The sequence below is a fragment of the Haliotis asinina genome, chromosome 7 (assembly GCF_037392515.1).
Source record: "Haliotis asinina isolate JCU_RB_2024 chromosome 7, JCU_Hal_asi_v2, whole genome shotgun sequence".
NCBI lineage: Eukaryota > Metazoa > Mollusca > Gastropoda > Lepetellida > Haliotidae > Haliotis > Haliotis asinina.
This window is the reverse complement of record NC_090286.1, coordinates 27,301,336-27,373,424: the sequence shown is the minus strand read 5'-3', so window position 1 is coordinate 27,373,424 and position 72,089 is coordinate 27,301,336. Positions and strand designations below refer to the sequence as shown.

At 39.9% G+C, this 72,089-nt stretch overlaps 3 protein-coding genes across 6 annotated transcripts; 2 read left to right on the top strand and 1 right to left on the bottom strand.

Moving 5' to 3' along the window:
• Positions 1-3,701: 3,701 nt before the first annotated feature.
• On the bottom strand, positions 3,702-8,495 carry LOC137291089 (general transcription factor 3C polypeptide 6-like). The gene is made up of 5 exons (XM_067822372.1): positions 8,448-8,495; positions 7,053-7,130; positions 6,097-6,202; positions 5,646-5,753; positions 3,702-4,424 (listed from the first exon to the last, which is right to left on the bottom strand). The coding sequence occupies exons 1-5, from the start codon at positions 8,475-8,477 to the stop codon at positions 4,228-4,230; spliced, it is 519 nt and encodes a 172-aa protein (XP_067678473.1). The 5' UTR covers positions 8,478-8,495; the 3' UTR covers positions 3,702-4,227.
• Positions 8,496-11,622: 3,127 nt separating this feature from the next.
• On the top strand, positions 11,623-15,311 carry LOC137291313 (uncharacterized). Its single transcript, XM_067822616.1, has 2 exons — positions 11,623-12,895; positions 14,267-15,311. Exons 1-2 carry the CDS (start codon positions 11,856-11,858, stop codon positions 15,159-15,161), a joined length of 1,935 nt encoding a protein of 644 aa, XP_067678717.1. The 5' UTR covers positions 11,623-11,855; the 3' UTR covers positions 15,162-15,311.
• Positions 15,312-30,588: 15,277 nt separating this feature from the next.
• Positions 30,589-67,867, top strand: LOC137291666 (choline transporter-like protein 1). Of its 4 annotated transcripts, none has more exons than XM_067823094.1 (21): positions 30,589-30,724; positions 43,749-43,847; positions 49,845-49,946; positions 50,538-50,680; positions 52,883-53,122; positions 53,272-53,380; positions 53,892-53,955; positions 55,072-55,180; positions 55,774-55,840; positions 56,013-56,060; positions 57,989-58,060; positions 58,634-58,700; positions 59,190-59,248; positions 60,382-60,488; positions 60,853-60,906; positions 61,142-61,228; positions 62,016-62,131; positions 62,253-62,419; positions 63,140-63,232; positions 64,142-64,234; positions 65,054-67,867. In XM_067823094.1, the coding sequence occupies exons 2-21, from the start codon at positions 43,800-43,802 to the stop codon at positions 65,114-65,116; spliced, it is 1,908 nt and encodes a 635-aa protein (XP_067679195.1). In that variant the 5' UTR covers positions 30,589-30,724; positions 43,749-43,799; the 3' UTR covers positions 65,117-67,867. The 4 variants fall into 4 exon arrangements, with proteins under 4 accessions (XP_067679195.1, XP_067679197.1, XP_067679196.1 ...); XM_067823096.1 differs by having other exon boundaries at positions 30,638-30,724; positions 60,427-60,488; XM_067823095.1 differs by lacking the exon at positions 30,589-30,724 and adding an exon at positions 35,762-35,904 and having other exon boundaries at positions 60,427-60,488.
• Positions 67,868-72,089: the final 4,222 nt, after the last annotated feature.

The following is a 72,089-nucleotide window of genomic DNA, read 5'->3' as shown; positions in this document are numbered from 1 at the left end:
CTGGGGACGAGCCAAGTGGGTTGTTCTCATTTCGCCGACACTTGCATTTCGCCTACACTTAAATTTGGTGAGAAGTAATTAGTGGCAGTAACCTACACCCCCATACGATAATGAGCCAACAAGTAGTGTTAATCTGCTAATTTAAAACAACTGACATGTAGGGAGGTAATTTTATAAAGAAACATTGACATTTTGGCTTAATGATCTGTGAGTACAGGGCTGTTATTATAACAGTCTTAGACAACTAACTTTGTAAAGAGATTAATTTGAACTACGGCAGATGGGGGCTAAGTGATATGTGAGTAGAGTGGTGTTATTATAAAGAATTAGAGCAGTCTTAAACACCTGACTTTGTAAAGAGATTATAGATGTGGAGTCATGACTATGTGATCTTTGTAACAAGGCAACGACTATGCAACGTTAATTAGTACAAATGGCAAAGAAAGCAAGCGAGTGACCTTTCCCTGTTGTAGATTATCCCTTGTACAAATGGCAAAGAAAGCAAGCGAGTGACCTCTCCCTGTTGTAGATTATCCCTTGTACAACTGGTAAAGAAAGCAAGCGAGTGATCATTCCCTGTTGTAGATTATCCCTTGTACAACTGGTAAAGAAAGCAAGCGAACGACCTCTCCCTGTTGTAGATTATCCCTTGTACAACTGGTAAAGAAAGCAAGCGAACGACCTCTCCCTGTTGTAGTTTATCCCTTGTACAACTGGTAAAGAAAGCAAGCGAGTGATCTTTCCCTGTTGTAGATTATCCCTTGTACAACTGGTAAAGAAAGCAAGCGAGTGACCTCTCCCTGTTGTAGATTATCCCTTGTACAACTGGTAAAGAAAGCAAGCGAGTGATCTTTCCCTGTTGTAGATTATCCCTTGTACAAATGGTAAAGAAAGCAAGCGAACGACCTCTCCCTGTTGTAGATTATCCCTTGTACAACTGGTAAAGAAAGCAAGCGAGTGATCTTTCCCTGTTGTAGATTATCCCTTGTACAACTGGTAAAGAAAGCAAGCGAGCGACCTCTCCCTGTTGTAGATTATCCCTTGTACAACTGGTAAAGAAAGCAAGCGAGTGACCTCTCCCTGTTGTAGATTATCCCTTGTACAACTGGTAAAGAAAGCAAGCGAGCAACCTCTCCCTGTTGTAGATTATCCCTTGTACAACTGGTAAAGAAAGCAAGCGAGTGACCTTTCCCTGTTGTAGATTATCCCTTGTACAACTGGTAAAGAAAGCAAGCGAGCGACCTCTCCCTGTTGTAGATTATCCCTTGTACAACTGGTAAAGAAAGCAAGCGAGTGATCATTGCCTGTTGTAGATTATCCCTTGTACAACTGGTAAAGAAAGCAAGCGAGTGATCATTCCCTGTTGTAGATTATCCCTTGTACAACTGGTAAAGAAAGCAAGCGAGTGACCTTTCCCTGTTGTAGATTATCCCTTGTACAACTGGTAAAGAAAGCAAGCGAGTGACCTTTCCCTGTTGTAGATTATCCCTTGTACAACTGGTAAAGAAAGCAAGCGAGCGACCTCTCCCTGTTGTAGATTATCCCTGGTACAAGCAAACACAAGGTTCTGTACACAGTGGTTCTTCTTATCTATCAGTAGAGCCATAAGTGATCACCAAGTTTGTAGTAATGTTTTGCATGCTGTCTGTGAAGAGTGCAAGTAATAAATTGATTGTTGTAAGAGAAATACAAACCAAATTAATTGAAAAAAACGTTATCTTAATATATTCATCTTAATATATTAAGTATATCTTAACGTTATACTTATATATTAGTAAAAAATCACAAGAAATAATAGACCACTTTCAAGTGGGGGAACTCTCCTATTATGTAGCCCAAAAGCTATTGCAAACTAAACTAATACTCTAACATAACGTACATTTGAAGCACTATTTCCCGGAGACCCTGTCCAGACGGCTGAATGGGACCTTTCGGTATGAACCTTTCGGTTTTGTTGTTTTTTGTTTCACACCGCAAGCAAAGTGTCTTACACCAGACGAACTTGAGAAAGTCCGGATGAGTATATAGTGGTATGACAGGAACACAGCAATACTGGCAGTGTGTGGGTTAAGCAAATAATGCACTCCGGGTCTAAAAAGCTATGGAAGAAGGTTTGCTGGCCGTAAGAAGAGACTTAATGTGGGTCAATCAACGAAATGGGGATACAATTACGTGTCAACCAAGGTGCGGTTGTACAATGCGATCTTACGGATAAGGATATCGCAACTCCCATCACTTAACATAGACTTACGACTGACGTAGCCCTACGCTTGTTTTGTACATCGGCACCCAAGTCAGCGTGCCTGACCACCCGATCCCGGTAGTGGGCTGCTGACGACACCCGGATATTCAGGGTATCGGCGGATAATTGATACCGTATGTACCCTTGAGATTGAATACATAGGCGTTACCCGAAAGACATGAAGCTGTAATATAACCGTGCAGGGCAGGGCGAACCACGACTTGTGTGAGCATAATACAATGGGCGTGACGATCCCGTGTCGTGTCAGTGTAAAGAACATGAACATATGTCATGATATGTGCTTAATGAAAAGTATGAGGAAGTTAAACACTTTTTCATTAGGAGTGAAAACACTTCCGAACATAATACCTCACATTATGACAAACGAGGTGTTCTGATGAAGTCGACTGTCATAATAAATACAGTAGCAATGTCTTAACAGTACAGTATGCAGGCGACCTGAAGGGACAGAATTGCATGCTGATTTCGTTTATTACAATTTAATCCCCGAGTTACTCCAGAAACATGAACTATCAGTGACCTACATTTCACTATATTTCAGAAAGATTTACAAGGTTTCAATTTACTGACAAGTATTAAGTCATACACTGCTCTTAAACTAAAAATTGTACTTGATGTCAAGCATCAATGTACTTCAATTACACTGTACTTTTCTGTCTGAAACAATCTCCCTTCATACGCTTGCTCGTGTGTTTTGTAGTGTGTTGTAAAAACATGGAATAGATATGTCATGCGACATCTTACAAATATACTTCTCTGAAACGTTGCAGTTTTGTCTCTAGCAAAGCTTACAGAAGTCCGAGCTGAGCTGAACTGAAACTTTATACTCCAAGGAGTGAGCGAACATGATTTTACGTTGCTTCAAGCACTTTCCCAGTCTTATCACGGCGAGAACGCCTGAAATGATCCGCTACTCTTTAGAAGGGTACACACTGGTACGATTATCACGTCCGAGAAGGAATGTATACGACCAAATCGTTCAAAGAGAAATATTTTTACACCGATCGTACGTGCGAGAGGAGCATTTTGTTGGAGTCAAATGATCATTATCAGTGTGTCTCTGGTTGCTGTTTACGAACTGTATGTCCGAAGGTGTCAGCATACCTCTAGTTTATGTTTGCGATCACCAAATACCAGGGTTTTTTTAACAGTGCGCGTGAAGGTGTCAGTGTGCCAGTAGTATAAATTTACGATCAGTATGCACAAGGGGAATGTTTACGACCAATGCGTCTGACTTTGTCAGTGTCCCTTATGTTTCATGTTTACTGTGCGCCTGAAAGTCTATGCTTACGATGTGTGTTCACAAGAATGTTAACGACCCACAGGGAATCATGTGATAAAAATAAGTGATAAATAATAAGTAATTGCAATCCCAATGTACCATATTCTTGATTTTGGGTAGAATTGTTATTCATATTATACATGACAACAAAAACACTTTTCATAGTACCATGTATTTATAGATGCCACTCTGTGTACATATCCAATTACACAGACAATCAGACATACCAATGATACGCTTTGATTACAATGTTTTGGACACATCAATGTACATTCATACAAGCATCCTTTTGTCCAGTTCTCACTCTCACAGCTTTGTCCAGTTCTCACTCTCATAGCTTTGTCCAGTTCTCACTCACACAGCTTTGTCCAGTTCTCTCTCTTGCAGCTTCATCCAGTTCTCATTCTCACAGCTTCGTCCAGTTCCCACTCACACAGCTTTGTCCAGTTCTCAATCTTGCAGCTTTGTCCAGTTCTCACTCTTGAAGCTTTCTGAAGGTCTCACTGCTGCTTCCATAATAACTCTTGTAAAGATTCATCAAGAAACAAGTCATTTCAACCTGAGACATAGACGCAGCATTCTCAGACCTCATCCTCATCCTGTCGTTGTTGTAAGAGTCAGGTGGAGATGGATGATGAAGACTAAGATAGAGATGTGTAAGTCCAGAAAATGGAGCAGTATGTCAGGAACCAGATGAAGCATGCGTTAGTTGAACCCCTGAGGTTGAAGCAACAGGGCTGTCTGTGTTACCAGCAGGATCTGTGTTATCAGCAGGATCTGTGTTATCAGCAGGATCTGTGTCTGGTTGCATGCCATCTCCCTCTTCCACTCCCACATCTGTATCAACATCATCTTCATCCTGAATGTTCTGCTCTTGAGCTGCAGTTGCAAAGAATAAGTTTCAGAAAATTCACTTACATCCATGCTTCATCTTTTCAACTTAAACCAGACCTCTGAAACTACAAAACTACACTTTTTGTAATATTTGGCAAACTATCCACAAAAAACAAAATACACTGTATAATCAGGACGTAACACTACATTACATGTGTTGATGGACTACTGCACAAAAGCTGATCTTGTCTGATGTTTGAAACTTTGACCAAGTCGTCATGGTGGGTTATAATATAATTATGAAGAACTGTTTCTTCAACCATATCTAGAAGCAAAGTATATCATAATTGCTCACAGACTCCCGTTAAATATTCATGAAGATCCAGGTTAGAACTAATCCTCAACAACCCATGTGGGTCTAAAGGGGCAACAAACAGGATCTTGTTTGACTTGTCATCGTATTCCAAATTGTGTAGATCCATGCTCATGCTGCTGATCACTGGATTGTCTGGTTGTACTCGATTATTTCTAGACCGCCATATATATTGCTGAGGTCAATAAACAACAAACAAACCAAACCCTCTGCTCAACCTCAATTCAGAGGAGGCATGGTGGGGTAGCCCAGTGGTTAAAGTGTGTACTTGTCATGCCGATGACCAGGGTTTGATTCCCAATATGGGTACAATATGTGAAGCCCATTTCTGGTGTACCTCGCTGTACAAAGTGAGGTACAAAGTCAAAATCATACTCAAGTCAGTGCGAGCTAAGATCTAAACATTCTGTTTTCTTAATAATGAGGTACCATACCTATCGATTTACTGATCCTAAATTGATTTTGGAATCAAGGGTGAAGTGAATCAGTTGTATACTGAGTGAGTGAGTGAGTGAATGAGTGGGTATAGTTTACGTCACACTCAGCAACATTCAAGCTATATGACGGTGGTGTGTAAATAATCAAGTCTGGACCATACAACCCATTGAGCAACAGCATGAGCATCGATCTGCTCAAATGGGAAAGAATGACACATATCAACCAAGTCAGTGAGCCTGACTTCCTGATCCTGTTAGTCGCCTCCTACAACAAGCATAGTCACCTTGTGTGAAAAGTATGGGTTGCTGAAGACCTATCCTACCCAAGATTTTCATGAGTTGGTTGCATATTGAACAGGATGCTGCATTAGCTGATTGTATCAAGCAAGGTGAACATCCTCCTCCTTGAATTTAACAAATCTATTGTACAAATATACTGGACATATACAAACTTACTCTCTGCAATATTCTTGCCCTGGAGAAATGCTCTCTTCATCACTAGCTTCTTGCGAGTGGAACAGACATACTCCAGGTCCTTAAAATCAGAGTCAGGTGCTGAGGGATCTGTAAAATACAGGTTGTGTTAACACTCACATCAGAATGGGCATATTTCAACTACATACATTGACATTTCCCTAAATGTTTCAATCCGTGAAGGCCCGAATTAAAATTGGTCTTAAGCAAACCATGCTTGACACTGAAGCGACCGATGGGATGGTCGACAGACTCGCTGATACATGTCATTTTAGCCCAGTTGTATAGATCAATGCAAATGCTGCTGCTCACTGGATCATTTGATCCAGACAGGAATAATCTCATATAGTTGGAACAGTGCCTACTTTAAACACAAAAAAAACCCAATTTAACACAAACAAATCCACTTTATACCCAATGTCGTATGACTTACCAGCAGGTATTCCTTTAAATATCAGGGATGTTCCAATTGCATCTTCATATTCCCCTGCAAAGACATAGTTTTCAATCTGAAGAACTGGCTGATCAGTGTCTATACCCTGAAGCAAATAAAAAGCATTGAAATATTATATTTTTTAAAGATAATATAATTAATGCGTCACTCATATGAAAATGTAGTATCATAACTTCTTTTTGTCTCTCAATGAGTGAGTGAGTTTACTTTTACGCCACACTCAGCAATATTCAAGCCATATGGCAGTGGTCTGTAAATAATTGCGTCTGGACCAGACAATTCAGTGATCAACAACATGAACCGATGACAAGTGTCAACCAAGTCAGTGTGTCTAACCACCCAATTGTCTCTCAAAGTGTTCCTTAAGTTTCCAGAGTAGTTAAGATATCCTAATCAAATGAGTGAGTGAGTTTCGTTTTACGCCACACATATTCCAGCTACTGTTTGAGTCAGAAATTGAAATGAAATTGAAATGCAAATTTTATCACTATACAAAATTGTCACATAAATATAAATAGTAGACATGTTTATCATTTACTAATACCCAACAGGTTTCTTACATTTCAAAATATAGCAATGTTACCCCGGACAACCAAAGCTGCCTGTTAGGTGCTAGAAGATTATAGTCACATGACTTATCCCACCAGGTACCCATTTTCTGCTGGGTGAACAGCGACTGTTTTGAACCAACTCACTTGCCTAAGGTGAGACCACATGTACCATATGTGCTTCGTTAAGGGGCTGGACTGAAGTCCTAGAAATTCTCAGGAGTCAAGCTACCAAACATGGTCAACCATTCCCGGACTGTCCAAGAATAGCATTGCATTACTTCAGCTGATTTGTGACCTGAGCTCTACACACTTGACCACACACCACCATATTACACTACTGCTTTGTTTCAGTATAAGCTGATAAGGCAGAATGTATATACCTACCAACACTTCACATTTCAGATTGTCTTTCTTCAGGGTTTCACTGTCTATCAGTCCAGACAATTCAGCCACAACCAGTGTCTGTTGATGAACAAAAAGATGGACAATACATTTAGCATTTCTAAAGATAGTCTGAAAATAGAATTATAATATTAGTGCATGTTACCTTACTTAAAATGCTGTATTGTCTTGTATTCATCATGCTTAAGAGCATTGAACATAGACAGCCTCTATAGGATTGGAGTGGTGGGGTAGCCTGGAGGTTAAACCATTCATGCCGTTTTCGAGACCCAAGATGGTTTCCCCACATGTTTCATTTCCTGTAGGATTGGGTCTTTATCATGTTTATTCAGGAAAAATTATGGTAATCAATTAGCAACTTTATTTGCTTTTGAGGAAGTGACTACTGATGCAAGAAGGAATTTTTTAAAATGAGTATTAATCACTTTGGCAAATCATGATACACATGGAAAGTTTCCTTTTGAAACATCATATTTTTTTCACAATTGGCAAGTGTTATCTTACACAAATAACAAATGCCAAGCATCACTGATGGCTTGTATGTAACTGTTCTTTTCTTTATATGTTGCTTAAAGCCATTATGACCATCAGTCTGTCTGAACCTGTCAACACAGTTGCTTAAGAGTTACGTCAGCATCCAACCAAGCAGGTTTAGGTCAGAGAGCGAGACGATTGACCAGTATTAAACCTACATAACCTGTCATCAACTTTCTCAATGTTAGTCTGCATGTTCAGAGATATTTCATTATACTTAATATCATCCACCAATAACTTAAAGACACTAGTGGAAATAAGTTGATTAAAAGTTTCAGAACAGGCTTCTTTCAGATAGACACCCCATCAAGCAACAAACTTGTTGTGATTTAGTTGGTAAGAGAGAGTGGTTTAAAACGATATTCCACCAATATCATGAAGTGGGAAAACACTTGAAATGACTGTCACACATTGAACTTATGTGGGGAAACGAACCTGGGTCTTGTTCTTCACGAATTGCCGCTTTCACCATGAAAGGAAGATTCATCCAAACTCTAAAAACATTTGTTCTATCACAACCCCAAGAAATCTGCCTTTCAGAAATTAATAGACTCAGAACCTTTAAAATGAACGCTTATCAAACCTGTTGATTTATTTAGGCCTGTAGGACAACATACAATGATACTGTTCAGCCCAGAGCTAACATGGGTATCCTGACTGTATCATGACATTGCGATCTTGCGTTATGGCGCAAAATATTCAAATCATAATTTCAAGATCTGACAACATCTCGACGGTTCAACATTATCTGCAGACTTTGACAGTATAAATGAAAACTTATTAATATCACAGCATTATTTTGCTTATAATGAATTTAATACAATCACAAAAAGACAACCGGACCTCTTCCCACTCGCCATATTCTTCCTCCATTTTGAATGAGGTTTTACAAAAAGTGAACCTTCCACATGGAAACGGATTACTCAATACAACACATGAATTGATAATTAAACCGGGATCACTAGAACTGAATATCGATCGAAGAAAATATTCTGTTAAATATGCTACAAGCTCATTAGTTTCCGATATGATTATAGGCATACATAATTGTTATGTTACACATTAATATCTTGTTGAACGACCCAAAAGGCAAACATACTGAGAGAAGCGTACGTAAAATGTACTACATCCAACTACTGTCCGTTAGACTGGATACCGATGGATTGCACGCAACACAAAATATAATAACTGCAAGAAAACGGACTTTTGAAGTCACAGGAAATAGATATATCAAATCTCATAATTTGTGGGCACTCGAATATAAAAGTTGGTCAATAAACGATCATTATTTTGTTTCACGTGGATATGGGACACAATCCCATGTAGTGAGTGAGTTTATTTTACGCCGCTTTTAGCAATATTTCAGCAATATCACGGAGGATGGCCCCAGAAAAAGGCATCACACATTGCACCCATGTGGGCAAGCGAACCCAGATCTTCAGTGTGACGAGAAAACGCTTTAACAACTAAGCCCCGCGTCCAGGACTACCTTGAAACAGAACCCATTGCGAACAGCTGGTGTCATTGCAGATTTTCTGTAATCATTTCCTGTCATTTTTATGGAAGTCTTTCTATCCTCTTCGCCAAGTCAAATCGAAGTAAAAAATTATGATGACTAGTTCGTTATTCTTTTGCGTTGAAATTTTACGTTCAAACGACGAAAAATATCCTTTTTTATCTTAAATGATGCAAAGTTGCCAGATAAATGTGATATTATTTTTATATTAAAGCCTTAGGTCTAAACAGATGCAAATCTGCATATATTTATAAGACAAAGTATTAACGAGTGTACCTATGTTGTGCCAGCTATACACAAGGTGTACTCTCAAAGCGTTATCATCGTTACCCCGGTCAGTGGATGGTAACATCCAATTCTGCCTACAGTCCCAATTTGCCTACATCCCAGTCCCCCTACATTAATTACTGTGGGCAGAATGGGAAATGATATTTGACCTGTAAAATAATCGATCAACCGAGACACTGAAAGGTATTAGAAAGTAAGGTTCTTTATGGATAACAACTTCTATATTATATACAATATAACGCGACGTTTCGGTATACACTCAATCTCTGCTGTCGCCGCCGTACTTCTGTTATGCTTAATTAGCAGATGCTATCACCAGTATGGTTGGTTAATAGCACCGCTCTGCCAAGTATCTATCATGCAAAAACATGGTATATTATGGCTAAGGCAGGCTAATGCTTAGTCTCTGAATATACATAATTTTGATAGCGACAAATAAACTCGCATTAATTGATAAAGAGCCCCAGGGAGATCAGAGATTCCTGAACCTGGATGAATCTAGACTTGCTTCATTTAAGGCTTTAGTAGGAGGCAATACAATGTGGTTCAGGGACTGTCAGACAGACGACAACTAAGGTCATCGGTCAGTTTGTAATGTTACAGCTACACAGAAAACCTTTAGCGTCACTGAGTAATGTACTCGCTTGTGTTCATCTCAGCCTAATTGTCCTTGTAGTAACTAAATAAACTCTACCCACATCACTCAAACCGGGTAATGTGCCATTTTCCATCAACTGTAAAAGTATAATAAGTTTAAATCTTGGTTTATGTGTTTGTTATTTACATTTGATCTGTAATATTAAAAACAGCCTTGAAGACTGCAAGTTGCCAAGAATAGAATCTCTCAATATAGATCAGTTATCTGACCTGTCCTCGGTAATCTCACATTTTCATGTGTATGCATGTATGATCAAATTTAGAATTTTAAAAAGTTCAGTGGCACCTGCACTCAAAAGACTTAATAGGAACATAGTTTTCACATAAATATTCGCGTAATTTACACATATAGGGAGTCTATCTGTATCTGTTCGTTACTGTCGCCGGTAACAAAATATCTCTCTGCAATTAAACTTTATGCAGTTTGGTATCGAAATACCTGGATGTTAATTAGTACAATACGACATTGATATTGGTCAAAAGTTGTATTTTCTGCAATATTGTTAAACCGATGCATTGTTTTTAGATATATGAATTTGGTCGAATGCCATGTCGCCAGTTTTGAGGAAATGCTAATTTTTGTAAAGGTAGAATAAGTCAGCAGAATAACCTTGCTTCCTGACCGTACGCTGTTGTTTAACGTGGAGGCAGAATGGGACTGTAGGCAGAATAGGAAGACACCCAGTAGCGGATCAGTGTGCACTACCACCAAAGCGGGGCTGTGGGGTAACCTCGTAGTTAAGGCGTCTGCTGGTCACACTGAAGACCTGGATTCGATTACCCACATGTTTACATTGTATTATGCCCATTTCTGGTGTCCCACGCGGTGATATTGCTGGAATATTGTTAAACGCGGCCTAAAACCATACTCACTCACTCACTACAACCCAAACTGCCCTTGAAGCGTTAGATGGTTAACAGCCAAACGACCATCCCATTACCCCTGGTACCTATTCACCTATTCACATTGTTATATGAATGGAGGCAATTCTGAATTGTTACTTTCCTATGGTCAGACCGCATGTGTTACAATTGCTTCGTTGTAGGGAAGACTGAAAGCTCCCACTATCCATAAACCTTTTCGCGAACAGCTACTGTCATGACTGACATTCACTAATCCATTCAAACATTTTTTCGCCTCTAGTTTGCATTTTCTGCCCAATGGACTCTGTTTGATGTTAACCCTAGTCGTTGCCGTTTTATATACGCAGGTGCATATAGCACTACATATGATATTAATGATATGAAGTGTGATATTATAACAAGTCAGCGTTTAGTAATCCGGTCAGGAAATGTGAAGACAGGGCGTGGTGCATATGGCTGATCGGCGCTGATTGAATGCATGAGAAGAAGCATTGACAGCCGTGTTTGTACATGCTTCTATTTACACCCAATACCTTTTCATAGTCCCAGAACCGGCCCCGGTAGGATATTTTATGTACCACACAACAGGTTGTTGTTTGTAATTCAATACATTTGCTGAGCTGAGAAGGCCAACTGTGACTCGTTAAGAAGTTTGACACAGCTTTGTATTTAATAACAGACATAGAGGTTGACATATCATGTGTTTGGTGGGTGTAGTATGTAAACTTACAGCTCAAACACACGAGTGCACTGAGTCTAAACACCCGTATGCTACACGTCTTGTCTCTTCTTTCGGAATAAACCATCATGGTAGAGTACCCAAGATCGAATTCAAGTTCAGCTGGATGATGCGACATCAGGAGCATGTACCCAAGAAACTGTGAGTACTAAGTCACGTGAACACCCGTCGTCGTGTTGTAAAAAATATGAGAAGACGAGAACGAAGAAACTGGATGTTTGGTATTTTTTTGTTTCTGGTCGTGCTTCTGAATATCACGGGGCCAGTATTTCTATACTTACATTCTAGAGGACGGCTCAGTATAGACTATGACTCCATCCAGGGAACTATCCTGTCTGAAAAACTGAACTCAGCCTCGTTCCCGTTTCCTGACATCGTGAACAGGGCACAAGACGTGATATCAGAAATGAAGAAAAATCCCAAGACGTCGAATGAATATGATTCTAGAAAACATCTGGCGGGAGCACTTGAGAAGAAAGTCAACCCTAAACCATTTGTTGAGAAGAAAGCAGACGTCAAATCAGAAGTCAAAGGACCTAGAATTACTGCCAGCGAAAATAACAAAGGCACACTAAATGAGAAAGGTCGGGTGCTTGATATGAACCGTAAACCTGTAGTTGGGAAGAAAGCAGTCGTAAAATCAGAAGTCGATGGACCTAGAAATACTGCCAGGGAATATAATAAAGGCACACGAAATAAGAGAGGTCGGCTGTTGGATATAAACCTTAAGCCAGAAGTTGGGAAGCCAGCAGACGTCAAATCCTTCCGACAGAAACTTCGGGCACCGCAGGTGGAAGCAATCGAGGAGGCATTGGAAGGTCTATACGAAGACGACGCTCCTGAAATAGCGGCCCAGAAGAACAAGGTAGGAGGGAACATCTTTGAAAGTGATTTGAAGAATGCTCATGTTGAAGAGGAAAAGCGGGAAGATAGAAAAGTTAATCCCCGGAACGACACACACAGTTATGATAACGTTTTGCCAGGAACATTTGATTACGACAGCGATTGGTTCCAAACCGACGTTAACCTGGACGACGACGACAACAACAACGACGTGTATGCATTCTCAGCCCATTACGATGTAAGCGACACAGTTGTGAAAGTCGTGGCTCTAACACCAACATTCCAGGCGGTGTCTGTGTTTTGTAGACTGGAGACCAATGGTGAGGTCCTGGCGTCTGTGGACGAAGGAGTGGAAGTCAAAATGAAGGATCATCATGCCAAAAGGTATTTCTATTCAGTCAGTCAGTTTCTCGCTCGCTCGCTCACTCACTCATTCACTAAAACTACTATCGATTTACGATGGCATCTGGGTGGCCTAGCGGTTAAAGCGCTCTCTCGTCACGCCGAAATCCCATATGATTCCCCATATAGGTACAATATGTAAAGACCCTCTCACGCCGTTATGTTGCCTAAATAATACTAAAGGTGGTGTAAGACTCTCTCATTCACAATAAACTAGTTAATGCATTTCAGCTCGTCATCAATATGGTTCTGCGATAACGCTAAACTCCTATAGATACGTCCTATTGATTGTTTCCTGTTAAAGGCTACACTCAGCGTTATTCAAGCTGTGTGATGGCGGTCTGTAAATGACGGAGTAGGGACCATACAATTCAGTGATTGACATTATGAGTATCGACCCTACTGGGATGCAATGACGTGTCAGCCAAGTCAGGGAGTCTGACCACCCGATTACGTTAGCGGTCTCTTACAACAAGCATGAGTTTGCCGAAGACCAGTTCTAATCCAGATATTCTCAAGTCCTCTTCGTTCGGACTCCGTAGTTGACACGCCTTCCTTTTCTCAATTATTGTTAAGGTAGGGGATTTTAAAATATTTTATAGTATGCGAGATTTCCGAATGTCTGTGGCCCGGATAAGTGGGTCTCGAACAGTAAAAACTGACACACGCCCACACGCCCACACGCACACTCACATTTATACAGAGAGATAGAGCGCATCTAACTCCAGTATAATCAAGACTGTCAGGTGGTCTTAAGGTTTAACATTTACCACTTTGGTTAAACTTCTGATCACAGGGAGAGCAGACGAACCTAGAAAACTAATCGATTGTCCGTCCTGGATACACCACACCAAATGTTTTCCCATGGACTTCTATAGTAAAAAATCACCCAGGCTGTCACCAGCCATTCCATGTACATACACATTTGTACAGTTTGGCCTTTATACTACAATAAAAACACAAATTCCGGCTTACTTAAGCTTGCTAATTTTCCGAGGACAGGAAGTGGAACACATCAACCCCAGTTCCGCACGAAATGACACCTGCTGGAAAATATCTGTACACATAATAAGCGTACATATTTAAACCAGGGTCATAATATTGACGGCACTAAATATTTAAAATTGCGACCAGCCTTAATTACTGGATGGATGTGAGTTTTTTAAAAAATATATATATAATGTTTATACTATTTCATCCAATCACAGCTGTCACATGTCTGTATCTCTTCAGACGTTTACATACTGTACTTGCTCAGAGAGCATGTGATTTTGTTTTAGTGTAGTGGAACCCCGTTTGTATATAAAGTATCTATGCTCATGTGATGCATTACAAGTTTCATTTACGTTTCAGTTACACAGCTGCCATCATTCTGTGCAAAGTCCACAATGGAGCTCAACCAGCGAGATTAGCAGTCATACAAGATAAAAACCAAACCCCAACAAAATACATGAAAGTCAATTACCCAAAGAAAGACCACTACGCCTTCAGTGTTTGCGTGACCCCTTTCAGTCCTGTTTATGGGGATGCGTACGAGCTTGTTCAAAACACCGAGCTTGGGATTATACTGGGAGCAGAACACTTTACATTTTACGTCCAGTCGGCATCAGGGCCCGTCCCGAACTACCTGGAAAAATATCAGGAGAGGGGTGTGGCAGAGGTGTTACCTTGGTCCCCTCTTATCGATGAGGTTCACGCATATGGCCAAATCGCTGCAATACAGGACTGTCTTTACCGGAACAAAGCCACATCCGATTACATACTTTTTCAAGACATCAACGAAATATTTATGCCTCTTAAGCACAAATCCTGGAAAGACCTTATCGAAGCTAAATTAAAACACGAACCAAAAGTAGCTGCCATTGTCTTTCGAAAGAGCTTCTTTCCTTTGGCTGATGCCAGAGATTTTGCAGGAATTGAGGAATATTATATTCCTTTAATTAAAAAGTACAAACTATATGTTTTGTCCAATCCTTGGCGAGAATCCAAAGTGTGGGACGTAAAGATGCGATCTAAATTTATTGTTATCCCGAACAGAGTTGTTTCCCTTGGAATAGTTAACAACGTCAATAAGTTCAAGGACGGCTATACTTCAATGACCATGGACACACAGGATGGTTTGTTATATCAGTATCATGGTCAGAAAGACGAAAGCAAACCCCTTGTTACTGACACCTCTGCCAGACGTTTCATGTCAGATTTAATCGAAAGAGTTGCTGAAGCGTGGAACGATGAAGCAACGAAATAGCAATACTTGAAAACCATAGAGAGAACATATATAATAAACCTTGACGTCGTTTCACGATGTGGACATTTATTATTAGGACGAGCTGTTTCAGAACGCCCTCTTTCGAATTAATGGAGTTTTATTTTCAAAATACATTGCTATATGCTCAAATTGTGTTCGTGGTGATGTGAAAAACAGGCATCTCGCTAATGCTTCATCTCTATATATTGGAATATCAGATACTGATATTGTGCAATGAATACACAGTGACATTTAGAAAATGGTCAAATGTAACACATGTTGTATTTGGGATTACTCTTTCTCAGTAAAGTACAGATTCTAAAGTAAAGTCAACCGTCTAACCCATTCAGGAACTGCGGCTCCCACAAAATTGGAAGAAGAACAACTGATAGTCTAGACCTCGGACTTTGTGGTAGCTGTCTGATAAGTATAAATTGACACAGCTCCCACCACCGAACTCAACCCAACAAAAGTACTAGAATCTGTACTTTACTGAGAAAGTGTAATCCAAATTGACAACACGTGTTACATCGTACACAGCTGGTCATTATCGGTGCTCAAGTAGTAGCGTTTAGCTCGAAAACGTATACTCTCATTTCATCAAAACAGTAGGTAAAGTCTGACTGTGTATTATCAGAAAATACGCCTTTTGCGAACAAGCTACCGGTCATGACATCGATGTTTATATCATGTTACCATAGCGACGCCACAGCGTCAGTTTCCATGGCGATGAACCCTCATTAGTCCATTTGATAAAGCACACATAATCAATACCCGCTGGGAATCCACACAAGGGACGTGCGATACCACTGATCATATTTCTTTGTCTTCCAATTCCAGCTAAATGGACAATACTGACGGCGAACCCCGACGATCTTCATGGTCGTGTGTAACAGCTTACTATGGTTGTGGTTCTTATACCTGTAACTGACTCTTGAAGATCCTGAATGCAACTGATCTTCAGTAACCCATGCTTGTCGTAAAAGGCGACTAACATGATCAGGTGGTCAGACGCGCTGACTTGGTTGACACGTGTCATCGGTCCCCAATTGAGTTGATCGATGCTCATGCTGTTGATCACGGGGTTGTCTGGTCCAGACTTGATTATTTACAGCTGGGCACCACACAGCTGCGGCGTAAAGCTAAACGCACTCAGTCTACCTGTTATTACGTCAGATTTTGTCTTATTTTACTCTCTCAGGTCTGAGTATGTTCACAGTTCATCCTGCCTGTTATAAACTATTGTGGATCAGTTGGACTGGCTGTATGGGGATTGTCTGGTGAGAGTATGTTGACATTTCATCCTGCTTGTTGTTAACTATTGTGAATTACTTAGACTTGATGTGCAGGGATTGTCTAGTTGAAGTATGTCTACAGTTCACCATGCTTGTTGTTAACTTTTGTGGATCAGTTGGTTTGGGTGTGTGGGAGATTGCGTGGTCGGAGAATGTCTACAGTACACCATGCTTGTTGTTGACTACCGTGAATCAGCTGGACTGGATGGATGGGGATTGCATATCATCGTGCAGAATGGGTCACTGCTCAACGAATCCAGCATTGGTTTGTCTGACCCAGATTAGAATGCTTATAGATCATCATGATAATGCTGCAATATAAATGACTCGTGCTACAAAACATTCACTCACATTTAATTATTTTGATCAGATATCTTTAAAAAAGTGAGTGACACTAGTTTCACGCCGCTTTTAGAATTATTTAGTATACAACACTAAGTTTTCTACTTGATGAACCTGTGAAGATCCGGGTTAGAATTGATTTCCAGTACCCCGTGCTTGTCGTAAGAGGCGACTAACTGGATCGGATGGTCAGGTTCGCTGACTTGGTTGATACATATCGTAGTATGCCAGTTGCGCACATAGATGCTCATGCTGTTGATCACTGGATTGTCTGGTTTTATTTACAGACCCACTCTCGCTTATTTACAGACCGTCTCCATATAGCTGGAATATTGCTTATTCTACTTGATGAATCATTAGACTGCTTACATGTTAACAAACAGCGTTTCTATCTTAAGTGAGTGAGTGAGTCAGTTTAGCTTTACGCCGCACTCATCAATATTACAGCTATATGGCGGCGGTCTGTAAATAATCAAGTCTGGACCAGACAATCCAGTGATCAACAGCATGAGCATCGATCTGCCCAATTGGGAACCGATGACATGTGTCAACCAAGTCAGCGAGCCTGACCACCCGATCCCTTTAGTCGCCTCTTACGAGAAGCAGAGGATTGGCACGCATAGATTGCTGAAGGCCTATTCTGTCCCGGGACCTTCACGGGTCTTCTATAAGAATTCTACTTATGAAACAATATTTGTTTGGTTCCTTTAGAATGTATTCTCTGACAAAGTACTTGTGACATTAAGCCAATGATGAGGGTACGTTTTATTATGTGACACGACCTCTCACGTAATAATAATAATAACAGGCTGTTTATATAGCGCCTTTCCACGTCACAAGCATATGCTCAAAGCGCTTCCACGTATCGACAATAGTCTGTCATACAGTGAACGAGTTACGTTTTAGCAATATTTCAGCAATATCACGGCGGAGGACACCAGAAGTCGGCTTTACAGTCCAGGAGGAGAATTTCAAAAGGGGCCTAGAAATAGGATTTCGTAGCCACCCAAGTACTGATTTGGCTTGACACTATTTTGAGTTAGTATGATGCCTTGGGCTCATGAAAAGGCCTGTAATACTCTTAAATTGTGGTATCAGTTTTTTTTCATAGGCCATTTTATGTGATGGGGGTCTGTGAGCCTTTTCATGACATTTGGTTTGCTGCCCAACAGCATCTCAAAGTTAATCATGGATAGATTTACTACTATCAATCTGATCACTTTCATTTTGACTTTTGTGTATTGGTAAAGGATGTATAATTTTCTTTACATATTTTTGCTTTTGAAAATGATCAAAATGGCCGCCATTTTGACCGCCACCTTGAGGCCCGCCACCTTGAATTGTCGTGTGTTGCCTTCTCGGCAGTTAAATTTACATAAAAACTAACACCGAATGTGTCCATTTACATCCAATGTTGATACTCTTGTCTCTTCTACAGTGGTGGCTTGGGCACAAAACAAATAATTTTGTATGGTCGTGTCGTGGTAATATAATGTTTTACAGCTTGTTCTTTGAGACAGGGGATTTTATATATAATTAGCGATTCGTCGACTTTTCATGGAAATGTGTGGTGGTGAGTTATTTATTGAAAGTTTACATTATTCTTGTAACTAGAATCAGTTGTTTTTGTTTCCTGTCTACTTCTAGAGTAACAGCACGTGATATGGAATTGTTTCATATTACCCAGAATTCAAAATGGCTGTCAAAATGGCGTCAAAGCTCTGTCTCCTCTAATGTTTTCACAGGTTACTTTCTATGCATAAACGTATTGATATAACACTCTTTTAATGTTGATAGGACTCCCTTGATTGAGAAATGATAACTTCGGCCTTGTTGTACTATTCAAAGTGGTCTGTCAGATAACTCTTAATCACTTTTGATACATTTCAGAAGCTTACAATTAACTCTTCTCTTCACTTTCTTTCATATCATATGTTACATCATGTCAGAATTGGAGTCATCTCCTTTTCTTGCCCTACGAACCCATTGTATTCTTGTTCTGCTTCCAATAAAAATTCCAGCAAATAAGCATTCAGCATGTTGACAGCTGCAAATTTGTTCATGTTTCACAGGCAGATTTTTTAATCCCAAATGGAGAACATATCAAAACGCATGTCTGTATACCCTACCGTGTCATATCGTAATGCACACAGTGTTGGCATAGTAAGACCTGTGTGAGACCTACATAAACGCAGAACGAGTAGACCTTGATGGGAATCTATTGCGCTCTTTCAGAATCGAGTAGAAATGTACTACAAACTTCTTAAGAACAATTCATTTGGATTTGAGAATATTTGCACGGAATACCAAAGTAACTAAGAACATAATGCGGTCGAGTTTCGTCTGTCTGCGAACGGAGTTGACCTGGTGGAAACTGTGGTACAAACGTGTTGCAGCTGATGTCCAACAATATTATGTCTGCACACATCCCCATTAAGTTTGAAGTATGGCGATTCCGTTCGTCACTGTCCCAAATCATATCTTCATTACACCTGACAGCGTCTTATTAACACACTTCGGAAACAGGTCAAAACACTTCAGTATAATATCAGACAATGTCAGAGAATGTTCCAGATTGTATACGCATACAACGCGGCCATCAGATCCTAACGTCCAGAATAGCTGAGTGAGTGAGTGAGTGAGTGAAGCGTTTTGACAATTGTGAGTGAGTGAGTGAAGCGTGCCGGAAGTATACAAAACTAGGTCGACAAAACTAGGTCCGGGGATCTGATTGGCTAACACTATTGTGCACAAATTACACCCACCCACATGAAGTTGCAGTTTGCATTATTAACCAATCAGATTCCCGGAGGTAAAGCATGTCACTGACGATCTAGTTTTGTATACATCCGGCACAGCAACTCGGTCTTTGGCGACTTAATAAAAAGCAACAAGTGAATCCTCTCGAAAGGTCTGTGTACATGCCTCCCACACACATCATAAATGTGAACAGAAGCTTCTGATACTCGTGAGACTTTAAAAATACGATAGATTCTATTAAGAGTGCGATATTGTCCTGTTTTCGATCACGTCGCCGTGATTTGGTGATGCACCTTCAAAGTTTATACAGTAAGGGGGGTGGATAGTAAACCGGGACTTAGTTTATCGATCTTTCGGACCCGCGGTGGGCGCCTGTGCCTACTATGTCTTTCTAGGATGCATGTCGCATCAAAACACATCTTTAGAACTAGTTTGCACAAGGAAAGGATGAACAAACCCACCACTAAACATGATGGGCTAAAACAATTCAGTGTCCACCATAGCACCACATCTTGATGATGACATGCATACAGTAATAGATGTGGTTTGCGTGTTCCAGTGGTACAGTGGTGGATGTAGTTGTGTCGTAATTAGTGGTGGCTGTGTTACGTCCCATGTTGTGTCTGTGACTGTGGTGTCTATATGTAGTGGTGCATGTGGCGGTGGTGCCCCATGCATTGGTGGATGTTGTGGTGTACCCATGTTATGCCGGTGGTGGCGCGCCATGTATTGGTGAATGCGCTGGTGGTGTCTCATGTACATGTATGGTGGTGTCCGATGTTGAGATGACTTCTCACTTCACACAAAAAGTAAACAGACATGGTGAAATTAATATTTCGAATCCACGTAATTTTATCTTGCCAATTGAAAATTTAAGTCTTAGAATTTTATTCAAGTTAGGATAAAAGTTATTTAACAAACGATCATGTAGATTCAAATCGTTATTCCTGGCATGTATTGCAAGGGGGTAAGCGCAGCAGTTAGATCAGTGAAACAAGAGCACGTGCGGTACGTGATGAGAATTAACTTAGACCAGCCCAACTTCTTCTCGGCGTTTTATTTAATGTGCATACCCCCTTGTAATACAAACAAGGAAAGTGATTTGAAATTACGATCGTTTGTTAAACTATTTTCATACTAGGTTGAATAAAATTCTGAGAATTAAATGTTCAATTGGCAAGGTAAAATTATAAGAATTTGCAATCTTGCAATTTCACTTTATTCGATTTACTTTTTGTTTAAAGAGGCATTCATCGGTACGTTTTCACGGTAAACAGACTGTAACCACATAATAACACGAGTGAGTCACTAATGCGATGAGCAGTGACAAGCACATCACGTTTTACAACATTCCCACCCACGGACGACAGTTTGTTTTAATTCATTTGTATTGAATGATCCATGCACCTATGTCACTTTGGGTTTAACTTGTAATTTTAAATTTACACTGCGTCATACCTGTATTGTATTAGCCGCTGATTGTGTTTTAATCATATTGCATTACATAAATAAGTCTGTAATTAATGAAAGAATATTTTGTTTCGTTTTGTTTCTAAAAAAGAATATTACCAGGTCTTTCTTGGATCACACTAAATCAGAAAACATATCTCTGTGCAAACACTTGTGATTGAGGTGTTTTCTATAGCTTTAACCCTTTGTTTCGGGTTCGGCGACTGTGATTAGGTTGTGTAAGGTGGATGGTTTGCCCATTGGCTTTTCCAGCTCTACAATTTAAGCCCGCTTGGAGTCTGAGCACCGACTCACAATGGTGTGAAATATTCGTCGTGGGGACAGAAAATGTTGAGATCCTGTAGAGGTAGAACTACTTCAAGTATTCTTCTGAGGGGCGACAGAGGACCAGACAGGCAGGTGTTTCCAAATATATTATATAGAAAATATGCGTCTTCATGAATGTTTAGTTTAATATACAGTGCGCACTCATTTTCTCATAGTATACAGCCATTTGGGTATGGATGGGAAAGGTTGATACTGGTGTCTGCATGTAAACGAAGTGGTAGTGTAGCCTAGTTGTTCAAGTGTTGGCACGCTACGTTCAGTGCCAGTGTTCGAGTTCCCACTTAAATACTATGGCTCACGCCCACTTCTGAGGCCCGTCGTTGGAATATTGCCAAAGCGGTACACAACCACACTTACTCGCTGTTGTTCAACCAATCTACATACGCGAGAAATGTGATTCCTGATGCTTATGCATGAATCATTTCTTTCAGACGCAGGAACCCTGGCACATTCTGGATTTGGTGTTGTGTCCCTCTAAACCCTTCCACCTGGACTTTAGTACACTGGCTTTCCGAGTTACCGATGGGATGAGCTTTTGTCTCATGGTGGCTCCATAGTACGTCCGCTCTCTGCGTAGCCCCTCGCCGACTGTACACGGAGTAGGTTCGGTGCTAGGGTCTGATTGTACAGTCAGGATGGTTGTTACAGCAACCCAGCTAGTTTAGAGGTGGCACACTCCGTGGCCCCAGTCTTTTCAGCATCCCCAGTAGGCCAAATGCTGACTGCACTTGACTGGTAGATTTAGGTAGTAGTATAGATAGGCCCCCCTTCGTGCATGCCCTGTACGATGTTATCTATAGATGGCATAACTTAGTGTTAACCCACCATTCCGTCCTTCAGTAGGTAGCTCGAGACAAAGCAAGTCCCGGATGGTCAGTTTGAGAGTCAGTGTACTGGCCGACTGCGCGGCCACCTGCTGGTAAAGTATTTCAATATTTCAATTTAATATTTAGATTAATGTTTTTCACGCCCCGACATATTTGAGTTGCATTTAAATCTATGGGGATCGTCGAATAACCGAATGGTTAAAGCGTTCGCTCATGGCGCTCCAAACTACCCCAATTCGATTTCCCATATGGGAATGGTGTGTGAAGCATATATTTGTTGTTGCTCACCGTGATATAGCTGGTATGTTGGTAAAAGCGGTGTAAAAAGTACACTCACGCAGTCATAATCTGTGTGGGAAGTGTTCTTTGCCCTTTTGAGTAGAACCGTAGCTTACGCAAGCAACTGTTTCTTTCAAACACTGTATTGAAGGAAACATAAAATGCAGTGCAACCTTGTTTACCATGACGTCTACTGCAAAGTTACAACTTGAGTTTCATGTTTGAGATTTTTTCACGTGGAGTCATATAACTTTTATTTATAGACACAGTAAGTACCAATGATGTAAAATATATTCACTCTACTATTAGGAGCAAGGATACCATCGTCCTGGGGGCGGAAATGGACCCCCCACATTCGGAATGACTGCCAAGAAGACATTCCATGGACAGAAGTGGATCAAGGATTCTTGTGGAGCAGGATGTGGATGCGGATGTGGATGTTTTACTGTTCGTACATTTTGTGGCAATGTACTATGCGTGTCTACTACTGTAAACCCTCCAGTAGAATAGGTGCCGTTGCATACGCTGTGGGAACACGGTTCCAGAGTGTTTTTTTCGCAAAAATGTTTTTTTCAATCTCTGGTTTTACGTGTCGGGCTTCAGTTACCTTTGACCTTGTTCAAATCTCAAATTTGAACAAGGTCAATTTAGACTCACATTCTGCGGCAACAATTTTGGTGTTTGTGTTCAAGGATTTGGTACTGTTACATGTTGAGAATGATGACATTAAAAAACTTAATCCGCACAGCTGGTCCACTTGTTTGTTTTGTTGTTTTGTTTTTGAAAGTTGTGAACTCCAGAAGAAATGTTTTTGTCCATGGAAATCGGATGTGCCTGACTTTATCGGAGTGTAGGAGTGCTTTTTTTTGCAATAAACTGCCCTGCACTGCTAAACACTGCCAACACAGAAACACATCAAGAAAGAAGTCCAACATCAGTATAATATCTACAAACCAGAACAATACAAAAGCCTATCAACATTACCAGATCACATCGCACAGACGTTTAGTTCAATGTAGGTACCAAACAATCCAGTGATGTCTATAGACGAGACAAGACATTAAATGAAAAGTTCTCACTAACTGTCTCGAATATCATATTGAGAAAGTAAACCACCAAGTGCATGTTTAGAAACAGTATCTGCGGCCAATCATATTCCTTCACCACTTGGCCATGGTTGGGGCATTTGTGGTGGTCAGCTTATCCTTTTTCTGGTGTTCTGATGTCGAGAGATTCTGCTCCCCGTGGATTAGTTGAATTGACATAGAGTAAGTGCAATAAAGTCAGCATGCCAGGAGAGAGATCTATGTCAATGCAGATGGACTGATTTATTGTGCACAGAGACCTGTCTTTTTTGTATGGCAGGTGATTGTTGCCCGAACAGCTTTGGCTTGTAGATGACTCCAATTCTGACACGGTGTAACATATGATATGAAAGAAAGTGAAGAGAAGACTTTAAGAAGATTTTAAGCTTCTGAATGTATCAAAAGTGATTAAGAGTTATCTGACAGACCATTTGAATAGCTACAACAAGAGCTTAGACACAGTTATCGACCGTGAAGCATAGTTTTCTAATACTTTGGATAATGTTATTTCATCAAATATTTTAGGAATGTGAAGCTTTTATTAACCATAACATTGAAATTTTTTTCTATACTGTGTTAAACATGTGACACCAAATGAATTGTTTGTTTTATAGATCAGTACAAATTTCGTCCTCTGCTATGTATAAGTTGTAAAACTACAATGGCGGCCATCTTGGCAGCCATTTTGATTTCTGGATAATATGAAATAATTCCATACAACGTCCTGTCACTCTAGAAGTAAACAGGAAACAAAAACAAATGATTCTAGTTACAAGAATAATGTAAAGTTTCAATAAATAAATCACCACCACACATTAACATGAAAGGTCGGAGAATCGCAAAAACGCCCTGTCTCAAAGAATAAGCTGTATATTATATAAGTTGAATAAGCATTATATTACCACGAAATAACCATACAAAATTACTTGTTTTGTGTCATAACCGCCACTCCAGAAGAGACAAGTGTCGAAAACATCAAAAGTATCAACATTGGATGTAAACTGGACACATTCGGTGTTAATTTTTATGTAAATTTAACTGCCGAGAAGGCAACACACGACAATTTAAGATGGCGGGTAAAATGGCGGCCATTTTGATCATTTTCAAAAGCAAAAATATGTTTTTAAAAAGTTATACATCCTTTACCAATACACAAAAGTCAAAATGAAAGTGATCAGACTGATAGTAGTAACCTATCCATGATTAACTTTGAGATGTTGTCGGGCCCCTGATCACATAAACTGGCCAATGAAAAAAAACTGATACCGTAATCTGAGAGTATTACAGGCCTTTTCATGAGCCCAAGACATCATACTAACTGAAAACTGTGATCAGATTTTTGACCTGCCTCCTCCTGGACTATTACACTTTGTACCCATATGTGGAATCGAACCCGGGTCTTCGGCGTGACGAGCGACGCTTGAGCCACTCGGCTATCCTAAAATAAACACATCAAGTCCATCCTAAGAAAGCATATGATATTGGCCAAGGCTAGATAACATGAGAATTAAGAAGGTGTCTTGACTCCTTTGTATGATATTGTATAAGATAATTTCACATCCTCTTTTCTCTATAATATATTTCGATGACTAGGCGTCACAGTCTTCACAAAAAATGGTCGGTACGATCTCTTTGCGCCTGTATGACGGACTTTATTATTCATGAGCTGCTTTGAAATTCAACAAGTTGCGTCATGAACTCGGTGAACCGGTTTGAATAATTTCCTCAGCAGTATCGGAACACGGAGCAAGACGTTTGACTCTCACACAGGATGTCTCACTGTGCAGGACCACGAAGAACCAATCAGCTATTTACTGAACCTCGTCCACTCAAGGGGGCGGTTGGTTAGTCTTGTTGTTAAAGCGTTCGCTCGTCACGCCGAAGACCCGGGTTCGATTCCCCACTTGAGTACAATGTGTGAAGCCCATTTCTGTTGTTCCCCGCTGGAATATTGCTGAAAACGGAGTTAAACCATACTCACTCACTCACTCACTCACTCACTCGTCCACTCAGGCTTTTCCACAATCGTCCACACAGTCATACCTTTAAGATTTTTGTCTGAATAAAGCAAAGTCTTAGGTAGCCAAGGTGGACAACTGCCACCTTATATTTGTTGTACGGTTTACTTTTTGTAGATCAAAGCATTGATATAACACTTTTTCGGTTGTCATATAACCACACTGAAGGCCTGAAATACTCACCTCAGCTAATGACACAAAGATTGCGAGGTCATCTGACAGATCATTGGTACCAGAATGATACACCTAATTACATATTATTACAACAATCATAAATAAATAAAACAAGTAATCCAGGGCACAAAGAACACACAAGGAATACGTGCCATCGCGCTACGTGTCATGTAAATGATTTCATGTTACATTCAACGTCCAACAATGGAGGAGAATGAACAATAGCATGTATGCAAAGGATACCAAACAAGGAGTATATGTCTTTGGTATTTACGCCCTAAGGGCTATCAGTTAGATCTGATGACTAGCATTCATGTTTTAATACCGTTATTGCAACACAGGTCAAAGCACTGACCCATGAATAATGCCCGTGCCCAAGGTTCTAGAATTTCAGAACACATTGTGAAGACGTATGTTTTTTCGCGTAGACGCGGTGACTTCATTGAGCAGAACACGCATATGTCACTGAGTGACGGTACCTAATACAGCTGATGTTGGTTAGTGTTGGGGTGAATTACACAAAGATATGATGATCATCGTGACTTGAGACTGTATACCAACTCTATTAAGCAAAATATGGTGCTGTAAATATATAGCAAATACAATCTTGCTTCTTCCACACCAACTAGTACTTGTTTTAAAAGGCTGTTGAGTGATAGATACAAGATCGTGAAAACAAGATATGTTTCTAAAAGTGAAAACATTAAACTTTGTCAGATGTGGATGTCGTATCATGCTCTTGTAGACTAGAAGTACACTCTCAGCCATCGTTATAACACCATATTAAAACTTCTCGAGCAAATCTGTATGACAGTACATATCATCATAGTGCCATTTCACCCATCATGTGCTTGTAATTTTTCCTTATTTACTATATGCTTCATGCTATTTGCTGCCTGTTCTGTCAGTGTGAGTGTATGAGTGAATGGCAATGCGCTTGTCCACTGTTTTTTTAAAAAACACCCTGTGCTTCAATCTTGACTTTCTTCAATGGGGTTTCGGCATAAATGAATGAATGAATGAATGAATGAATGAATGAATAAAAGAAAAACCCATCAGCCATCATGTCGTACAACATCACCAGTTCACCAGTTGTGAACTGACATTTGATCCGGAATATTATGAACGGTTTTAGTGCCCTGTCGTCATTTGACATGATTACAGAGCGAGGTTGTGAACTGCAAAATGGCAACGTTAGACGAATCGTCCCCACATTGCTGCCGATTGTCTCTGGTATAGGGACATGGACAGGCTTACTAAGCCCCCTAACACGTCCTCAAGAAATCATGCGAGACTAGAGTGTTGGCCAGAGACATACTTCAGGCGTTTGTTTGTTGTTTAACACCGCAATATCCTCACCATATGGCACCGGCTTTTAAATAAAAGAATCTGGACCAGACAATCCCATGATCAGCATGATCATCGATCTGCATATTTGGGATACGAGGACATATGTGAACCAAGTCATCGAGCCTGACCACCCGATCCCGTTAGTCGCCACTTGCGACATTTTAAACTTGTAGGTTGGTGATACCATTGGTAACTTTAACCATACGTAGAGTCGCCAACTTTATGAATTGATGAGTAATGCATATATAATGGCGGGTAACCAGATACATCTACAGTTTTATCGCCCTAACACCTTCGCTATCAGTTCATCAGTTCCTTTATGTTCTGAAGTTCGTATACATGTAATTGCCTCAGCTTTAGTAACATTCCATGCTCAAATGGGCCACTTATGTTTTGTGTTGAGTAATCAAGCAGACATAATGCTCATTTTCTCTACCTGTTGACTACCTGTACACGTTTACCGTGACTGACGCGTCAAACGTTAAATGATAAAATCTCGTTGAAAGAAATTCTAAAACGGACATATGTGCTGGAACTGTTTTGAAAGATTCGTTTGTACTTTGATTTTTCAGTCCAAATTTTCATTGTCGAAACCTTAACGGACTCTTTGAAAGTCGTGGATGAAAATGGGTCAAATAATGTGTAGAAGCACGTTATCATAAAGTATTAGAGTAATTAATAACACCAAGGTCAAGAACGGGATTTTCAGAAATCCGACTCAAAACAATGCTAGAGTAGGATGAAATAAGGATCTAGATCACGCAAACATGCACGCAAGCACGCATTTAAACAAAAAACGCACATGACATTTACATCGACAACAAATTTGACATAAATAATAGCGAAACATGAAATTAAAACAATGGGATCTACCATTCTTGCATTTATACGTGTGAACTGATGTATAAATGACCTTCCCACATTCTCTTGAGTGTCCTGCTAATCTAAACAGAAACAGGTAGTACCACGCCATGATTGATTTTTTCTCCTGATAACAATTATCGATGCCCGTGACTTCGCGTGCCGTTGCCACTTCGACAGATATATTTCACAACAGCCTCTCCGGGAGAACCATCAGACCAAAAATAATATGAGCAGATCGCACAGATCGTCGACTGAACTAAATCGTTAAGATATCAATGAAATGTGCAAGTTGGATTGTGCATTGCGTTCTATTTGCTTTACAAAGAGATCATTAATAATGTATGCGCATGTAACCTTTCTTGACTATTTCAGTGTTGTGTTGGGGATGTATTACTTTAGTATGTGTCTATTCGTGCCTGTTATCTCTGAAATACGCAGAGGAACAGGTTACAAAACCAAGGAGTTCGAATGCCAGACAGTGTTTGTCCATTTTGTACCTGGGCTCCAGATATTTATCAGATAAATAAAAATTAAAGGCCTATATCACATTTGCTTGTCATTTTGTTAAAGGAGACTATGAGCGCGACATTAAACCATTAAACCAAACTCACCCATTGTAAATAGTGTTAAGACGGCATGAAACCAAACTCACCCATTGTAAATATTGCTAAAATGGCATGAAACCAAACTCACCCATTGTAAATACTATTAAAGCGGTATTAAACCAAACTCACCCATTGTAAATACTATTAAAGCAGTATTAAACCAAACTCACTGACTATAGCTGATACTCAAATGGTTTGCGATGACAGTTGCTGCTATTTAGTCAAAACCAACCAAAAATATATTAATAGTTAAAGTAAACGAGTGCTTATATATATCGATAAAAGAAAACATTATGAGATTGTCTTAGATTACTTTCTGTGGGCGTGCGACAGTACACACAACTCACTAACAATGAAGTATGTCTGCAATGGCAGTGAGCTGGTGCCCTTAGCCATCAACAAATACTATAGTGTATTCACTAACAATGAAACCTGTCTGCAATGACAGTGAGCTGGTGCCCTTAGCCATCAACAAATACTACTATATAGTATTTGTTGATGGCTAAGGGCACCAGCTCACTGTCATTGCAGACAGGTTTCATTGTTAGTGAGTAGTGAGTATATATGCGTGAAGTTCATATGGTATTCTTAACTTTCCATAACTGTCTTTGTCTAGAGGAACGCGGGTGCTTTTTCACCCCCTTTCGACCGATTGACCTATTGATCGTCCTTATCAACGTCACATATTGATCAATAGGTGTCTCACCACAAGCTCTTAGTGATCTAACCCAGGAAGAAAATTATATTGGAAATGAAGACACTAGTTTCTCAAGATCGCGTGTCTATCACATTACACAATTACAACAAAACCACGTCTCATTCGTGAGGTTTTCACAAAAGTTGCTCGATGATGAGTTGTGCAAATGTATATCCAGGTTCTGTGAATAATAAAGCATCTATCATATTGTAAACATACACATTACTCGCGCTATATCACGATGGAAAAGATCGTAACATCACCACATCACACCTGGGTCGCTACCTAAAGCATTATCAAATGAATGAAATTTGTGGAATGTACCCGAACCGTTATTGATATAAAAGTAAGGGCAGTGTTCGTTGATTAGAAAAGAGCCAGGAACGATATAATTCAAACCAACATCAAATACAGGCGATAGCATAGGCATAGCATAAATTGGCTGAGTGGGTTAGATGGCTGTCCCTGACTCCTATAGTTTGAGTTCGACTCCCGGTTCGGACTGAATCTAACAACAGTACTAGAATATGTACTTTACTGAGAAAGTGTAATCCCACGTATACCATATCTTATACTATGAGCATATCGCATGTTGCTGTCTTTCTCCCACGCGATGACGTCATATTGGATTCGTTGTGTCACGATAGGCCCAGAGTAGCCCGTGTTCGTCATACAGTGCAACATTTTTTCTGTCTTTCTCATCGCCCGACCGACCCTCCTAATTTCATTACCCCGACCGACTATCCATATTCAGATATTGGTGGCTCCGTGAAACATATTTAAAAAATGGATGCCCTTTCAGGATCCACCTAAATTTGCTTTAGGTTGTCAGACTTCGTATGCCATGTTTAGTCATTAGTGTGCCCGATTACTTACATCTAACCTTGATGTATTTACTATTTGGAAAAGTGTAGAATGCGGCATCACGCATCATTCACCCACTGAATGTGTAATGCAATGTCAGTGCTGTGTGAATTGACCGCACTAGTCACTGAATCATGATGGAATATATATTCTTTTAATATAAACGTGCTGCATATTATATAGATCAGTTATATCAATTATGAAATCATTTTCTCACAGCCTTAATTAAGGACTGTAACATCATAACTAATCCTCTATTATCTTAAACCCCAACAAAATCTTACTCTTGGCAACATGCACGAAAGAACAGCTGGAAAATACATCTGAACATTAAGACAAAGCAATTACATATACTAAAGACAGGAAGAGACATCAACATCTCCTTTTACAATCATGAATAAATGATCACAACGAAGTTCATCGGGTGAATACATATCTCTCTACCTGGCCTCGTTCATTATCGACCTCCATTTTGTTGTGACGTCACGGCCAGGTGAAACACACAGGGTCGAGGCAGTCCCCGTTGTAGCTCGCATGTACCTCAATGTACACTGCAAGCGGATAATAAGGATTTACTTAGAGGACTGAAACAGCTCACTATCACAGGTAGGTTTTAAACTGTGTGACATTCGCTGCAAACAGCAACTGCGTTCATGATGCCATCGATAGCACCAGCTTTGTCTGGACATGACGTTGTTTTTCGCTAACTCAACGTTGATGATATCTTTTTGTCTTTAAGGGCTAATGATAATCGGTTAGAAATTTCAACTACATTTCAAATTCCAGTTGGCGGATTACAAATACTTATTTGGACTATTTATTGGAAATTGTAAAATTACGAGATCAACAAAACAACCTTTATTGTTTTGAATTTTGTAAATACAGTTCAGCTTTATGCTAAGAAATATCATTGAAATCAATATACATAGTAAGTGCTAGTATACTATAAAGATGATAAAGTTTATAATCATAAAAACAAAATATTCAGAAAGATTTTTCTTTTCTGGTAGGTGGCTCGTATCTATGTTTTAAACTGAATTAAATGGTGTTCAAATAAAATACAAGGAGTTTTGGGGTGAATGTAAGACAATACGCCATGGAAATTCAGCATTTAATAATTCAGGTACATATTCCAAAGGAAATATCACACGTGTTTGGACTGTAGTGATATCATTGATATTCATGCCACGGATACTCTTTTGAAACTCTGACATGTGTAGTCGTTTCTGGTGTGTTGCGACCCTGTAGCTATGGCAACCGAAAATGTACAGCTAAATATACTCCTACATCAAAAAGATGTGATCATACCACTGTCCTTTACCATAAGAGTCCTTACCACGTGTTCCCTGCTATAATCATTTCTGTGACTCTTCCTATAACCATTTCTGCGTCTCCTTCTATAATGAGGTCCGTAACGCCTGCTAATGATTACTGTGTCTCCTGCAATAATCATGTCTGTGTCTCATACTATAATCATTTCTGTGTCCCCTTTTATATTATTCTGTATCCTCTGCTACAAGCATTCAGTGTCTAATGTTACAAGCATTTCTGTATCCCCTGCTATAATATTTTCTGTGTCTCCTGCTATAAACATTTCTATATATCTCCAGCTATAATCATTTCTGTACCCGCTTCTATAATCATTTCTGTGTCCCCTTCTATAATTAGGGCTATGGATAGCCTAGTGGTTAAAGCGTTCGCTCGTCACGCAGAAGACCTGAGTTCGATTCCCCACGTGGGCACAATGTGTTAAGCCCATTTTAGTGTCCCCCACCGTGATATTGTTGGGATTTGCTAAGAGGGGCGCAAATCCACACTCACTCACTCACTCACTCCCTGCCATAATCATTTCTGTGTCTCCTCTTATAATGACTTCTGTGTCTCTTGATATAATCATTTCTGTGTCTCCTGCTATAATCATTTCTGTGTCTCCTGCCACAATCATTTCTGCGTCTCCTGATATAATCATTTCTGTGTATCCTGCTATATGCATTTCTGTGTCACCCGATATAATCATTTCTGAGTCTCCTGCTATAATAAGAATAAGTTAATGTGGTTAGCTAACAATAAGAGAAGAGCGCACCTGGGTATTCTTTAAACAACCATCTATTTGTCATTTCAATCTGATGTGTTTGGGGTTTGTTTTGGGGTTTGGTATTACAACCATACCATGACGAGTACTCAGAACGCCTGTAATGAATTTTAATGTTCCATTGAGGAGAATCGAACCCTGATCTGCTGCTTGATATCTCAACAAATCACTGGGCCAGCATATGGCGCTTTTAGCATATTCAGATATTAGGATAAACAGTGACTAACGAAAGAAACGCAAATCTGGCTTTTTGTCAAGATTCATAATAGAAGACAAACATGAACGCTAACGTTTGTGAGCTTTTTCCCCCCAAAAATTGCGTTTCTTTTGCTGTCAGTATAATTTAGCTTTTTTTAGATTTTTTTTTCTATAAAGAAAATAACAATTTCCATTCTATTGTTGGTCGGTTTAAAGGATAATTAATACTTATTACTTTCTTCCGGTGTATTCCTTCACCTTCACTATATGGGTGAAAAAGATGGTGTCAACGTTCCATCTAAACTCACAATTCTTTCAACTTCACCTGTATGTCTTCTGGGGACGCCTAGTCCCAGAAATCTATGCTGCTCATCACAGGCTCCAGAGGTGGCGGTACCCAGTTTGGTTGATTGCAGTGATTGGGGTTGCTCATGATATCAATCACTAGTTTATCTAGTCCTAGATTTGATTGTTTGGATCTTAACAGGATGCATACGCAATGACATGTTTGTCTGATATGCTCTAACTTGATAAGCTAATGCATCACCTAGTTCGGCGTTAAACAACAATCGGTCTGTATTTTTTCTTTCTAAATTCCCCTGAATTCAATGTGAGACAAAACGCTAACATGGATGAACCGAGACTAGACTTGCATACAGTCCCCTGGATGAAGATTCGTATAAAATCCATATCTTTCCACAAAGAAACCCGGGCCGTGGGGTATCCTAGTGGTTAAAGCGTCGCTCGTCACGCCGAAGACCTGGTTCGATTCCTCACATGGAGCACAATATGTGAAACCCATTTACGGTGACCCCGCCGTGATGTGCTGGAATATTGCTAAAAGCGGTGGAAAACCAACTCACTCACGGACACACCACAGTGATCATGATGTCAGTAACAAGTTTTTTTCTGACTGCAGAATGGAACTCCAATTATGATTGTCTCATCACGTCTGCTGAGTGATCAACATCATGAGCATCGATCAACGTAATTGAGGTTACGGTGACATGTCAGCGAGCCTGACCTCCCGATCCCGTTAGTCGCCTCAAGCAGCAAACATGGGCTATTGCAGACTAATTCGTACCCCGTCTTTACGATTACTTTTTGGAGATACCAGTGAGATACAATCAGCAAAACATGCATGAGCTAAGTCGTGACTTAAACATGTTCTGATATGCCTGTTTTGTGTCACCTGCACCAAAGACTAGTTTGTTGGTCTCTTAAGCACGTGTCTTAGTGTCTAAATATTTCGTCAGAGGCACGTTCTTTCACACTGTCAGAAATATCCTCATAAATTACTTAACGTCGAGATAAAGGGTCGAATGAGAGTCCGCTATCTCCTTGCAAACAGCGCCTTGCAGGGGTTATAGTAATCAATCAAAGTGCCTTAGTGAGACATGTTTGAGGGTTCGTGTATCAATTTATTTTGTGGTGGACCAAGCTCAACATTATTTGCATGGTCAAACATAAAAAGTAACGTGTCTTTCTCGTCCGATTGTGAGTGTCCAGCACTGTTAATACAAAATTTGAAATCCGAATCCCGTTCGCTTTTACTACGGCATTGTTCTCCATTCGGAAGTTGCACATTTTGATGTAACCCGTGATAACATAAAATGGCGTTCGTAGTTTATGATAAATAAATAAAGAACATAACATTCTGCCTACCTAAACATGCTCCAATAAAAGTTCCCAGGAAACATTTTTAGTTTGATAGTTTCTTGAAATTTCATTTTATCCATGCATCTTGAACCCTAATACATGTAATAAATAACGCAGCATTCAGTAATGATTTAAACCAGCTATATGACGAATTATCAAGTCGATCGTCTTGATCACCTTTAGACCAAACAGACAATCAGATATCGCAAGCAGCAATGAACGACTCTGGGGTGCAATGACACCCAGTCAACCATGTACCCGAACCTAAATAATTGTTCAATTCACTCTCCTCTTACGACACACTTTGGTTGTTGATGACGCATTGTAATCTGGGACCCCCAGGGGTCTGAAAGCAAAGAGGGACAACTTGACCTGGAACGTATTAGTGTCCAGACCGATGTTTACAGACCTCGTTCTCAGCCCCACCTCTTGATGTATGACTGTTGGGTAACTGGATCTGTAGTTACATACAAAGGATTGACTACACTGTGGATACAAAGGTTTCCATTAAGATACATCACAAATCAATACATCGCCGCCAGGCAGTCCAGATCCGTCGGTGTGACGGAAGAGACACATGACTGTTTGGAGATTTTCACACCTCAGTAGGTTTTAGTAGCTGGTGTGGATCATTAGTCCACACGTATGCGTATGCGTGTGCGTGTGCGTGTATGTGTACTTATGTATGGGTTTAGTTTTACACACAGCTGAAGAGACACATGACTGTTTTGAGATATTCTCACCTCAGTAGGTCCCCGTTGCAGGTGTGGATCATTAGTCCTCATGCATATATGTATGTGTGTGTGTGCGCGTGTGTGTGTGTACGTATGAATGAGTTTAGTTTTACACCGTTTTCAGCAGTATTCCAGCAAATGACGGCGGAGACACTATAAATGGGTTTCACACATTGTACTCATGTGAGGAATCGAACCAGGTTTTCGACGTGACGAGCGACGCTTTAACCATTAGGCTACCGCACCGCCCGTGTTTCTCTGTGGAAATGTATAGATTTTATGCGAATCATCATCCAGGGGACTGTATGTAAGTCTAGTTGCAGCCTAAAATGTTATATGTAAGGAACTTAACTCTAGAAGAATGCAATGTTGTATTAAGGCAATTTTACTAGGGAAGGATAAAATATTCATATACATAAGATACTCGTACTGTACTTTGGGTTAGGGTTTGGGGGATAAAATCAGCCCTGCAGTCGTGTTCAACGGTGAAGAATCTAAACCGTAATCAACTTAAGAATGAAGATTTTTATGGATATCAACTTCTTTATATAAGAACACAACGTTTCGGAGTTAATGCTTACTCCTTCATCGGGTGATGAGTTAATGCTTACTCCTTCATCACCAGGTGAAGGAGTAAGCATTAACTCCGAAACGTTGTGTTCTCATATAGAGAACTTGATATCCATAAAAATCTTCATTCTTATGTATTTCACTTCTAAATGTACTTCAAAGACTCGTAATCAACTTATATATTTTACATCTCAAGTTATGACAACGTCATTTGGGTAACAAAGACCCCAGGCACAGTGACTACAATGAATAGCGTTAATTAAACCCCCGGTATCGTACAGGTGTTGATTACAGGTAAGGTCACATCTCACAGTGGGTTGTAGCCACTGGGGTGTCGCTCGTCGTTATTATTGGCGAACACCGGTATCACTCACCTTGGAGTGTGACATGACTCTACATATTTGACATTGTGTGCTGGGAACATATCCACCTTAAAACCATAAGCCATGCAGAGTCGCCCTGAGGAGGGCCTGTTCTGTTCAAACTTGTACAGTGAGATACCGACTAGCCCCAAGAAATACCGGTAACGAACTGTAAGTTGATTCCTCGTTTAATTATATTATACTCATGCGCGCATTTCGCTTTTAGTATTTATGTTTGATTGTTGAGGTGACATATACCGTCACATATATATGTTTAATTTTCAGTTTACTGTCGATCACAAGCAGTTTCGATTCATCCATTGCTCATTTTCAATTCTCACATTTTTGTTATGTGTATAACATGGGTTGTAAATGTATTGTGTTGACGATCTTAAACGCAAACATTATTTCGTATTTGTCCAGTAGGAATCCTTTTTATCGGGTCATGATATGATTTGTTATCTCTTATTGAATACGATTCCATACCTATTGTCTTCTGATTTGACTTACCTACCATGTCACGAGAATCATGGTGGATCTTCGAAGGGTGTAGTAGATATGTTTGTAATGCCACTGTGTCATGTTGTACATGAGGTGTTAGAGAATAACGCAACTGATTGTATCAAAAACGTGTAAAATAATGCCCGACGTTTTTCTTCTGACGAAATGCTATAAATGATAACAACCAAGATAGATTGACATACACATGGTGTATTACATATATATCAATATTGATAGACATACACTGAGAGCGTTACATAAGAAACAATGTTGATAGACATACACGAAGTGTATTACATAATAGTCAATGCAGATCGACAGGCAAACACATAGTTATTGTTTAAAGATCAATATAGATTGAGTGCATTGCCGAAGAATTAATACAAACCGCTTTATAACCAATGACTAGTTATTTTTAAAGTCAAAATTCTCAACATTCCAATTAATCACGGTGGTTTGTAAATATTCGAGTCTGGACTTGGCAAATCAGTGACTGTAACCATGAGCAGTGCCATGATACCTCTCAAGTTGCTCGGCCATCGAAACTGAACAACGCTCCCTCGATCTCTTCTTCTTATCTGGGTAAATGTGACTATGGTTCGACACAAAAGGAGTGCATCATATACCCGTCAACATGTCGGGTAGTGTCTTAATATTCATTGGCATGATGCCAATGTTGCTCTTCCAGAAGACAAATGGAACGAGTCTCTAGGGATGTATCGCTCTGTATGGCATGCATGTATCCGCGTGTTAAGTGCGGTTCCGCTGTTATGCACGTGTAATTTTTACCATCTCACAGTCGTGCATGTTGTATCAAAACATTCCCCGGGGATCACTGAAACCGATAATTTACATGTTCAGCACATTTTCACCAATCTCACTGAATCCTAGACATTATGGCCGCACACACTGGTATTTTTTTACCTACTAGTATGTTTCACAGTTAAAGTCGAGTGTCTTCATTTAGGGTAAAACGGTACGGTCTTACCACGGTACGTAGAGCGGTACAAAGCCTTCGGTTCGACCCGTTTCAATTCGGTACATGAGATATTATCACAATGCAGAAAATTGACAAGAGCCAAACCTTCCATTGTTTAATAACATGAATAAAAAATAACCATAATCTTTGTTATTTGAATGAACAGATTTGTTGTTTTATGGGTAGATAGAAATGATGGTACTGAAACCGAACGTACCGAACTTTTGGATTGCTTTACGGTATTGGAACCGGAGGCAAAGTTCAAGATATATCGTTGTAAACCGCTTCACTCCTACTTTCATTACAAAATAACATGTGTTGAGATATCTCTAGCAACATATAGCTTTCTTTGTTTGTTTCTTTGTTTGTGTGCAATGACCCATCTTTAAATAATCGCCGTGGACGAGATAATCCAGTAATCGACAAATGATGGGCATCAATCTACGTTAATGGGATACACTGTTGGGATCAACCAGTCTGTATCTGACCACTCGATAGTCGCTTTTCACGACAAGCAAGGGTTGCTGGACCGAATTCTAACCCGGATCTTCACGGGTTCAAACTATAATCGTCGGTGTATTAGCTGCCTGCGTGTCATCGTGCCCTGTGTTGGACGTTGTGCATACTATCAACCGCACGTTGGCCTCGTCCAGATTCGATTGCATCTCTGCACAGACTGATGTTATATTGTTTATGTGATGCGTTCAATCAATAAATCTAATTGCATGTAAGTTTGGATTTAAGAGAATGGTTTGATGTAATAGTTTCGTGTTAAGAATGGATCATAATGAATAATCACTATTCTATTGTGACTAACGGGATCGGGTGGTCAGGCTTGCTGATTAGGTCGAAACATGACATCGGTTCCCAATTGCGTAGATCGATGCTCATGCTGTTGACCACTGGATTGTCTGGCCAAGACTCGATTATTTACAGACCGCCACTGTATAAGTGGAATATTGATCAGTGCGGCGTAAAACTAAACTCACTCACTCACTACTAGATTTAGGAAAAAAATGGACACGGCAACGTTTTCCTGATGAAACCAGGTGGATGAGCACCATTCTTCCAAACATATTAACCTTGCCAGTAACAACACAGTCACACCACATTGATCCCATTTTATAGTTCCCCCTGTCATTGAACTACAATAAAATATCCTTGTCTAAACCAGGTAGCAATGCATGTCAGATCGTCCTTGGACGGCTAAGCTTTGAATCGGGTCCTGTTCAAACACATTACAGGACCAGTCGATATATCAGAGAATTTTATGATGCCATAAAGCTAACATAATGGTAATTGACCACGCGTGACCACGTTGATTAAGAATATCGATTTGTTCATGTCAACCAATAATTAAGGTAGATCAGGCAGAGGTCGAAGTGCCCATGTTTATTTGTAATGAAGATTAACCTTGCTTTAGCAACAACAATGTGTTTCCAACTGTGTGACATGGTATCCTTTGAAATTTGATATAGTTAGAATTTTAAAAAGGCAATATGTTCAAGTCGATTGAGGTTGTTACAAGTTCGTATAACTGAAGTAATTACGGGGAATTGGATTCATATGTAATTACCTTCATCGATTTTACTTTAGTCTAAGTATATTTTATTTATGCACTTATTTGCAACAAAGGAAGACTTGACGTAAGCTTTCTTCAAAGTCACTTCGGTAATCAATGCCTCTCTGAAATACAATTAAAAACGGTTACTTCTGCTACTGACTGCACCATGTGCAGCGTACAATGTTCACAACCAAGCTTCACCGGTGTGAGTGTGTGAGTTTGATTTAAGACCGTTTTAACAGAATTCCAGCAACATCCGGGCTGGTGACACCAGAAATGACCTTCACACATTCTAGTCATGAGGGGAAACTGAATATGGGCGCTTCGTGTGACGAACGAACTCTTTAACCTCGAAGTTGCCTAACTGCTTCTTCAGTTGTGTGATTCTTATTGTCCATACATCGCAATATACTTTGGGTTGTTGCTTTTGAAAGTTTGTCCGGTAACAACGAACACATAGTGTAGGACCATTTACGTCGAACGTATTGAATTGGGATATGCTTCAGCTGTTGGTAAATAGAGTCATCAGAGCTTTTAAACAAATCATGCGTGGACATGTTGGATATTGTGCTGTCATGCAAAAGAAAAGTTGCTTTCATACACACCCATGGAAACGAACAATGGAACACATGAAAGTACAAGCGTTCCTTTATTAATTTCCAGAATTTCACCCACAATGCAATACATACCTTGTGTAGAAACATGGGAAGAAATAAAGGAACACATATGCTTTCCTGTGTTCCCTTTTTTTTGTCTGAAAATAATATTCCCCGCCCTCTGCAGAAAACAAGACACCGACTGAGTGAATATTGGTTTACACCGTTTTAGCTAAGCCCCATCAACATTACAACAGATACGAGCTCATATGAGACATTCGAACCCATGTTTTTGGCGTGATAGGCGAACGTTTTAACTACTAGACTACCCAACCGTCATACACCTTACAAGTCTATCGAATGAACTCTAACTGTCTGGTATGCGAATTTCCACGCATGAATAATTCATGTTCTCCAGAGGAACAGCCGTTTAACGGTGCACTGAACAGTCTTTATGACAGCGACCTGTATAAAATCGCTGTGGAACAAGTGACTGACATCATGACCACCGATCTACACAGTTGGGATACGATGCATCAACCATATCATTGAGCATGTCAACCCATTCTGAACGGATCTTTCCGGGTACTAACACTTGAGTGACGACGGATGAATGCATAGATTGACGGTAACAGTTAAGGCATGCACGCGAATTTTTATTTTTAAGTATTTTAGTTTAGTCATGTATCATTTAATTGTTCATAATTTCAAAATTGCTTGAACATATATAGGCGTACCTGTGCCAATATCGATGTTGCCATGTTTCTCCACAAGGTATAATTGCATTGTGGGTGAAATTATTAGCCTGAATAACAGAACACTTGGACATCCATGTGTTCCTTTATTTGTTTCCATGAGTATATTTCCAAAAGAATTCTCGAATTCTGGATTTATGCAGATATATAAGCATCTTTTAGCTCCTTCTTCAGTCTGACAGACAGACATTTTTCGAGTAACAAACCACGGACCCATAATACATTAATGATCATCAGATTCATCACGCATGTGAACAGGTGAATAATTTTGCACAATAACTGCGTCACCTGGTCAACTGTCGTGACTGCAGGTTGTGAGACCCGTGGATACTCCACGTGTGGGCGAAACGTGAAACGTGAGAATGAATAATCAGATAATATTGGTCACAGCCATTGGCCACATACAATCAATCGAAGAAGATTTGTCGCGTCCTATCACACACACATGACGTAAAACTTCCTTGTTGTGGAAGCAAGGTGTTCCAGTATAGATAACACAAACTTCTGTGATATAGATTAGGTTAATGCTTCGCAACTGTAATATTGAGATGCACAGTATTTGCTTGAGTGCGTCTGAACGTGAAGGTTTCCATTGGCGCTTTCTGTAGAAGAGGGCCAATATAAAAGTAGAATTAGGATCACTGTATTTTTTAGTTATTTTGTTAGTCTTCACTTGTAGTGAAAACTGACCACTCTGATTCAGAAAGAATAACGTCCACTCCCCCCACCCCCGCCCCCACCCATCCTCACGAAAAAATGTTTTGCCCATCTTACACAGCATATATTAAATGGCATCTGTTATTTTTTAGGCCTTTGTAATCCGATATTAAAAAGTGTATTTCTTCTCCGAAATATTGGAAGGTCGCCTTAGTATCTTTAGCTATTCGTGCCGCAGTGTCCTTGACTAAACATGCTATTCAAGATATTGCCGTGTTGCGAAAGACAATCCTCCAGCAAAACTTTCTAGGAGACCAACGATTATTACGACCATTCTTCCAAGTGTATAACATGTGTGCTGTCAGAACGTATTACGTTTGGGAAAATTGAAACCATTGTCGACCTTGTTCTTCGTCAAGTCAAAGGAGAGTTCCGTGAACATGCGTCAATGAGTGTAGAACATTTGAACAGAGTCTAGTAGCGTTACTGACGGGGCTGCCATAAAATGTAAATCCCCTTTAAATAATCAATATGTACTCATGGAAACGAATAATGGAACACGAGAAAGTACAAGTGTTCCTTTAGTCTTTTCCATTTTTTACAAGGTATGTATTACACTGTGAGTGAACTTCTGAAAATAAGTAAAGGAACAACTTGTACTTGTATTCGTTTCTATGAGCATATTTATCCAAATGTTATGAGAGAGTACAACGTGTAATCTTAACGTCACATCGGCATTATCTCATGAAGTAACACTGTTCAAGAGAAAACAGGGTATTGTTATAAGGCCTGATAAGGATATACAAAACAGTGTATCGTGTTTCTTGGAAACGTGATCTCATCCGGGTGAACGAGTGTAGTTTCGTCTCGCGGCAATGGTGAAGTGGTCCATGTTCGTGGAAATCTGAAAAAATCTTAACAAGATCTTGAATGGACACTGAAGGGCGATTTCGCGTTTGTGTCTGAGACCTATTTAACAAGACAAACATTGTATCGATGAACATAATCGAACTCCTCCTTTGTAAGAAACTGTTCTTTAAAATCTGACATGTGGGATAAGACTGTTACACAAACTCAGCTGTGACAAGACAGTTGTATATCATACAAATGTATAACTTAATTGTGTTTACACTTTGTATACACGAACAAACAAACAAACAAATAAATAAATAACGTTTCACATTGACAGTTCATAGCAGACTTCAGCGCTGATTATGTACACGATACAGTCATACAAAATTAATAACAGAGGAGCGGGGCTACATTTTCAGGTGAAACAATCTCTCGGACAATCGGACACTTGAGTCCCTGTCGTCATGACGACGTTTATATAATTCATGTCCAAAAGCAGCCTCGTTTCCGTTTAAACGAAAGTGATCGATTCAGAATGAAATATGCATTGGATAGAATATGTATGGAGAACTGTTTCAAGATAGAGATGGAGAATAAAGTCGCCCTGTGGGATAGCAGGGGTGATCTGATAATACTAGTTATAGCGTCATGGAAAATAATGCCTATAAACATCTTCGGAATAGGCTCATCTACAAAAAAAATGAAACATTCCAAATTTGGGAATGGTTTGATTTTTTTAAAAGAAACTCGAGAAAATACTTATGTCACTGAATTTTTTTCTACCCCTTTTGACAGCATTGATATTAACAAGATGCAGGAATACCATGACAAGTATGCCTTTGGTATTGTCAAGCTTCCCATATGGTCGGGATGCTCTTAGTTTAGTACCTCCTGATTTCTGGACGCAGACCATGCACATAGCTCGTCTGACATCCTAGGACATGCAGAACAGCGTCTCCGTATTCTATGGACACTTCTCCGTGGTTCGACTAGGCTCGGGTTCCATTCTCTGACTTGTTTACGCGTAGTAGGCGCTGACGAGCTGGTGATGCTGCATTCGTTTATTCAAACCTGAAAAAAACACAATCATAACATTTGCTTTTGCTTCTGCAAGGCTGATTTCTGAAAATTCGTATTTGACAATTTGAAACGCTTTGTCTGTGGTGTGTAAATATTTCACTCTTGAAACACTAAATAAAAGTTAGAATCAAGAAGCAAAATAGTGTGGGTTACATGGATTATATACTGGACAAAAATAGTTAGGGATAATGTAACTTTTGAAATCATCAATATTGATATTATGATATTATTTATTGACAGACTGATACATATCAAGCATAAAAATACCGATATCTCTAACTTGTCCAGTATTTAAGACGCCACCTGTCCCATTCAGAGTCTGTGCTTGCGGTTAATATACTGTTACATTTGCTCCTTTTTATTTTTTGTGTCTGTCTGAGTATTATTCATCCTGTTTATTTGATCAATATCTCCAACATCACTGAATCACGCATACAGTCACCAACAGTGTGCAAAATAACCACTGCCCCGCTAGCCGTGGCTGTTAAAAATCGAGTCAAGCCAGTAAATCTCCTCAGTCACTGGCCCCACTGGCTAGTGAATTTCATGGGGTCACTCTGTAAATATATCACTCTCCGACCAGTTTAGTAATATTACACTTTTAAATCATGCAAAATGATGGCCTGAAAAAAATATTTGCAGCTTAACGATGACTGATTTAAGTTTTATGAATAAACCCAAAGTATTTCACAAATTCAGACATGTGTTTTCTTAATCTTCGGCATCTTAATCTTATGGTATTTTACCTTTTCGAAATCTTTGGCTTAGTTTCCATATTCAAATTTCGGGCTTGTATATCATTTTGTTGGCTAGTAACTTTCAGGCACAGCCAGCTCGAACTGGTTTGCACGAGTTGGAAACTATTTCGCACATTGATCACCAATGATCGTTAACTGTGTACCTATAAGACATACTGGTGCAAGGCGCAAAACGTACTTAGAATCCATAACACAAGGCGATGTTTATCTGTGTATTGACATTAGCAGCAAACAATATTGAACGTCAACTACAGCAAGGCTTGTTTGTTTCAGATGAGTGACTCCATGACAGTCAGAGATCAGACAGACAGGTAGTACCTCATCATGGGGTGCTGTGGTGCTTATGACACGGTGGTGCAACCTCAGAAGGGGGTACGTATATACAGAGATAGACACTGTCGGACCCTCCCTCTTCATTTATTGTTCTAACATTTGTATCATCCTTACGAACCGAACCTCCAAGGTCCTTACAAACCGAAGCTTGTCGACTAACGGATTCGGATGGTCAGGCTAGCTGATTTGGTTGACACAAGTCATTGTATGCTAATCAAGTAGATAGATTCTCATGCTGTTGATAGCTGGATTGTCTGGTCCAGACTCGATTATTTAAGACCACTGCCATAGAGTTCAGTTTGTTAAACAACGAACTAACCAACCAGCATAACTAACCTCTTTTCGACACTCGACAATTCGAATTTCTAAACAATGCCCATGACTTCAAATGTCACTGTAATTGTATCTGTACAAACAATGAGCTGCATATTAAAGACCAATAACCTTCCAGTATACACAGACAGGTAACATATGAATGTGAGTTCTAATGTTTTCAAATTCAGTACGGCCTACAACCCCAGTTTCAGCCATATAGTGAGGGAACAATATCCATGTGATTAAACAGCGTGTTGGCTAAAAATAGTAGGAGACCCAAAGTGATGCATATCTTAGACGCTGGCCACTTTGGTCAAACCCACGTGCATTTATATAGTGCCTAACCACAGAAACACAAGCCCCAGGGATTAAACTCTGCACAGCATATTGCGGTGCCTAGACAGAAACAACGACGCCTTTGTTGCAGAACGCGAGCAGGAGCGTAGATATTGCAGCATACTGTTACAACAGCGATATCCAAGTCTCATTGAAGTGTCTCGTGTGAAGTCATTTCTCAAATGAATGCTTAGTTAATAAGAAATAAAAACAATGATTACACGATGCCATTTAGGAAGTGGTCAAATGCAACATATGTCATATTTGGGATTTCACGTGTAATCATGGCTTTCGGCCGTGGGAGCCGTGCCAATTCACACTTATCAGAGGGGTATACAAGGTACGCAGTCTAGACTACCAGTTGTCCGACTTCCATTTTTTGTGGAAGTCGGGGTGGCTGAGCGGGTTAGGCGGCTGACTTTGTGTGCTGGCGATTGAGGTGCCTGACTCTGAGGGTGCGGGTTTGAATCCCGGATGGGACTCAACCAAAAAAAAGTACTAGAATTTGTACTTTACTGAGGAACTGAAATCCCAGATATGACATATGTTGCAAATAAAAACAAGCCGAAGTAGTCTCTGTCTCGTTTGATAGCTATCAAGACACGTGAAACCCAGATCAAGTTTGCTTAATTGGTAATAGGTACGGATGACTGTAAGTCATCGTGAACGAATCTGGTACCTGTATTTATCATCTAACACGTTCATCGACGGAAGTCAAGTATTAAAGTATCGATAGTCACACATAGTACCGATGCTTTGGTTGTTTTTCTTTTCTACCATTGATTAATTGCTATCGTAAACTCAACAGGTTCAATCAATCGGTAACCCTAGTAGCTACCATTATTTAAAAATGCCCGGTGTTACACATAATTTTTGCCTTTGAAAGTTTGTCAAGCCCTCAATGCTATCTAAATAAAAAGTTTTGGAACCTATCTGAGTTTCACGAAAAGACTGGCTTGCTACGCACCTGGCGAGGAGACATTCACTATTCTTTAGGTTATTTGTTCTTCAAGGCATCTAGGATGGACAAGAAATCCAGTTCAGCAATACCACTTTTGACCCTTTAACCACGACACGACCGTGACATCTGCATGTAGGCAATGGACTTATTTTTGTGGTTTCATAAAATCGGATCATTACAGTAATGGATAGTGTCCATTACTGGATATATACTCTTCACAAAAGTAGGACATAATGAAATATAAATGTTAATAGCAGGTATTTCATCCAAGATAAATACTGGTGACCTTGTGTGCGTAAAACGTAACAACAAGTGTGCGTAAAACGTAACAACAAATGACATACTTTAGCATTTCGTGTCAGTGGCATGGAGGTCCTGCTGAACACTTTATAGGACGTCGATTATCTCTGTGGGCCAATATTTCTCTCAGTGTTATTGATTCTGCCTGTCATTAAGTTGTGATTTACTTGATTTACACTCATTCTATGTATATGAACAAGCGATGCGGCGTCAACAGGCTGTTGGCAGGATGGATACTGCCAGAAGTCAGCTAGGCGGCCAATAGGTCAATGTTTGACTGTCTGTAGCAGAATTTATAGCAGGTATTAACAAACCTTACCGCGAAGATCCGGTAGGAATTATTGGTCTTAAGCAACCCATGCGTGTCGTAAGACCGAGTCGTCAGGATCGCTGACTTGGATCACATATGTCATCGTATCCCAGCTGCGTACCATGATGTCAATCACAGAATTGTCTGGTCCAGACTCAGTATCTGAGATATGCCGGGTCATGCTGAATAGTGTTGTAAGGACAACATCCTCAGGTCATTTTTGTGAGAGATTGTCCCCGGTGGTGTCCTTCTCTATCTTTACAGTTATACAATTGCAAATATGACTGTTAATCCTGGCAACATAGACGTGAAAAATGGTGCGAAACCTTTCTCCGAAATTCTGCCAAAGAAACGAGACTGGACGCCTGGTTATCCAGGGCATGGTTTTGACACCTTGTTGTCTGACAGTCCACCTCTGTGAGGAAACGTCTTCTCCGATGACTTCCGGGAGGGACAAAATGGATGACTGCTAAGAGTAAAATTTGGTTAACATTGCATCACGACGATCAGGGCACTTACTCTCGAACGTTCGGAAGCCTAAGTATCTTAAGAATGGACTTTAGAAGTTCGTTTGGAGAACAGCTGGCCAGATCTGTCTGTTGTAAGAGTTCGGATCATCTTCAGTTCACCACCGAACACTACTCCACTCCATGCCGTCCCCAAAGACTCCTGAGAAGGGGGCTGTGGGGTAGCCTAAAGCGCTTAAAACGTTCACAATGTCCGAAGGCCATTTCTGGTGTTCCCCGCCGTGATCACGCTGGCATATTGCTAAAGGCGACGTGAAATCAGTGCACTCACTCCTGTCAAGCATAAACTGAACCTGTCACCCTGATCCTAACCCCATGCGTTCACAGCGGTATTCTGTGACTAGCCATGTTCCACCGTGCTTATTGCTGGCATATTTCATCTCCTGTCATGTATCCTTCGTCATGCATTATCCTTCTTTCGTCGGATCAGTGAGTCATGTTGCAGTGACGTTTATTTGCAGACGCAAGTACCCCAGATGTGTCATCATTTACAGTATGTTTTACATGTCAACTGTCCAAAGTTTGAGCCACTTTTTGCCTAATTCCTTGTCACCACTGTGCCATTGCTTGAATATTGCCAAAGGCGGCGTAAAATTCAACTCACTCATTTGAATATTATTGCTTATGTATGCTCCTGGTTTAATTGGATTAAGAGCAGGTTGCAGACCAAACAATTTTCAGGAAGCGAAGACGCAACTCTTTAGCAAATACACATAAGTCAATGACGCTAATAGCATTAGAAATGGTGTATCGTGTGTGTCTCAACATACCTGTCGGAAGCGTGTTGGGAATTAGTGGTTCACGCAGCGGGACATGTGCAACACTGCACAACATGGGAGGAACGTGTCGTATGTTAAAGTTGGGTACACATGCTGACGATGTCTCCAAAAGATGAGGTTGCTGATGTTGATACGGGGGTGCAAGTGGAGGAACAGGTAGGATTTGGTATATTTTAAAAAGTATTATGATAGTGCGATGATGAGGGTGATAGGGGTCAGTATTTCTGTCTGAAATTCCACTGTCTCTGGAGAGATGGGTGTAGTTTGTGTCGGTCGAAATAGATAATTAGTCAGATATCCTAATGGCTGATAATGCGACAGCGCCATTGGAAATGAACTTGTCGTTAGAATGAATGAGTGTGGTTTTACGCCGATGTTAACAATATTCCACCAATATCACGGCGGGGGACACCAGAAATGGGCTTCACACATTGTACCCATGTGGGGAATCGAACTCGGGTGTTTGGCGCGACGAGCGAACGCGTAACCAACCTCCTCTCCCCCTGGTTCTTCTACAGAGGATTTTCATATACATCCCCAAGATGTCAACTCTGATGTAACATATTCACGAAATCTGAGAAACAGCGAAAGGTGTTAACCTTCAACTTGACTATACATTAAAATATAAAATGCCGTGCAGTATTCATTGCTCACGCAAAGAAAACATTGCTTGGTAAAATATAAGAAACATCACAATTAAAGAATAAACAGAGTGGAATCCATAAGTCAACTCCTTCATTACTAATACAGCTTCGGTCATGCTGCTTCAGTATGAATCGAAAATAAAGCAAGCAATTATATTGATGACGATTTCTTGTTTATTGCGTAGTGTGAAACTTCTATCTATATTCTCAAACATCGATAACGGTCTATGCAATAAACTAGAAGTATTCATGTCACATGTATTTTCATGTAATATACATATATTATACTTTGTATATATTTTGGTACATTTGTCTCATACAGGTCCTTAACTTTTTACTGTGATATATACTTATGTACTTACGTACTTATGTACTTACGTACTTATGTACTTACGTACTTATGTACTCATGTACTTCTTATGAACCAAGTCTACTGACTGGCAATAACAATTTTATAGGACAAAATTTAATCTAAAGCATCCCGTTTCATATAATGAGAGTTATATTTAATTTCTTCAGTTTTTTTTATTATAGATTACTCAAAGTAAATGTGATAATATATAGGTGATATACATGAGCAAGGCCGTGTACATCTTTGTTCCTCTGCATCCACTGACTGAATCTATCGCAAACAATAATAGTACAGGTAGTCGTGACAACGTTAGCTCTTAGTTTGAAGCGCAATAATTAGACTTAGACTCAACCAAAAATAATACTAGAATTTGTACTTTACTAAGAAAGTGAAATCCCAAATATGACATATGTTGCATTTGACCACTTTCTAAATGGCATCGTGTAATCATGGCTTTCGGCCGCGGGAGTAGTGCCAATATACACTTATCAGAGGGGTACACAAAGTACGCAGCCTAGACTACCAGTTGTTCGATTTCATTTTGGAAGTCGGGGTGGCTGAGCGGACTAGGCGGCTGACTTTGTGTGCTGACGATTAGGTGCCTGACTCTGAGGGTGCGAGTTCGAATCCCGGATGGGACTCAACCAAAAAAAGTACTAGAATTTGTACTTTACTAAGAAAGTGGAATCCCAAATATGACATATGTTGCATTAGACTTTGGTTGGGTGGTTGTTTAATGCCACTCTCAGCAATATTCCAGCTATATGGCGGCGGTCTGTAAATATTCAAAACCGGCATCTGTCTAATCCGGCAAGTTGTCAACACCGGCACACAATATCCGTTCCACCTGTGGCTTGCACATTTATCATCAATTCTATAATCCGGCACATTCTCTAAGCCAGGTTATTTATCAAGTCCCAGTGAGTGCCTGTTTTGACAGCTTACACTGTACATAATAAATGTTTCGAGAGTTCATCGCCTCTTGCGTCCTTGCGATCATAGCTGTTTCTACAGTAATTGCTCTTGTAGGATGAATGGTGTAAAACGTGAAGGTTGCATGTGTGTATTTTGCATTTTCAAACAAACAAAATAAAAAAAATAGAAACAAACGCTAACAACTGTCTGATGCAAGATCATTGTCAAAACAGATGGTCTGCATGGAATTATCTAGCTTCTTGAAAACCGTCAAAGTCAAGAGTGACACCCCATGCACGTGTATGGGGCTACTGGGTCGTGCAGGTGTATAACACACGTTGTGTTTATCGGTGGTGATAACGAACAATGGCGGTGCGTTCATAAGATGTCTGTCTTTGAAAAGTTTGTTTAAGCTAATATTTTGAATTCTTGAAATCATGTATAGGATGAAAACCACTCTTGTAATGGACCAAATGAGATAAAGAAAACAAACTTCAATCTTGTTCTCATATTCAATTTTCTGACATGACTCGTGTTTTTTAGTCAATGGTTATTACTCAGAGTGTTTTGAATGGGAACGTGACGTTGTTTCTTCAGGAGCCCCGAGAGGTTGAAGATCACTTCACCGGTCCTACTAAAACCCGCTCATGTCGAGATGTGCTCTTCCTCATCATCTTCATCGCTTTCCTCGGGGGTCTCGTGAGTAAATGTTTTATTTAGATTGGTTTCACACTTTAACCTGCATTACCTATTTTGTTATATCATTGTTGTCTTGTATCCAAATAAATAGACGTTCCAAATCTTTTAGTTACAAACATGATGATATTACTAATCTTAATGAAACTGTATTTTAAATTGTTTAATATGAAACAATTAAAATGCGTTATTTCCTTAAGTAAACGTTTGACAGTGTCATTGGCTTGTGCCGTAAGAAAACAGTAACACTGCGATAAGACGGAGTTCTCTCCCTTGGTATAGATTTCCAGTCCATGTTCGCCATTTGGCTATCACTGAAACATTATCGAAATTAAAATAATCATTTTTGTTCACAAATACGTTAATTATGTCATATCAAACAGATTTAATAATGAAATAGACCTTAGAAGTTCACAACTGTATTTCCGATTACGGATATTTCAAGCACCGCGATACGACGACATAGGCTATACAATTGTCATTACGAGTTCTCTCGACAGGGTAGTTAATCATGGCCAGTGTGTTATTTCTAATGCGATTCAGATGAGATTTAAGTGACGTGTGTGTGTGCTGAAGATTTCATTGTTTGACCAGGGTTACGTCATCTACCGTGCTGTGGATCTGGGCAACCCCAACCGCCTCATCTACGGCGTGGACAGCTGGGGTAATACGTGTCACAGTGTCAACGACCCCATCGATGGAGCCCCCCTTTCTGGCCAGGATACCACCGGTCTGACGTAAGTATGTCGCTGATCTTTAATGGCATAATTTGTTTCATAGCAGTAATTGATCCCGAGTTTTATGATACACATCTGAAGGACGTTTCCAAAGTGGAGGAGTAAGTGAGTGAGTTTTGCTTTACACCGTACTTAGCAATATTCCAGCTATATTCGGTTGGTCTGTAAATAATCGAGTCCAAACAATCCAGTGATCAACATCATGAGCATCGATCTACGCATTCGGGAAGGATGACATGTGTCAACCATGTCGGCGAGCCTGATAACCCGATCCTAATACTCACCTCTTACGGCAAGCATGGGTTATGGAGATCAGTTGTAACCAGGACCTCCATGGGTCTTAAATTGGAAGATTAAAAAAAGATGATGAAGCATTGCTTCATGCAGCTGTCTTATTAAAAACATCTGGCTGTTGGTTGCTATCACTAAGTGTTTTTACGACATTAGTTCAAATAATTCTGGAGTGCAAAAAAACCACGTTGACGCATTCTAAATACATCTTGCAACGTTTGCAAAATATATAGCAAAAGCAAACAAACAAAAAAAACAGAACAAAAGAAGCGCATGCTCTCCTGTTGCAAGACAAACAGTAACGTGAAACTTGCAAAAGAAAAGAACCTCCCCCCCCAAAAAAAAAATAAAACCCAACCCCCCAAAACAAAACAAAACAAAAAACAAACAAACGAAAAAAAACCCACCCAGAAGTCATATATTCTAATGTGCTGTCACATGATTAACATCTCAAAGCTGGGCACTACGTCATATCAGTACAGCAGCAAAATTTCAATACATATCAACAGATACCTCTGTATCACAAAAGGTGATATAACAAACAGCTGCTGATGACAACAATCAACGGAGTCAGCATCAGTCGTGAATGGAGATGGTCCTGTTACCACACGGCTGACCCATACATTCATAACATTCTCACATTCATTACGGTTACACGAAACAAATGTGTTTTCCAATAGACGTTTATAGTAACCTTATATTTTTCTCAAAAATCATCCAGGCTTTCAACAGACATTTCATGTACACATGGGTACAGCCTGGCCTTTAAACTATAGTGTTTGCTCTTAACCCACAATTTCTGACCAATTCGTCGTATTTTCCAAGCACAGGGAGAGGAACACAACAACCCTAGTTTCGTACCAAATGTCACCAACTTGAAAATATCCTAACACATATAAGTATAAGTCATGGTGATAACAATGCACTAAATACTTAAAATTTTGGTCAGTAGTAATTATTGGATGCAAGCTCTTTTCAAAAACATAAACATCTTACACTCTTTTCATCCAATCACAGCTGTGACAAGTCTCTGTCCTTTCAGTTACATTGTATTTCCAATGAGCACTTGATTCTAATAGCATGTGATTCTGATATGTGGTGAAGTGGAACCTTAACTGTCGCTCCAACGAATCCAAACTAGCACTGTCTTGGTTCGAATCACTTCCAGAATAGCAAATCATTAGACTCACCTCCCGTACATCAGTCGCACAACACAACGATGGTTTCACAATACCAAATAATTTCTCACTGACTTCTACAGAAACGTTATACTCTTCAAAACTTAACCAAGCTATCGACAGCGTTCATATGTGCGTGTTCTTAGTCTGGACTTAAAGAAGCAATAAACAATATTTTTAATCTGACAGACCCAGCAAGTTCCTTTTCCAAGTACAGGAAGCTAGACAGACCCCATTTCCGATGAAAATGTCAACCGCTCGAAAATATCTGTGGTAACATTTAGCATAACTCACAATGAGAAAAAAAGCCGCATAAAATATTTTTAAAAATAAGGTCAGTTGTAAACATTTGATTGAGGTATATTTAAAAAGCACAACACTCTCACACACAATCGCAGAAAGCACAGTTGTCAGATGATTCTGTCTGGATTGACAGCCCTAAGAAGAGCGGATCTTGATTTGATATAGCATAACGCAACGTTCGAAATTAACGTCGGTTCTTAGGCCCGAAGCCGACTGAAAACACCTCGGACCTACAGCATTTGCTTTACTGCAGGTCCTAATGGTCGACTGCTTTTTCATCCCCAGTGACTAAGAGTATTATTTCCATATCAAAATATAATGCCTAATCCTTCTGACCAGGACTCACAACATTTTTATGGTTTTGCGTGCTTAGGTGCAGCTTTTCTGGGCTAAGGGCAAACACTGGTATAACCTGTAATTTCTATCACAGGCAGGTGTTCTACTACAACCCAAATTACGTCGAAGCAGTCTCTAAACACGATCTGACCGTGTCAACCATGATGATCTGCGTGAGCCAGTGTCCGCCATCAGCCATCAACACTGTACAGGAAATGAAGGATCTGGCTCAATCTGGGCCGAGGCTATGTGCTTACAATATCGAAGTGACCGACTACCAGGCTGGACCTGCAAACGGATCCGGAACTTGTCCACCACTTCCGGTTAAACAGCAGTAAGCTAACCCCTGCAATTTGATTGGTCAGTACTAAAGTACATGGTCTCGTAAAATTTAAATACATAATATGTAAAACTGAACGATGTAAATAATGTTTCATTGTTTTGATATGATATATTCAGTTTGTGTTCTTATTTCTCTTTCAGTTCGTCCGTATTCAATCGCTGTGTTCCTTCAGATCTCACTAACGTCCTGAACCGTTTTGGAGACGTTTTAAACAAGCTGATGGATCTCATTGACGAAAATTTTGCCGAAGTAAATTTTGATTGATTTTAATAGTTGTTCATACAGAATTCTTGTTTTGTCATTGACTATTTCCCCACGGCGGTAAACCGCCAATAGTTATGTTGGTGCCAGTGTTGGAGTATTTCCAAGGAGAGGAAAGATTCGAGTTAGAAATGGTATTGGCCATGCTGCCTTTCATTATCTGACATGATGAAAAACCTACACATACAAATTCCAAAATTTTGCAATAAATCCGTGTACCTTTACACACACACACAAAATCTAAAGTTTATGTAAGAACGTTGTGATCTCGTTCCACGCGTCTGTCAGCGTCAGACGAGAGTAGGATCAGGTAGATCTCCACATTTCGTACATTCGTAAATCGTTCACACAGATGAGGTTAACTAGGATTTAACCTCTTGCACTTCACTCACTCACTCCGTGATTGTTGTCAGGTAAAACAGATGTAAACTGCCCTGCACCGACAATATATTCAGTCATTTCAGACACTTCAGTCATTGCACCCTTGTTCCACCTACAGAAGTGCGTGGAAGACCTGGAAAGGACATGGCGACAAATGGCTTATCTCTGTGGCTTCGCCCTTGGTACGTTAAGTCAAAATATTTCTTTCTTAAACACTCTGAGAACCAGACCAAAGTATTAATTCAATGAAGATAATCGGTGACTGGGTGAGTCCCATACGGGTTTGTTAGTCTGTTTGTCTATCTATATAATATTACCTACATGATTACTGTTGCAGACTGCGCCAGTTCACGGGCAACAATAGTAACCATGATCAGATGTCTGATCTCACACTGGAACTAACTTAACTTTTCCGAAAATGGATACATATATCATAATAGAAACACTTTGAATCGTCACGTATTTCCGGCAGGTTTGAAAACTTTGTCAGCAGCATGTTTTTGGGATGGATATACTGCTCCATACGCCAAAAATATCTGGTAAATCTGTTTGGGTACTGTTCGTGACTGTCATGTTACTAAATGCGGTGTGAAGTGACGAAAGACGGATCTCTATTTGTAGGATCAATGGCTGTGAATGTTTCTGTCGTTCATTGCCACCTGACGTCATTCACCCGCTATCTACAGCAACCCATGCTGTCGTAAGTGACGACGAATGGGATCGGGTGGTCAGGCTCGGTGACTTGGTTGACTCACGTCATCACATCCCGATTGCGTGGATCTATGCTCTTGTTTTTAACAAATGGATTGTCCGGTACAGACGCTATTATTTACAGACCAGACTCTTACAGTTGGAATATTGCTGACCGTTGCGTTACAAAAGCCTCCAACATTATGAAGCGGTGTCAAGACATGCAAAGTGTACTTCCTGCAGGTTAAATAATATTATATTTACAGCTACCTTCACCGTCCATCACTAAACGTATACACATCAAACAAACTCACAGTCGTATTCAATCGAGACGAAAACAACATCACGAAACGAAGCAAAACGTGTATATATATATATATTAGCAATTTTAACCAGACTGGCACAAGAAGGGTTAGTTAGACTGCCATTACTACTAAATGACATACATCCTTCTTTAATATCCTTCTTAAACCACGTATATCGCAAACAGAATACCCACGCAGTTCGACACTTATTAGGACACATAATGAGAAAGGAAGGATTAGATAGACTGTCGTTAAAACTAAATGACATTATCATGAAGTACATCCTTCTGTTTCCCTCTGCAGCTGTCGCTATCGTAATGCTGATCTTCCTCCGCTTCTTTGCGGGCCCCATTGTCTGGATGACCGTAATCCTTATTGCTGCTGGATGTATTGGCGGTGTCGCATTCTGCTGGTCAGTATTATCACTGGACGTCATCATGTAGTGACCAGTCAGTCGAAGGTGATGGATAATAATGTGTAAAATGATGTATTTAACACGAATTTCTTGATGCAGTGACCAACTAGTAGAAGATGATAGGTAATAGCGTCCAACGGACGTGTTAAATGATGTATTTAACATGTATTTCCTGATGTAGTGACCAACTAGTAGAAGATGATAGGTAATAGCGTCCAACGGACGTGTTAAATGATGTATTTAACATGTATTTCCTGATGTAGTGACCAACTAGTAGAAGATGATAGGTAATAACGTCCAACGGACGTGTTAAATGATGTATGTTAGATGTGCTACTTGATGAAGTGACCAAAGACTTGATGGCGATGAATAACAAACCGGTGACCATGGTTTCTTTGAGGCTCAAATGTTTTGCTTGATGTACTGACCAATCAGTTGCAGACGACGAGTGATAAAAACCAATGTGCCAAGGGACCATGTTTCCTTTGTGTCTTGTTCAAGGCAGTTTCGAGTCCAGGGGGAAGTTCATGGTGCAAGAGTCAATGTTGTTTAACGTCCATGTGTCAATAAAGGTAATGTTGTCCGTGCAGGTACAGTTACACCAAGGAAAGGACCAAGGAATGGCTGTGGGGATCAATAGGGACAACCGTTGCTGCTGTAAGTATCTTGGTACCAGTATATTTATTCTAATGAAATCGTTTGAGGGCGGAAATGCGAAAATGTATCTGAAACATTCGCTATGCTTATACTCGTGCCTTTTGCCATCATGCATAATTTTCTTTCAAATCCTTTTGCCATCATGCATAATTTTCTTTCAAATCCATTTCAGGTCATAATTCTGTTGATCCTACTGGTACTCCGAAAAAGAATCAAGCTAGTGAGTTACTTCTGTCAGTTTTGTTGTGTAACTACGCATTCAGCAATATTTCAGCTATATGGCGGTGCTCTGTAAATAATCGAGTCTGGACCAGAAAATCCAGTGACCAACAGCATGAATATCGATCTATATAACTGGAATGCAATGGGTACAACGAGCCGCCGAATCTGACCACCTAATCTCTTTAGTCGTCTTTTTTGACAAGTATGTGTTGCTGACGACCAATTCTAACCCGGATCTTCACGGGTCTCATATTGGAAGATTAAAAAAAAAAGATGACGAAATGTTGCTTCATGCAGCTGTTATTGACAATATCTGACTGTCGATGGCTATCACTAAGTGTTTTATGACGTCTGGACAAATATTTTTCACAAAAGTATAAAAGGGAGAGTTGACACATTATTAATATATCTTGCAATGTTTGCAAAAAAAGTAAAGATAAAAACAACACCCAGAAAAATCTATGCCATTTATTCTATTGTGCCGTCACCATGACAACCCTATGAAAAATATACTTAACATCTTAAAACTGGTCATTGAGCCATATGACTCTTGTAATGTCACTTCTATACACAAGCAAATAAATCAATATATTTCAATTGTCGACGACCTGTTATCTGATAAATATTCTATCATTACATTTGGCAGTATAAACCCACGTTTGCCATAAAAAGCGACTCATCTTGTCGTAAGAGGCGACTACTGACGGGATCGGGTGGTCAGGCTCGCTGACACAGGTTATTGGTTCTCAATTGCGCAGATCGATGTTCATGTTGTTGATCACTGGATTGTCTGGTCCAGACTCGATTATTTACCGACCGCCGCCATATAGCTGGAAGATTGCTGAGTGTGGCGTAAAACTAAACTCACTCACTTTGGCAGTATATCTGATAATACTGAGCCTTTAATCGGGGTTAGATGGCTATGCAGGCTTGGTGGGCGAAGTAACCTAAAGCACTAGGCCAGTGATCCAGCGAGCTGGAGGTGGCAGGATCGAGCTCACCTGTGACCGGGTGTGGAAACCTTCGAGTCCACCCAGGTGTGAACTGGTACCTCGTAAGGATGAGACAACCGGAATAACTCGGTGCCCCCGGGGAGGTGACATTGACAATACGATGTGCTGCTGAGTCTGATGTTCGAGGCAGACCATGTGCTGGTTGCACGGATACGTGTGCTATATAATTTCCTTTAACAATGATAATAATACGATCGTTGCAGGAATGTACAATCCTTGTTTCGTATTACGCAATGCTCAGACTGACGTAATATACACGCAATGCCAATCATCGCATTTGTACTAGGTACCTGAAATTGTTGGTCCGCAATCTAATCGTGGTTCACACTGCTTATTACTGTTTTACGGCCGGTAAGCTCTGTATCCGTGATGGGCTCCGTTCCTCAAAGTGATCGTAGCGCTACAACAGTCGTAAGTCAATGTTAAAGTATGGGAGTGTCGATCAACTTAGCACTACGATAGTCGTAAGTCAATGTTAAAGTATGGGAGTTACGAATGTCTAGGAATAGCTTGGAGGAACGGGGTCCTGGTTGGTTCAGCCGAAGTGATGAAAGTCTCTGGCCTGCATCGGTTGGGGTGATGGACAGTACCGGACCGTTCATAATGTCTGTCTAGTAGTGGAGATTGGGAGTAGGTGGTCGGGGTGTGATTATGATTTGTATGGAGAAGCATGTACAATATGAATGAACCCCACCAACATTTCTGTGCAAGCTAAGTGACCCCTCATCATGTCATGTACATCAATGGCACCTCCCTTCCCCTAGTACATGTGTACAAAATCGATCACCACCCCCACCCTTCTCTCTCCCCCACCTCCTTCTAAACATAGATTGTGAGCGGCTCCTAAGGTTATACACTAGTATATTGAACCGGTAGTTTTTACTGGTATATCTGCTTTTCTATTTTTACTAAGGTTGTCCAACTGTTCCGAGAAGCTGGTAAAGCCATAGCTAAAGTCCCTTTCGCCCTGCTGATGCCGTTTATGGTGAGCGCATCTCAACCAGATTGTTTGCATGTTTTATTGATAGGAAAGTGTAGGACCAGCGTAACAGAATGTGAATACATTCATTCAGGATAGTGAAGCTCCAAGTGACGCTTTCAAAGCAGCAGGGAACGTTGATAAAATGCTGATAGCGCCTCAGATACGTTTTTTCTTATTTTTGAGGGAAGCGATATGTAAAGTCAGCACTGGACAAAACTATCTGAGGGTTGGGGATATTTTCCTCACAACTTATTTACCGTATGTACTCTATATTGTATAACTACTAGTGGTGGCGATGATAAAGAAAGCAAAGATCGATGATCGATGAATATTGGAGGCGTAACTTTAAGCAACAATGTCTGTAAGAAATGAATATATTTCACATCACTTGTGAATGGTGACGTGTTTTTGCATGGGTCAGTAGCGTCCTGAATAAAATTTAGAAGAATTTAGACCATGAACAAGTCCTAAATTTGTATGTTGTGTGAGAAAATGAAACAAATATCAACAAAATATTGTACGCTTTTATCGATAACACATTTTTCATATCGATAAACTATTGATGTGTTTTTACAGACTCTGATAATCGCTGGTGGCGTGGCGGCTGGTATGGTGTACGCATTTCTCTACATTGTCACAGCGAGTGAGTGGGTCATGCTGACATTTGCAAATACTTTTATGTCATATCTTAAATACATTACATTGTCACAGCGAGTGAGTGGGTCATGCTGACATTTACAAATATCTTTAGATCATATCTCAAATACATTACACTGTCAGAGCAAGTGAGAGGGTCATGCTGACATTTACAAATATCTTTTGGTCATATCTCAAATACAGCAACTCGCTGCCATGAAATCGTGTCAGTTACCAAACCTGGAATCAATAATTTTACTTCTTCTACGCTAGGCTTCACATGACATATTTTGCTTCCGAAATGGAAACTACATTACAGGTGTAGCCATAACGATCATTTTATGAATCATAACCTACATTGTTTTCAGTTGAGTAATGCTTCAACTATTTTCGTTTGTCTTTTGGTTGCTATGACGACGAAAGGATGGTGATAATGTACTAATATCATTGGAGGTGTTACTTTCTCACATACCGATATGTCTTGTTACCTCCCCAGAGCATCCTGTACCCAACTCTGCTGGGGTTGTTAGTTACACAGAAGATCAAACGTTAAAGGTATATCTATATTAAACTTTCATTTGATTATGATGATTACTGCAATAGCGTTCATGATAAAGTTCATCAGGTTTTACAGTGAGTTTGTTTTTACACCTGAAACGTCCACACACCTTACCGATGTGGGAAATCGAAAACGCGAAGGCATTGACCACTAGGCTACCCCACCGCCCCTGAGTTGTTACAGACCTGGATCCCGATCCACAAAGTGTTCGTAACGTTACGACCTGTCTTAACTCTTTACTGTCATAGGCCCATGTCATAGGCTTACAAACGTTTTCTGGATGAGGTTGAAGGTCCAGATTTCCCTTGAACATGTCTATTTGTCTGTTAACACCATACCGTGCTTATGGATTAAACCATATAAGCAGACACTTGTCTCAATGTGAAAACACAAGTCTCAAAGTGAAACCATCTGTCTCAAAGTGAAGCCATCTGTCTCAAAGTGAAAATATGTCTCAAAGTGACAAGCGTCTGCCTCAAAGTGAAAACATCTGTCTGAAAGTGAAAAGATCAGGTCTCAAGGGGAAAACATCCGTCTGAAAGTGAAAACATCTGCCTCAAAGTGACAAGCATCTGCTTCAAAGTGCCAAGCATCTGACTCAAAGTGAAAATATCTGACTCAAAGTGATAAGCATCTTCCTCAAAATGAAAATATTTGCCTTCAAATGGGAGGCATTGGTCCTCATCATGGCGGGCAACTGCTTCACATCCGAATTTCGTCCTTGGCTTGTTAGAACCGCATTATATATCTGGAAAACTTTCAAAACGGCGTCAAAACCAATTCCTTACTGTTAAACTATTGAAATTTGAGAAAACAAGATTTCTCAGAGCTGTTGTTTTGCTGACATGTCCTTTAAATAAGCCAATCACGTAAATATATATTTTTTCAAATATCAACATCCTATATCTTGCCAGCCGACATGTTTGTGTTCCTTCCATTTGATCAATGAATCTTGTCCATGTTTTTGATGACTGGGTTAAAATCCTGTTATCAAGCGATTGCAATGTGTGGGGTCGTAGCTGGTCACTGAGCTCTTCTTACTTCCGTCCTGTTTTATTAAAAACAACTTAAAGCACAAGTCTGTAGACCGTGGTGTGCAGTCACTGATGCACGTTTCTCCTCTCCGCAGTATCTAATAGCCTACTATATTCTGGGCTTCTTGTGGATCACGCAGTTCATCTTCGCGTGTCAGAGGCTGGCGGTGTCTGGAGCTGTCGCTGTCTGGTACTTCACTAGGTAAGTCTTGAGTGACCAAGCTCCCGTAATTAAGTGATGCATATAATTTCAAATACATATTTGATTGCATAGATCAATGCGAATGGTACAAACACGACTCTTAACAGACTTAACGGACATGGGCACGTAGCTGAGCCTCCCCTCCCCCCCCAACAAACAAACAAATAAATAAATTAAGCAAACAAATATATATATATATTGACAGACCAACAAACAAAACAAAAAACTAAAACACATAACGAGAAAAACAAATCAAAAACAAAACTGCAAACGAAATAATAAATTATGTATAAACCTCAAAACAAACAATGCCATGAAACAGTTCAGTTTTACATATACTAACACATTCAATTTAAATCTTCAGAGACAAATCCGATCTTGGATGGCCGATAGCACTGTCCATCTCCCGACTGATCAGGTACGGTGTACTTACCTGTGTTTAAGAGAAACTCAAACCATTTCGGATTTTAATGTATCCCCGTAATCTTAAGTCAAGAGGCTGCTCCGTGCTTCGGGTATTGTGATCTCGTTGATTGGGTGTCAGTTTGCAGTTTGTTGTTTACGATATCAATCACTGGTTTGCGTACATTCTAAACATCGACCTTTATGACACTAGTTATTTGTTATCATTATCAGTTATTTTTCTCCTTCAGATACCATTTAGGCTCAGTTGCAATCGGATCGCTCATCATCGCCATTGTGAAGTTCATCCGACTTGGCTTGTCCTTTATTGAAGGACGGTGGGTGCAAAAATGATGTTCCTCTCCTGCTTTCAACGTTTGACGTGTGTATTAAATAGTTATAACCTAAGGTCGAAAATATCGGGGTTCTTCATACCTTTTAATACAATGCTCTAGGACAAAATATCACTTTGTCACGGTGAACCTATTTCGTGATTTTCTTGATGTTAAACATTGCTTCGGAGGAAAGGAACACACACACACACACACACACACACACACACACACACACACACACACACACACACACACACACACACACACACACACACAGAGTGAGTTAGTACTTTTATAAACAACATTCCAGAATAATCAACTTGATTATAGGGAAAAACCAGATGTGATGCTTGTCTCAGATCTTGTGCATGAGCAGGGCAACTGTGCAGGCAAACGTAGAAACACAATCGGGGCACAGGGGCGGAACAAGCGATTATTTTCGGACAAGCCCGATAGGTTGCAAAGCTATAAATTTACATACTAACAGCAAAAACATGTGTAAGCCCGGGGATAATAGTAGCTACGTCCCTGGGGCAAATCAGCAAACGAGACTATGGTCATTTGTTTCGGTCCTGCCCCAGGAACGCAAGTTTGCACAGCCTCACGCAAAAATCATGTGTACGCCCGGGCGTTTTTATATAATAGTAGCTACGTCCCTGGAGCAAATCAGGAAACGGAACAATGGTGATTTGTTTCTGTCTTCCCGAAGGGCCGCAGCGTTGCACAGCCTCAAACAACTGGGACTTAGTCAAATAAAGCGGAGAATTTTAACCTTACTTTGTTTTCACAGGTTGAAAGGAGCTGAGAATTTTTTGGCCAAGTTTTTCCTGAAGTGCCTTGGATGCTGCTTATGGTGTTTTGAGAAGTTTCTCAAGTTTTTGAACGACAACGCGTATATACAAATAGGTAATGTATTTTAGGTGCAAACGAAAAACCATCATTACGGTCGGGGCACCGGAATTGTTTCTAACCAGACATTTAGAATACCACACCAGATATTTACATGTATGCATATTGTATATTTCAGCAATCAACGGCTACGGCTTCTGCAAGGCTGCAAAACAAGCGTTCCTGCTAATCGTCAACAACGCCCTCCGTGTAGCAGCTATAAACTGTGTTGGAGATTTCCTCCTCTTTTTGGGCAAAGTTGGCACTGTCGCTGTCGTTGCCGTCGTGGGCATTGAGCTGTTCAGGGTGGGTGGAGCAAGCACATGCGACTCTTGAAAGCGTAGGATAATATTTCGGATATTTATATACGATATATAGTCCAAGGCCGATCCAGATGTGTGGGGTGGTGTGGAATTCACCTTCTTTCCTCAAACGCCCCGCCCCCTCCTCCCCCGGTGAATTTTTGTAATATGACCATTACAGTGACAGTGAAAATGAAGTGTGCAACCTACCTTTCTCAAAAACACGTATCCGCCTCCCTCTGTAGTCTGTTTGGCTCAAAGGCGGACCGAAAATAAAATACTCAATGACATGCTGATAATCAAAACACCGTATCAACTCTGTGTTTTGCTTATTTTTTGTTCTTAAAATAAAACAAAGTTGTTTAAGAAACTATCATTAAAATATTGACACAGGTCACTGTTTGTTACGAGGTAGGAGTTCAAAGAAAAGGACAGCCAGATGTAGTATACTTACTAGATGTTACAGCCAGATGTAGTATACTTACTAGATGTTACAGCCAGATGTAGTATACTTACTAGATGTTACAGCCAGATGTAGTATACTTACTAGATGTTACAGCCAGATGTAGTATACTTACTAGATGTTACAGCCAGATGTAGTATACTTTTTCTACGTTTGAGCATTTCTTAAATGACATTGTGTGCTATATCATCTCAATAAACCTGGGACCATCTACTTGAAAAATAGTCTTTACTAGACTGTGATATCATTGTCACGTTTCAGGACAGAACCGACGTCCACTACACCTGGGTTCCCATCACTGTGGCTTGCATCTTTGCCTACTTCATCTCCAGTTGTTTCCTGGCGGTGTATGAGGTAAGGGAGGTAACTGCAGTATTACAAGACTAAGATGCAGTGCCTCCAGGCACCACGCAGCCTGATGAATCGGGTGGCCACGAGATATTTACATGTATGTAAAATGTGTATATTTGAGCACTACTACGGCGGTATGGGTCACCGGAAGTGTTTACAATGCATGTGGAAACCGGCAGAGTAACACAGTGATTTGTTTCATAAGATGCCATCGAAACACAATCGGATACATGGTTGCTCTTAATATCTATCTCTGGAATGGTTTGAACGACAGAAAATAGATTCAAAACATGCTATAGAGCATTAAACAAGAGGGTTACTTCAAGTTTTTCTTTCCCCTTCAAGTTTTTTGTTTGTTGTTTAACGAGGAACTCGGCAATAATCCAATTATATTGTACCAGTCCGTAAATAATCGAGTCTGGACTAGACAATCCAGTGACCACCAGCATGAGCATCCATCAACAAAACTAGGAGACGGTAACACGTGTCAACCAAGTCAGCGAGTCTGACCACCCGATCCCGTTAGTCGCCTCTTATGACGCGCATGGGTTACTGAAGATCAACTTTAACCTGGATCTTCACGGCTCTTTCATAATGAACATTTTAGCAACTATGTTGACAGCGTGTGACTGCTGTATTTGATGCATGTTCGGGTATTGACTCTAACCACTGGAACTATATAGTATGATGACTAAAAATGAGTAGCTCACTTATAACCTTCGGCCATTTCATGTTACACTTTCGTTGTGACTAGTAACCATGACCGATTTAAAACGACAGGATTTATCTTCTGCGTGTAAAATGTTGAAAACAAACTGAATATCTCAGTTATAACAATAATAACATAGGCTGTCAGTAAAACGTTTCTGAAGTGTACTGTCTCGAATACATTTATTTTGTCTATTTACGCAGATGACCATTGATGCCATATTTGTGTGTTTTGTGGAAGACTGTGATAGGAACGATGGTGTTCAGCGCCCATACTACATGAGCAAGGGTCTAATGGTAAGTAATCTCAGGCCCTTCCACATGTACCAACCGAACAGCTCTGCTAATCGTTCCATGAAGCATGGTAGCCATTTGCCGTTCATGGAATGTTCGTCAGGGTCTCATATATCACGCAGGGCGTTACTTTGTTGCTTAAAGCCGCACTCAGCAATAGTGCGGCGGTCTGTAAATAATGGAATCTGGACCAGACAATCCAATGATCAGTAGCATGAGCATCAATCTACAAAAAAACTATGTCAGCAAGTCTGATCACTCGATCTCGTTAATCCCGATTTTCACTTGTCCAGGACATTACGAAAAACATTTGTATAGTGGATATATTACATTCTTTGTAAAAATCATTATCCTTTGAAGTGTGAACACATTTGAAAATGTATGTTTTAGAAAGAATAAATGGTAAGTAAATCAGGTAAGTAATCTGGATAAAACAAATCATGAATTCATAACACAGTGGACAATATATCGTTGGGGAATACACACTTTGACATCAAGGATAAGGTTTTTCAGCTGAGCATTTTATTAGATAGATCAAGTTATATAAGTTTAAATAACGAAAACTGAGAACACTCGAGGGGTACTGGACAAAACTTAACACATTCGCCTTTCGTACGAGGAGACAAAAGGGAAGGCGCGGTGAGGTTCAGGAAAGCATGGTGCACGACCTGTGATAAACTAAGTCCATGTGTGTTTGGTCCCGAAACGACCTTAACCCAAAACGGACATTGGGAGTCAGTAATTAGCAAACAAACTAGGAGCTCATTAAATGTATACGGTTCCAATCCATTCTTCCCATAAAATCATGTTTTACTCTTTCAGGATTTCGTAAAGAACAGCGGAGAAGCAAAGGCTATAGCAAAGAAGAGAGAAGAGGTGTTCTGAGTGTCCAGTGTACATACGGTTTATATGGTCGCTGTATTACAGATTGGCGTGCAGTCAATCAAACCATACAAAGAATATTTTAACGTTTTCTAGAATGTTTATATCTGTCCAGTATTACACAGCGTTCTATCGCTTCTTTCATTTAAGATAAAAATATATGTACTGTTGATTGACATGTATGGACATTGTACCTACAAGATCTCATCTGGAAAACATGCATGTGAAACACACAGAAATTGGACCCATGACTTTTGAAGCTCAGGTGAATCTTTCCTCACTTTATACTTCCGTTTTCATGTTTATGAAAAGCGAAACAGACACGAGAGCTATATTTCTGAGTATTTTCAAAATGGAATGTTCCTTTGTATATCGTTAAAGTTCAGCGAAGTTTGGGCTATGGAGTCACAGATAACCGTTGAATGTATCAAATTATGTCTGTTGCACTGATGGTATTAGGGATGTGAAAATGCCGAACTTTCTTAACAAAAATGTGAACGGTCATCTAACCATCAGCAGTTAGAATCAGGTTATATGTTCATGCCATTTCCACAAGTTTCTAGTTGGAGCGGTATAGTGCAGATTATTTATATGCTTTCTAAAAAGCAAGGAATTTAAGCTGTAAGAAATGAAATATTTTGTCCCAAATTGTAATGTAACTCAATGCCAGAGTATTTTGAAATAATATTTTTCTCGCACGATGGTTGTACATAAGTATTGACGTATATAAGTATTGACGTACATAAGTATTGACGTATATAAGTATTGACGTACATAAGTATTGACGTATATAAGTATTGACGTATATAAGTATTGACGTACATAAGTATTGACGTATATAAGTATTGACGTACATAAGTATTGACGTATATAAGTATTGACGTATATAAGTATTGACGTATATAAGTATTGACGTATATAAGTAGTAACGTATGAATTTATTAGGCAACAAAATCTGAAAGTCAGCAATCACGGAAACTCTCAAGGAAAATCAAGTTCGAAATGCATTTCTCCTGAAGAAAGACAGCCATTCTGCCCTCCCAAGAAACTAGCTAATACTAGCTCAACCTCTAACCTCAATAAGGTGGCTTTTGCTTTTTGGGGATGTACGCGTAGTGTGTATCTGTATTATATTTTTGGATAGGGAATAATGCATCGGGGAAGTCGGATCCAAGTACAGTACCTGCGATACATTGACGTCAAAGTCTTGACGCATATGTTATCACAGAATCGTCAATTAATATTCGGGATAGGAAGTACTAGGAACATGGGGATATCTAGTGAAGCGATGTATCGAGTATCTGAACTTCGACATAACGAAGCTTTCGTTGTATTCTGATTGGTTGGTTTGAGTTGCCATTGGTAGTAGGTACTGATACTAACTGCTGTGACATCATCGATATATATATATGTGTGACTAACTTTATCTGAGTATTTGTTAGTATGTGGTGTGTTCGTAGATATAATGTTGACCGAATTAGTTGATCATTGGTGTTTATTTTTGTTGGTGACTTTACATATATTATATATTTCAAATGAGCTGAAAAGCAAACAATCTTTTAATTACCATTACTTTTTTCTGTGTGGAATCACTCGTACCATGTTGTATATATTGACCGTTTTCGTGTAGGTTGAAATGGCATCAAAGAAATCACTAGTAATACAAGAATATTCTCTTTGTAATGTTTCCTTGTCCACGTTATCGTCATGGAAACAATAGTAATATGCACTGGAAGCTGTCTAACACGGCACTCATTGGGGCTAAAGAAATAATCCGCTTAAAACAATGTGCCGGATTGTAGAGCTGATGACAAATGTACAAGCCACGAAAGGGACTGAGATTTTACGCCACTGATGACAGCTTGCAGGATTGGACAGATGCCGGTTTTCAAAGCTTTCACTGAACTCATCCCAAAATCGGATTTCTAGTTAGGCTGTGATTGTCGTGGGTTCCAACACAAGATGGCCATGCTTCTTCGTTTGCCACCACGTAAACCTTGTTCGAAGCTTATGATTCGTGTGACACCACCATGAGCTTTGGAATAGATAATCCAGTGATCAACATCATGATCATCGTTCTTCGCAACTGGAATATGATGACCTGTGTCAACCTGCTTTGGAGATGAGCTAGCTATTCTGCATCTGAATCCCACGAGGACGTGTCCAAATTTGCATTAATTTTTTGCCACAGAAAAATGCATGACATTATTCAGACGCAAGGTGTGGTTCGTACACTGCAAAACTCTGTTTTACGTTTTGGTGAAACATTTTCTTCTTGTGCATGAACAACATTACGCAAACGTGACATATATGAATTGTTAAATGTGCTAAGAAAAGTATATAGATATGAAAAGTATGAAAAGTATACAAATGTAATTTCTATGTAATTTTTATTGTTGCTTTATGCTAATGAACATTTTTGTGTGCCAAAGTAACAACATGTATATACTGTTACCAGTTCATGATTGTTCTGTTTGAAAAAGATACATGTTTTGGCATGTGATATTAAATACCGTGAACATATGCCCAGAGAAACAAATAAAGGAAGACAGGAAAATTATAGTGTTCCTTTAAGATTTTCCAGTTTTATCACCAGCTTTGAATAGCGCAGTGGGAGAAAGTCTAATAATTAAAGAAACACTGCCACGAAGTGGTGTTCTCTTATTTGTTTCCCCCTATATATTCTATCAAGGCGTGTTTCACATGGTGTATGTATTGGATGTTGATTTGGAAATAAACATGTTTTACATTGATCGTTTGAGAGTTATTTCCCCTTTCATAGCAATTGAAATTTGTTTCTTGGGATAGCAGTCAAGATTGCAATATTTTGTGATATACGTAATAATGTAGTGACATTAGGGAGCTGGGTATGAGCCAGGATTCACAAATAAATAAAACAGGTTAAAACAGGATGCCTCGACTTCGCTTCTTCAGGGTGAGTGAGTATAGTTTTACATCGCTTTTGGCAATATTGCAGAAATGTCACAGTGTCGGACACCAGAAATTGGCTTCACACATTATACCCATGCGGGAATCGAACCCGGAACCTCGGCCTGACGAGCGAACGCTATAACCACTAGGCTGTACCACCGTCCCCATTGTAATCAGAACAGTGTTTGTTCCTCAAGCTCGCAAGGTCCCTGAACTCATTTCTCAGCCATTGAACGAATTCTCCAACAACGATGCGGGACCTCTGCCAAACCCAACCTCGGATATGGAGCGATATTCCCCAAGGGCTCCTTTAATGGAGCAACCTTTAACACAAAGGATACCTTAGTGACTTACGATCACCTTAGTGCCTTGTGAACGAAGGTCCAAGACTTTTGTGGACGTAGTGACGTATTGGTGCCAAACCAGCGCTAACAGCACTCAGTACTGAACATTCTTGTCAGGCCTTCTTGTACTGTGGATAATTTGCAATATGCGCTGTCTTTCCTTGTAAATAACAAGAAGAAGTAAAAACAGATTTTGGTACTGATGCCGTTTGTCCACTTTTGCCTTTGTGTATTTTTGACTTAAGCTTTTAATACATGGGTTGATAGCAAGACGAATGACAGTAAAAGATGAAGCATTCCGCCCGCCTGAGTCAACATCAGTAGGCAATGGACATCTAATATGTCCAGACAATCTGGTGATCAATAGCATAAGCACCAATGGGCGCAAATGGGATACGATTAGTGTGACGACATGTGTCACTGCACTGTATATAAAATGTACTCTTCTGATGAAATCATCTGCTTGATTCCGTATACTGATTTTCACTATGAGTGAGTTTTGTTTGACGCCGCACTCAGCAATATTCCAGTCATGTTCTGTGAATAATCGAGCCTTGGTCACACAATAGAGTGATTAATAGCATGAGCACGATCTACGGAACTGGAACACGATGATGTGTGGCAACCATGTCAGCGAGCTTGAAAATAGCTTCATTCCGTTAGTCGCTCCTTACGATAAGCATGGGTTGCTGAAGATCAGTTCTAACCCGGATCTTCACGAGTCTTTCACAGTGAACACGTTAGCAACATGTGTTACAGTGCATGGCTACTGTTTTGTTTTTTTAAAGTAAATGTTGTACAGGGTTTGACCCTAACCAGTGGAACTGGTCTCGTGACTAAACTAAGACTGTCTCACTTATCACCTTTGTCCATACCATGTTTTAAGTGTTGTGACTAATAACCATGATTCACAAGACACCTTACGTTGTCACGGTTTCCAGACATAACCGTGACTCATATGAATAAGACCTTGGTACTGAACAACATTCTATACTTAAAGTACATGAGTTAACGTACTTATTTGTCTCACCAACATATAGTAGGAAAATGTGTTTAAAGGAAATACAAAGTAAAAATCTGAAATAATTTTTAAAACAAGTCCTACTTAGCAGATATTAAGGTCTACGGAGGAGATATTAAGGCCTACGGAGGAGATAATGAGACAAAAATCACTCTGGCACTTCTACGCTTCGGTACAAAATTCATTTAACAATTCTATCTCTCTCTTTTTTAAAATAAAAAATAAAATCAATGATTAAATGATAATTAACAGAATGGAGAATTCAACAGAGTAACATTATTCTTAAATATACCAATCACACTATATTGTATCTAAGGAATGTGCACCATTTTCCTATTGTCTATCTCTACAGCAAATTCCCCGCTTGTGAAACCATAGGTCTGCATCCGCCTGATCATTAATGATCGATAATAAACATATATCTTGTGAAACAATGTTTATCCAGTAAAATCAGACACACACCATTTTCACCTTATCATTTATGCGTACAAAATATTTCCCGAGGCAAACAGTTATATAACAATATGTTTCCTTATCAACCTTGTCCAACACATCTTTATTCACGTCTACATGAAGTTAGAAACGGATGCGGGATTCGGCGCTCTGGATTCGAATTGCGAATTTGAATGTTCAAAGGGGGGGAGGGTGGGGGGTGGGGTTTGGTGGGAGAGAGTTGAGATAATGTATATTGACATTGTTTATCAGAATCCCGAATGTGAAAAAGAAATCAGATTCAGTATTCAAATCCCGAATCTGATGAAAAAAAGTCGGGATTTGAATCCTGCATCTGAAAATTTATTGAAATTCGGGATCCGACTCCCGATCTGAAAAAAAATATTCAGATTCGAGCTTCGAATTTCCAGTCCGTCCCGTCACAACCAGAGCATTGCCACGCTGAAACTTCGATGTGCATACTCACATGTTGTGGAATTACAGTAGATGCTCTGTGCTTTTTCGTTAACGATAAAATCAGTAATGATTTTTCTTGAGTGAAAATAATCATACTTTGTCCATCTAAATTAGGTATATCTCCTTCAAATACAAGTAGGAGTTGGGAAGCGAATTAGAATTAGGCTGCTTTTTTATCAAGATTACAACGAAAAGCACCCTACTGTCTAATTTATCGCTATGCAAGTATTTAAAGTGTTCATCGCTTGCCTTTAACGGTGTTAGAACATACGCGTCGCTATCGCTGTAGTGGCGAAGTTTTTCATTGACATACTAGTATTGCAATCCTACATTATAAGTACAGTGACACCGAACATCTTCCACTTATCGTTCCAAGGTCACGATCAGCACTGCGTTCGTACGACATTCTTAAGCCTATAATAAACTATAGAGCTACGCCACGTCGTAACGTGGAGCTACGCCACGTCGTAACGTCACGAACGCTTTGTGGATCGGGACCTGTTCAGTAAGATTATTCTGCCTTACGTATTGATTGGAGTTCTGATTATCAGACTGTGGCGCCTTCGTTGTGCAGTAAAATGGCATATCTTGTGAATATTAAACTTCATGAACTACCACACATAACATGCTTCCCGACAAACACGCACGTACGCATCAGTTAAATCATATTTAACGTATTTTCCGAACATATCCATGAAGGACTTGACACTATTAACAGCTGTAAACACCTAATTAGAACCAGAGATGTACAAACAAAAAGATGAAGATGATGAAATTGCCCAATTTATCAGTCTTATGCTGGATGTATATTAGTAATACTATTATATCCGAAAAGGAAGACACGATCTTTTGGTGGTGGTGCGTGTGTGTGTGCATGTATGTCTGTGTGTGTATGTCTGTGAGTCCGTATGTGTCCAGACAACCCAGAACGCCATGGGAGAAGATGACGATCCCAACGCGTGGATTATATTTATAACGGTCTATATTACACAATTGGGTTTTCAGCATTAAATCTCTTGGAGTAAACAGGCAGCTAACAACTAGCTTGGAGCGCTTGCTTTTTCTGGTCTTCTATATATCACGTCAAAGGGCTGATATTCACCGGGGGTTGGAGGTTAGCCTAGTGGGTAAAGCGGTCGCTTGTCATGCCGAAAATCCAGGTTCGATTCCCCACATGGGTACAATATGTGAACCCATTTCTAGTGTTTCCAGTGATATTACTGGAACATGGCTAAAACGGCATACATCCATAATCACTCGCTCCTGTATATCATATCAGAGGGTTCAGATATTAACCTCCATGGAAATAATGAGATTTTGAGATGACAATATGAGATTATGAGATTTTTGTATTTTTATATGCTTGTATATATTATACACATGCTATTTAAAGATCTTTATTGATTCAACAAATTCCTGTCGTCAGTGTTTTTATATTGTAAATATGAAATGTGTAACTTCTGGGAGAGAGCGATCCAAAATTGGATAATTTGTGCCCAGTCCGTTTCATTTTCGAATAAAATATGTTAAAAGCAAATAATGACCGCTGTTCGAAGGACGAAAGGTGGCCTTGCACCAGAGAGGAGAATATTTGAAACAGACACCCTCAGTGCTTGATCGGGCTAAGGTACACACGTCTGCAGCCGTCTCTTGAACATGTAAGTGATGCATACAGCGGGAGGTTTACCAGACAGGTGTTTCCATGATGGCCAGGATGTGTGACAACAACAACAGGTCGTGATCATGAGCTAGAGTTGCTCCTTAGCAACAA

What these genes read in the sequence shown, in the direction of transcription:
- LOC137291089 (XM_067822372.1), bottom strand. Translation starts at nt 8,477, where the DNA reads ATGGAGGAAGAATATGGCGAGTGGGAAGAG. An exon ending in AATATGGCGAGTGGGAAGAG is followed by an intron (nt 7,131 to 8,447) that starts GTCCGGTTGTCT and finishes GTTCATCAACAG; the next exon opens with ACACTGGTTGTGGCTGAATT. An exon ending in ATTTAAAGGAATACCTGCTG is followed by an intron (nt 5,754 to 6,096) that starts GTAAGTCATACG and finishes TGTATTTTACAG; the next exon opens with ATCCCTCAGCACCTGACTCT.
- LOC137291313 (XM_067822616.1), top strand. Translation starts at nt 11,856, where the DNA reads ATGAGAAGACGAGAACGAAGAAACTGGATGTTTGGTATTTTTTTGTTT. An exon ending in AAGGATCATCATGCCAAAAG is followed by an intron (nt 12,896 to 14,266) that starts GTATTTCTATTC and finishes TTTACGTTTCAG; the next exon opens with TTACACAGCTGCCATCATTC.
- LOC137291666 (XM_067823094.1), top strand. Translation starts at nt 43,800, where the DNA reads ATGGGGTGCTGTGGTGCTTATGACACGGTGGTGCAACCTCAGAAGGGG. An exon ending in TCCATCTCCCGACTGATCAG is followed by an intron (nt 60,907 to 61,141) that starts GTACGGTGTACT and finishes TTTCTCCTTCAG; the next exon opens with ATACCATTTAGGCTCAGTTG. An exon ending in TTGTCCTTTATTGAAGGACG is followed by an intron (nt 61,229 to 62,015) that starts GTGGGTGCAAAA and finishes TTGTTTTCACAG; the next exon opens with GTTGAAAGGAGCTGAGAATT.